We start from the raw sequence: 72089 nt of genomic DNA, 5'->3' as shown, positions 1-72089 counted from the left end.
TGAACCAGCGCAGTCAAGTTCAGAGAAAAGGTATCCCCATAGGCAACCAGGTGATGAATTTTTCTATCACAGCAACTCATGAGGATGATTTACTAAGGTAGGTCATGCTTGCATCAGTGGATGGAATACCCACTCACAGGAAATCATGGATCCTTGAAGGACTGATTATGATGGTATTATAGGAATTCTCAAATATCAGGCAGACTCTGGCAAGGGTTATTTTTATCATTAATTTCACATTTTGACAAAGGACTGGAAAAGGGGAAGGAAATCAGTATTAAAACTACAATAGGACAGTATCTTTTGATTTCAAAATACTGGTGCCATTCAGGCAGCTTATATAATAGAAAACCTGTGAGGCAGAGATGAGTGTATGGGCTGTACATAATATAATAATTATTATTGTGATTTTAGGAGCTCAAACTCATAACTCAATGAAAACTCACACCATCTTCTTCCTGGAGTAAAAATAGCTTCAAAGTTTTCCGTTTCTGAATTGCTCCAATTCCATTACAATTATTTTAGATGTAAAAAAAAAATCAAAAAGAATTGTAGACTAAGAAGATATCTCAGAGATCATCTACTTGACCCCTCCTCCCTTATTTTATAGGTGTGCCCCAGACTTGCCCAAAATATAAGTTAGTGGCAAATGCAGAACTAAAACCTTAGGTCTCTTTATTGCCAGCCAAGTGCTCTTGACTGACTCACGGTTAAACTGCTTTCCATTGAACCTTGGTTTTCTATGTGAGATAAATAATGACTCCACCACTAGTTGATGCTAGTGAGTTACCAAGAAAGGGCAGCAGCACCTCCCTCCAGTTCTACAAAGGGATCCTCTGACCCCATATATCCAAATGGTTAACAAATCTTGCCATTCTTACCCTTTGCAACATCTCATTTGTGGATATTCAAGTCCATAAGCTTCTCTTGGTCCCTCTCCCACTGGCCCCCAACTTCCAGTCCAAATTAGTGTGTGGAATATTCTTTAGATCTATAGTCTTGCATATAATAGGTGCTCAGTAATATTTACTCAATTGCCTTCATTTTGTAAATTATGTATTCAAGTAATATGCAAAAGCATCATCATCATCATCATATGTGGCTTTTACACAGCACTTTAAAGTTTACAGAGGACTTTTAAATATATTTTTTTCACTTGATAATCATAACAACCCTGAGATGTAGGTGCTTTTATTATTCCCATTTTACAAATGAGGAAACTGAGGCTGAAAGAGGTTCAGTGACTCACCCAAGGTAACATAGATACTAACTGGATTTGAGGCAAAATTTGAATTCATGCCTCCAAATCAAATACATCATTCACTAGGTCACCAGTGTATAGTGAAATCAAATATCATGTAGCACATATGAATTGCATATGAACATATTCTTTGAGGTAAATTTGTGTTGATCACATTAGCACTGGAATCACATTCAGTGGTACAAACAAAGCCCATACTTTAGGGAATTGCTTGAATGTTGAGTGCTGATAATGAAAAATACAATTAGATGATTCACCAATAGGTAGTACAGATGTTTCCAAAACACAGGGTGCACCCAAAGAAGTCTAGATATTTTGTATAATTACATTTCTCAGGACAGAAATTTAAATGATGTTCTCCCCAAATGAAGATCAAGCATGAAAATTTTCTTGAACAGGTATAACAACCCCAAAGAATTATTTTTTGTTTGTTTTTTGCTTGACAAAGTCATTTAAAAACTAAATGTTTACCATTACAACTCAAAAAACATACCTTGGAGATTTCAGTTCTTTCAGGTGCATCATCTGTCCTGAATGGTTATAAGAAATGGAGGAGGCAATAAATTCTGACTTTGAAATATATTGTTTATGCTAAAAGCAAATATTGTCAATTAATCGTTGCAAGATCAAACATAAATGACATAGAGTTTTGGTTTGGGGTGGGGTTTTTTGTTTTTTTTTTGTTTTCTGTCCCTGGACAATATAAACTTCCTAAGCCATGTGTGTTTAAATTGTTAAATGCAGACATCCCTCCAAGCAATCAATGGTCAGCAATCTATTTCTAATTGCAGAAGTTCAGGTACTAGTGCCTCAAGGAAAATAGAGAGAAAAAGACAGAGACAAAGACAGAGAGATATGGATTTGCTAGAGACAGAGACTGAGACAGAGACTTATTTCTAAGGTGTCTCTCCATTAACCTCTCTTTATCCCCTGTTCATTTCAAAGCAAACAGATCTTTAGCATACAGAGGCCCCTTCCTTTTGGGGACCCTGATTCTAATTCAACTACAAGTGACAGGAATTGCTCCTAAATTTTTAAGTGAATTTGACTTCAGGCAATGAGTGTACTTGCTTGAAGATATAGAATATTCATGTACAAGTATACACATATTCAAAGGTTCAGATACTTCATACATTTGTTTCTGTTTCTAAAAGCTTGGAGCTGAGACATCTTATGGTGAACAGTATAGACTACTCAGGAGGAACCAGAGGGAGACTATCACTTACTAAGGAGTTACCAATCTGCATATTTGAAGGGAATTTTGCATATTGATAGTTCCCTGCACCAATGAAATCATAGGTATGAACAACAACAGCAAAAAAAAAAAAACCAGTTGGGATTATTTAATGTGTTGAACATTGAGGGAAGGAGGGAACAAATATTGATTTAGTGCCTATTATGTACCAGGCACTTTACAAATATTATCTCATTGAATCTCCACAACTTCATAAGGCAGGTTTTATTATTATAATATCCATTTTACAATTGAGTAAACTGAAACAGACAGAGTTTAAGTCACCTACTCTGGGTCACATAACTAGGAGGTGCCTGAGGCAAGATTTGAACTTAGGTCTTCCTGACTCTTGGTCCAGGGCTCTATCCACTGAACCACCAATTTGCCCTATAATTAACAACTGCTATCTACAAAACAAGAGTGAAAACAACCAAGGAACAAAGCTATGGCCCTAATTTTTTCACAGTAAATAATGTTCAGAAAAATATAGTAAAACAATGATATATTTCTGACTTTTCATAAAAACTCCAAATGGGAGTCAGATGAGGTATCATACATCTATAATCCCAACTACTGGGAAGACAGAGGACTGAGGCTGGAGGGTCTCTTGAACTCAGGAGTTTTGACCTACAAGGGGATAAGCCTATGTGGCATCCACATTAAATTTGCCATTAATATACTGATCCCTCAGGATCAGGGGGTCACTAGGTCTCCTGGGGTAAACTAGCACAGGTCAGAAACAGAACTGGTCAAAGCTGACTGCAGATCAGAGTGGTACCTGACCTACAGTCAAAATAAGAAAACAAAACAGCAACAACATCAATAATGACTCCAAAAGGGAAAAAGTAAATTACTTTAATTTCGTAATTTTATTTTTTAAGCTACTGGTAAAATGTCAGCACTATGTACAAAAACTGCCCACTAAAACTACAAATTGTCAATAGATGTCCCTCCACTTATCCTGGCCACAAGCATTCTGTCAATATCCATGCATTTATCATCCAAGATACAGTCATTGTGCCCTCCAAGTAAAATGTGAAACTTATTATTGGTTAGAGAATTAACTAGCTTAATGTTTAATAAAACATATTTTGCTTGTATTTCTAATTTGTTGAAATATTTGTCATTTAACAAGGACCTTTTATTGAAAAAGAGGTTTTTAAACAGAATTTATTTTTTATTTCCTTAGACATTATATGTCTATTTCTTTCTTAGCATAACCAAGAAATAAACCATATGCCCAGTAACTAAAATAAATCAGAGTGGGCTTCAGGAAATCAGGCAGTGGGCCTAAAAGAAATTCAATATTCTTTGCCTCAACTTTGGAGGCCTGTTTGGCTTGGGTTTTATGGGAATGAATTTGTGTCTGAGGGGAAATTGCTAAGTCTAAAAGATGACAGCCAACCAGATGTGACAGTATAAATAACAAACCATATGGTTCACTGCTCTTCTTTTTGCTGCAAGAATGACAAACCAGCAAATCCACTTCCCACAAATGAAATTTAATTGTGGAGACTGTTCTTTCTGCCCCCACACTCTATTTAAACTACCATCTCAAATATTACCAACTATCTCCTAACCATTAGATTCAGTGAGTTCTCTATCCTCATCCTTAATGATATCACTAAAATATTCAACACTATTGAATGTTCTTTCTCAATAGGCTCTTCCCTTAGTTTCAGAAGCACCACTTCTTCCTCATTCTCATTCTACCTCTCTGACTGCTGCTTCATTATCTGCTTCTGAGGGTCTTCCACCTGTCCCTATAGTTAAGCTAATTTTAAGGTGCTTTCTTTGAAATTCTATTTGCTCACCATACTTTCTCCTTTGTACAACCTGGTCATAAGATCAAGGAATCATACATCTAGAGCTGGAAGGAACTCCAAAAGCCATTTCATCCAATCCCCTCATATAACAAATGAAGAAAATGAAAATGAGACCCAAGAAGAGTAGATGACTTGAACAAGGTCACAAGCAAACATCAGTGGTGAGATTGGAACCAGGTCCTCTAATTTTAGACCCAATATTCTTCCCACTCTAGTATGCTTCTTTCCATTAAGTCAGCTATTATTTCTATTCAGATAATGAGACAGATAGATAGATAGATAGATAGATAGATAGATAGATAGATAGATAGACAGATAGATGGAATGTGGTGGGCATAGGTAGTTTAATAATTCTTTGGGCACAATTCCAGATTGCTCTCCAAAATGGTTGGATCATTTTACAATTCTACCAACAATGAATTAATGTCTCAATTTTTTGACTTCCTCCCCAACATTGGCACTTTTTCCTTCTATCAATTTAGCTAGTCTGGTAGGTGTAAAATGATGATTGGTTCTGCTCATTTCACTCTTCATTATTTCATGCAGGTCTTTCCATGTTTTTTCTAAAATCATTGAGCTCATCATTTCTTATAGCACAATAATATTCCATCAAATCATATACTACAACATGTTCAGTCATTATCCAATGGATGGGCATCCCTGCAATTTCCAGTTCTTTGCTACCACAAAGAGAGCTGCTATAAACATTTTAGAACATATAAGTTAAAAGCAAATTGAACTAGAAAAAAACTGTGTTATCTATATTCACATCCCCCTTAATGCTCAGTGCAGTGATTTACACAAAGTAGAAACTCAGTAAATATTTGTTGAATTAATAAAGTAATAAATGTATTTTATATAACTAATTTAGTTCATCCTCCATCAAAGAATAGACTGACAATTTCAGTGCTTCATTGTGGTGTGCAAATGACCTTGGGCTTTCAAACATTCTATCAATATACTCTAGTCAATTCTACCAAGAAGGAAAGACTTGGAGTATGGAGTCATTGCAGTGGTACATTTGTGATTCAAGGACCTGTTTAGCTACATCCAAAAAGACTCTTCACTAGGAGGTTTACCTTTAGTTGACTTTTTTCTCCTACTGCAGTTACCATCTAATAAGGTACAAAGGGATTATAGTCTTCATGAGTGAGGGAAGTAACCTCTGTGTTTCCCTCCAGTTCTGAAATTCAATGATTCTCCTAGCTATAAAATGACATTTTGAGAGTCCACACAAAAGAGTACCATTGAAAGAGAGTTGGATCTGGAATCAGGGCAGTCATGATTTCCAAGTGAGCCCTGGGTTTGAATCCTGCTGCCCATACTCTCTATGTGACTACAATAAAGTCAATTAATCACTCCAAGTTTCAGTTTTTTCATTTGTACTAAAAAATTCTCCATAGGGTTGTTGTATGTATATAATGTACTTTCAAATCTTAAAGGACTATATAAATGTCAATTATTTTTAGTATTCTGTTCTCTAAACTAAATGAAAGAAGTGTTGGCAGAAGGAGGTGAGGATGACTACAGAGAGAAAAGAAAGTTGACATTTGTGGTCAAACAGAATTTTTTTAAATCTAGTACTTGCCTTGTTGATATCAGAAGTTTTCTAATTGAATCAAAGTTCTTCTACTTGCATTCAAATATCGATGGTACTTTACTGCTTTTATGAATATTTTGCAAAGGTATACATTCCCTGCTAGTATATATTTGATGAGTTCTGAAATGCTGCTAGAAAACACTGGGAGTGAGAGGCAAATAGAATCAAATTTAAAATATTGATGGAAATGGATTCTTAAAAGGAATTCCACTTTTATACAACAAGCAAAAAAAACCCTTTGGTAAAAGAACAATTACTTCTTAATTTATCTTTTCAGTGATGTCCTTATAGTGAGATTCCATTCAATTCAATGCAATCCAATCTGCCTTTATTAAGTGCTTACCATGAGAGATAGCAGACTATGATAACTATCCTGATTTTGAGATAGAACTATATACCTTGCTTCAAGTCCTGTCTCTCACACATAATCACTGGATGACCCTCAACAAGTCACTGAACTCTGCCCCAAGCAAATCTCCAAGATTATAAGTTGCACAGCTGTTGTAATTTGCTTTAGTAAAGGGAAGCTTATTAGCTGAAATTCCCTATGGTGATGAAATCACAGATGCCCTTCCCTCTGAAATGTGCAAGATACCTTGATAATATAAGGGAACTGCAGCTCTTCTGCCATCTACTGTGGCTAAGATGTGTCCCAAGAAGCATGTATATAACTAAGCCTTCTTAACCATTTCTAGGGATATATGCTGAATGCTGAAGGAATTTGAGATGGTACAGCAATCCCTTGGTCCATAGATTGCAGGAAAGAGACAGCTACATAAAAGATTTTGACTCATTGAATCAGCAACCACACTCACTCAGTCGACTTTGAAGGGAAGAAAGAACAACTTCTTTTCCTTTCTCCCTCCTTTCTGATCACGTACCTTAGAAATAAAAGGACTCTCCCTTCCACTTCCCTAACAGCATGTCAGAAACAGTATATATACATCTAGATCAGGCTAAGACTGGATATAGCTACTTCTTCTGTTTTGTATTTCTTTTTCTGAGCACAGGTGACTGAAAAATCTTCATGTGAAGTGAACTTTTTAAGCCTGATGATTACCTCTGGAGTTCAGGAGTTAGTGGGTCCCTGAGTTGGTGATGCCTTCAGCAGAAGTTTCCCGCATTTATATACTTCTTGGGGAAAAAAAACCACCAAAAGGAAGATGAGCCAACTTCTTTGCCTGGCTGGACAAGAGATACGAAACTTCAGGGAGCTATTTAGACCATGCAGAGCTAAAGTGAAAGTGAAGTGCTTATTCAACAGTCCCACTAAATAGCTTATATTTCAATGTTTTAATAATGAACCTCATGAGAGAAAATAATAGGAATTAGGACTTACTGTACCATGCTTTAACTCTCTGTCAATGCACGTGTGTATATATGTATATATATATAGATATATAGATATAGATATAGATGTAGATATAGATATATAGTACTTTTACATTTCTTTTGTGTGGAGAGAATGTTTGATTTACCGTTTTATATGGAATACCTTTCTAGAATGGACCCTGTTGATCTCTTTGGGGAAGATGCTAGACCTGAACCAAGCCTAAGCTTTAAATGATTTTCCTCTGAGCTCCAGGATAGGCACAAAAAGAAACAGAGACAAAAAGGGTCTGACCTCTCTCTTTAGAGGTCAGACTTCCCCAGTCTGCATGACTCCAGAGTTGGGGAACCTTAGTGGGAGGAGATACAGCCCCCCTGTCTCAGTCCATGATTCCTATACTGTCCACTAGCTATACAAAGACAAAGCAAAACACAACAAAGCATATATCTCCACCCTCAAGGAGAAAGCATTTTACCACATAAAATGTACTCATTTTTATTTTATATTGCTTTAGACTCTTCACTATTTTTCCTAGGTGGAATAATTATATGAAATCATCATAGCTGACATTTATTTATATTATGCTTCAAGGTCTACAAAGTGCTTTAGATACATTGTTTCACTTCATATGTATGCTCCATGACAATTGGCTGCTGCATACATCAGTTTCATCTCTGTGACTTCCCAGAGTCCCTTCCCTTCCTTGAGCAATAGTACCCTATAAGCATCATATTCCCCTAATAGGAAATAAACTCTTTAAGGATAACTTATTTCTCTCTTTTTGTATTTGTATCAGCAGTACTTAGCTCAGTGCCTAGCACGCAGTAAGTGATAAAGGCTTTAGAATTTCGTTTATTTATTCATCCCATTTAATAAACACAACAACCCTATAAGAGAGATACTATATGTATTATCTCTAACATATAAATAAAGAAGCTGAGGCTCTGAAAATAGTAAAAGGATTTCTGTGACCTAAAGGTTCACACAATCAGTGAAGTGTGAGAAACAGGATTCAACCCAATTTCTCCCCTCCTCCTTGCCTCATAGCACTCAGATGCCTTCACTTACTATTGCCTCCTTCACCTCTATCATGAACAGGTGACTCTTCTTACCAAGCACAACTCTACATGCACAAACTATCCTGTTCCATCCCATTTTTTCCTAGATTATCCCTTCTATTATCCAACTGTCTCATTAATTTTCAATCTCATCATGTATACTGTTGCTTACAAACACACATACCCATGTTTCAGCCATTCTCAAAAAAAAAAAAAACCCTCACTTGATCCATCCATGCCCATCATTCAACCAAAATTGCTCTCTCTAAAGTTATCAATAATTGCCAAATCTAATGGCCTTTTTTTTTCAATTCTTATCCTACTTGACCTCCCTTTAATTTTTGGTACTGTTGATTAACTTCTCCTTGATACTTTCTTTTCTCTGGGTTTTCATAACACTTCTCTTTCCTACCTGTCTGACTTCTCAATAATCTTTGTGGGTTGTTCAACCAGGTTACTCCCATTAACTGTGGGTGACTCCCAAGGATTTAACCTGGATCATCTTCCTCACTTGATAATTTCATCTATTCCATGGGTTCAATTATTTTATCTATGTATCTGATTCCCAAATCTATATATCTAGATCTAACTTCTCTCCTGACCTCCAGTCTCACATCTCCAACTGCCTATTGTACAACTTGAACTGGATGGCTCATAGACATATTAAACTCAACATATCCAAAACTAAAATTATCTTCCCCCAAAATGTCCTTTATTCTTAACATCTGTATTAGTGTCAAGGGCACCATTATCCTCCCAGTCACCCTGCCTCACATCCTAGGTATCATCCTCAACTTTTCATTCTTTCCTTCCCTAAATCCAATGTTTGCAAGACCCATTGTTTCCTTTTTCATTTTTAAAATTCTATTTATTTTATTCTGAACTTACGAAATAAAACAAGGATTTCCATAACATAATGGAAGGGGAAAAATAACTGTATACGAAACTGCAAATCTGTTATTTATAATTTGCTATTCCTTTTAAATATATGATGAAGTTATCATGTAACTTTTTTTATCTTCCCTCTCCTCACCCTAGAGATGGTTAGCATTAGACACAAATATGTGTATATGCATAATCATTCTAGATATAATTCTATCAGTTCTTCTTTGCATACAGATAGAATATTCCTTCATATGTCTTTTGTAATTAATTTGGGTATTTATAATAGTCAAAATTAGTCACTCAAAGTTGTTTCTGAAACAATGTTATTGTTACTATATACAACACTGTCTTGGTTCTGCTCATCTTGCACATCATTATTTCATGCAAGTCTACCCATGTTTTTCTAAGATCATCAAGCTCCTCATTTCTTATGGCACAGTAGTATTCCATAATAATCATATACCACAACTTGTTCAACTATTCCCCAATTGACAGGCATCCCCACAATTTGCAGTTCTTTGCCACCACAAAGAGAGCTGCAATAATGATTTTAGAACATATAGGTTCTTTTCCTGTTTCTCTAATCATCTTGGGAAATAGACCTAGTAGTGGAACTGCTGGGTCAAAGGGTATAAGAAGTTTAATAATTCTTTGGGCATAATTCCAGATTGCTCTCAAAAATGGTTGGATCTGTTCACTGTTCCACCAACAAAGAATTAGTATCCCAATTTTTCCACATCCCCTCCAAAATTTGTCTCTTTCCCCTTCAATCATTTTAGCTAATCTGATAGGTACAAAATAATATCCCAAAGTTATTTTTTTAATTTGCATTACCCTAAGCAATAATGATTTAGAGCATTTTTATATGACTATAAATTGTTCTGATTTCTTCATCGGAAAACTGCCTGTTAATATCCTCTGATCATTTTGCAAAAACAAGATCAAAATGGATAAATGAACTAGATATAAAGAGACATATTACAAGAAAATCTGAAGAACATGGAATATTTTACCTATCAGAATTTTGAATAGGTGAAAAATTTATAAATGAACAAGAGATAGAGAATAGTGCGAAGTATAAAATGATAATTTTGATTACATTAAATTAAAAAAGGTTTTGTATAAATAAAACAAATGTAGCCAAGATCTGAAAACCTGTTGTTTCTAACTTCACAGCATGTCTCATTTATGGCCCCCTTTTTACCCCTGACACTACCATGACCCTGATGCATGCCTTCATTGCCTTATGCCCAGACTGTTAAAATAGCCTTTTGGGTTCATTTCCCTGTCTCAAGAGTCTCTCTCCAGTTATCTACCTTTCATTCAGCTATCAAAATGAGGTTCTTAAAAATGCCTGTCTGACCACATCACCCACCTATTCGTTAAACTTCATTGTCTCCCTATCACCTCAAGGATCAAATCAATCAATCAATTAATACACAGTTATTAAGTGATTACTATATGTCAGGCACTGTGCAAAGTGCTGGGGATATAAAGAGATACAGAAGACAACCCTTGCCCTCAAGGAAGTTACAATCTAGTGGGAAAAAACAATATACAAATATGTGCAAAGCAAGTTATATACAGGATAAATAGAAAATAATCAACAGAAGGAAGTCCCTGGAATCAAGAAGAATTGAGTCCTTCAAAACATAGCCTCTTCCTGCCTTTCTTACCTGCTTATAGTTTTTCAGTCATTTTTCAGTCATTTCTGACTCTTCGTGACCCCATTTGGGGTTTTCTTGGCAAAGATACTGGAATGGTTTACCATTTCTTTCTCCATCTCATTTTACAGATGAGGAACTTAGGCAAACAAGGTTAAGTGGCTTGCCCAGGGTCACATGGCTAGTAAATATCTAAGGCAGGATTTGAACTCACAAAGATGAATCTTCCTGACTTCAGGCCCAGCACCCTATCCGCTCCAACTACCTAGAAGCCCTCTTATTCCATTCCTCCCCTCCATTTACTCTGTAATGCTTTTACCCTGGCTCTTGCTGCTCCAGGAACAAGCCACTCCATCTCTCTATTCTGTGTATTTTTACTGGCTATCCCCCATGCCTGGGATTTTGTCCCATCTTATCTCCATCTCTGGGCTCCCTTGGATTCCTTTAATTCTCATCTAAAATCCCACCATCTACCAGAAAATTTTCTTGATCCTCCTTAATGTCAGTTCCATCCCTCTCAGATTTCAAATTTATCCTGTATGTATTGTTTATACTTACTTGTTTGTAATTGTCTATCCTCATTAGATTGTGAGGTCTTTGAGCACAAGAACTCTTTCTGCCTTTCTTTGTGTCTCCAGCTCTTAGCATGACAACCGGCACTTAATAAGTGCTTAATAAAGGCCTGTTGACTAGATTTGTTTATGGTTCTTTAGTGAGTCCTAGCCCAGAGCTCTAAGCCAGTATTACCTCCAATCTCTTTTATAAGCCTTCTGAGACTGATCACCATGACTGGAAGTGACCTCTTCCTTATCTGAACTCCTCTAGCTCTTATTGTCTATATTAATCATTGAACAATGTTCCTGTACTGTGGTATGTCACTTGTTATCTTTTTAAGTTTGTATATGTTTTTTTTTCCCCTAATTCGACCATAACTGTGCCTTTTACTAAGAACTGGAATATCTTTTATTTAATCAATAAACATTTACTAAGCTAAATTTGTGTGAAAGACATTGACCATTCTATACCTCCAAAATACAAAGAAGAAGGAAAAAAAGAGAAAACAGTACTACTGCTCCAGGAGCTTACATTCCTGTGGGAGTGAGGGAAGAAAGGTGGAAGGAGGTAGGAGGCTTGTTGGAATGCAACACATACAAAAGTAAATAAATATAAAGTATACTCAAATCAATTTAAAGTAATATTAGAATTGAGTAGTCACGGATCAGTTTTAAAAAATGTGTAGAATATTGCACCTGAGCTGTATTTTGAAGGAAGTCAGGAACTCTATAAGATGAATGTGAGGAAAGAGTATATTCCATACATGAGAAACTATTTGTACAATGGAGAAAACTGTCTTATACAAGGAACAAATTTGTTCAATTGCCTCTATATGCAAAAAAAAATTACATAATAATTGCTCAATAAATAGCCACTAGTTGGGGATTTTATTTTCAATTCTAAACTGATCTCTGAGTGACTGATATATGTCAGGACCAGAAAAAACTAAGAAATAAGGACACAAGTGTATCTGTTGCTACTTCTTTTCTCTTAACCTTGTGAAAGGCAAGAGGTCATCTGTTTTCCCAAGATATAATATGAGATTAATGTTTTAAAAGGACTCTGATTGTAAAATTGCTATATACCTGACCTCAAAATAGAATGGTGGCTTGGGGAGAGAGGGCACTCTAGAGAAAAATTTTTTGGCTTCTAATATTAATAAATTATGAATACGTGGACCACAATTTTAATGTCTCTAAGGCTCTAAGATCATAGAATTTCAGTAAAATCCGGGTGAGAGAGATATAATTGTAATATGCATATTCAATATTAAGCCTTGTTAACAGCTTCCTGAAAAAGTGATGAAGAAAGCATTTGCTAGTGTTCTTGATTCCACTACTTCTAAGATCCCACGTATAAAAGTTCAAGTTCACCAGAGTTAATGGATCTAATCAAACAAATACATATAAGTACCCCCATGCTATATAATTACACAAGGATGCAATAATAAGTTGACTTTTATCCTTTGAATCCTTTCAGTAGCCATTCCAACCAAACCACCTACTCAGATGACTAGGAAAAAAATAAAACAAATCAATAGATAAGTTTAATTTTGAGTTGGCTTCCTCATATATAGTAGCTGTTATGGTCAGTTTGTCTTCCATTTACTCATTTCATTTTTAAAAAATATACATTAGGAGCAGCTAGGTAGCACAGTGGATAGAGAACTGGCCCTGAAGTCATGAGGACCTGGGTTCAAATCTGACCTCAAACACATAACACTTACTAGCTGTGTGACCCTGGGCAAGTCACTTAACCTCATTGCCTAGCCAATACACACACACACACACACACACACACACACACACACACACACACACACACACACATACACACATATACATTAGAAGGTGTCCATTCTCACTAATATGCAGCCTCATCAAAATATGATATTAAGGTTTCACATTGCAAAACTATGTTATTGGTGAAACAATTGCAATAAGTCTTACACAACTCCATACCAGGAAAAGCTTGCTTCACCCCTCTCCCTTTCTTTTTGGAAATGTTTTTTAAAGCTATCTGAGGTGATTTGAATAATACCAAAATGATTTTATGCCCAGAAAGATGGAAAATGGTAAGGAAAAATGAGGAGACAGGGAGGGTGCTCCTTAGAATGTCTCAATTAACTAGAAATCATTGAAAATAGGACCCATATGGTCCTAGCATGAAGTTTTTAAAAAGGGTTCATTTGAGTAGTACAAGAAAGGAACTTTCTGCTTCTACTCAGAGTGGCTTGAGAGTAAAGGGGTTGTGGGATCCAGGTGTACAGAAATATATTTTCAAAATAAATGAGCATTACCAGCTCAGATACATGTTGAGCTACAAATATATTTGGCAGAAATAAGAGAGGTCCCTTCATATAGAACAATTGCTGGTAAGCTGGTCCACTGGGGAAAGTGAAGATCACCATCTTCTGGAGAATGACAAAATTGCCAGACAGCAAAGTACCAAAGTTACAACAGAAAGGGCTATAAAGGCCAGTTGTACCAGAAGCCTGAGCTTCATGACGAAGATGTCTGGGGCATGATAGAGCAGGTATGAAAGTATCCCAGGAGGAGTGCAGATAATACAATAAATAAGGAAATAGTGTATAGATGGGGAAAGAAAAAGTTGCTCAGTGGTAGGGAAAGAAGTGGTTTTTGTTTTGTTTTTGTACTTTCTCTGGGTTTGGATGTGAGTCCTTTCTGTTTCCAATAATTGAAAAATTAAAATGTTTTGTGTTTTGAACTTTGTTAGCCTGATAGCTAGCAAAGTGTACCAGGTACTGAAATTATGAGGTTATTTGTGCAGAAAAATGAGAAATGAGAAGACCCTAAAGTATACTTGGGTCCTTTATGTCAAGAGAGGGTCACCAGCATAAGGATTACATGATGTGATACTAAGTTCTTCCTGTGTTTTCAGTACTAGAACTTTTTGGAACATTTAATACTGGAAATAGCAGAAGAAATTCAAACCATACCCATCTCACATCAAATTTTATACTATAGTGAATTGCTTCTTAGCAAAACTTTGGAGATCATTTACGATGGATGAACAGTTATCATTTATGGTAGATGAATATTGGAATCTGGAGGACACACACAGTATGACTGGTGAGAATAATCTTTGGGGACATCACAGCATTGACTTTTAAGACATTCCCTTAAAAAAAGAAGTAGAAGATAGATGTTTCCCTTCTTACTCTTTTTGCTCACATAAACATGCAGGATAGAAAATGTCAAAGGCATCATTGGAGAAGCTACTCACAAACTGATTTTTCAGGGCCCAGAGAATGAGGGACCAGGGGAAAATGCAAGTAAATATAGCATATGCATTACGAAAACTTGAATGTTTTTACAATATTATAAAACCTCAGATGCTTGGTTTAAAAAGGTGACATTTTGTGTAAATTAATGTAATCTCCTTGATTACATTAGAAGAGAGACAGTGACTTTCATTTTTGTCTTTGTATACCTAGCACCTTACAAAAAATGGGTGTTTAACATTTGATGAGTTAAATTAATAAAAAGTTTCAATAGGAAAATAATTTTAAAAGAAGTTCAGAAGTTTCAAATACTATTTAAATTCAAAACTAGAGTGTAAATGTCATACTTAAATGTGAAGTTAAAAAATTGACAATATCCTTATATTATAAAAGTCTCATACTGCCTTAGCATTAAATCAAATTCTATTACTCAGTAAGTGTTGCATAAATAAATGTGAATTATTGTAAATTCTAAATTTGTTGGATCCAAAAAATTCATTTTATATTTATTTGTCATTTAAAAGGGGTCTGTGAGAATATCTAATGTATTTAATTCTGGCATAAACAAAGGAAAGAAGTACAAAAATCATTCAGGTTTTTAGTGGTAATGACAATGACTGGTGGAGAGGCAACATTACACAGGGGATAGAGCCCTAGACTCAGAATCATAAAGACTTAGATTCAAATCATGATTCAAAAACTTATAAACTGTATGACTTTAGGAAAGTCACTTAAGTGACTCTCGATCTCAGTTTCCTTATCTGTAAAAATGGGAAAAATCACAGCCTCTACCTCAGAGGGTTATTGTAAGAATACTTATCGAGCCCTTTCAAAACCTTAGAGTATTACATAAATGTCAACTAGCATTTTATGAATAATATAACTATTAAAAACAAAAGTTGGAATAGCTTTAAGAAGGTATAACTACTCAGCTTTGAACATCTTGAATTTGAGATGCCAGTGGTAGTTATATCCAATAAAACATATGGAAATATGGGTTTCAAATCAAGAGAGAGGTCAGGGCTGGTGGTTTGGGAATCAACTGAATGGAGGTGAGAGTTGGAACCACAGTAATGGAGATAGGGTTATATCTGGTAAAGCTTCCAGAAGGTAAGACTGCAGGTCTTGGCAGAAAGACTAAAAAGCTATCATCTTTTAAATATTATTTCATAACTTTTACATATTATCTGATTAGTACTCTTAAACTAAAGTATATCTTGCTTTTCTTCAACTTTTATACATTGTTTCTACTCCTATCTTTGACATAAAGTAAAACAAGTCTCTTCCAAAATCATGGAATTTCGGATTTAGAAGGGATATAAGTGTGTCTTTAGTCTGACTCACCTCCAAAAGAATAAATTCCCATTACAATACACCTTGTATATTGTAATGTACAATATACATCCACCCTTTGCTCAAAGTTCTCATAATGGAGGAGCCCACCTTCCCTCAAAGCAATCTATTCCACTTTTGGACCACTTTAACCTTTAAGAGTTTTACCTGGCATCAAGCTTAAATTTGCCTCTTTGTAACTTCTATCTAGTGTTCCTAGTTCTTCTCTCTAAGGGCAAACAGAACAAATCAAATCTCTTCTCCACATGATGGCCCTTCAAATACTTGAAGGCAACTATCATGAGCCCCCTAAATCTTCTTTTCTCCAGACTAAGTATTTCTAGTTCCTTCAGCCTATTCTCATGTGTTATAGTCCTTATTCTCCTCCCTGTCTTATCTCTTCTCTTCTGTATCTTAAGTGCGTCCTAAAAGGTGGAATGTACCCGGGACAGAACTCAGTGTTCCAAAGGTGGTTTAATCAGTGCAGAGTATAATAAAACTATTACTACCTACCCTCTGGAGACTAGGACTTTCAGTGCTACCCAACTTTATTGTTTCCATGACACACCGCTGACTCATTATGAGCTTGCAGGCCATACCCCAACCCCAGATATTTTTCATAGAAACTGTTATGATAGCCATGACTCCTCCATCCTAGGCTCTCAATTTTTATTATGAAAAACACTAATGTAGTATAGACATACATGAATGGAAAGGAAAACTTAATTGCCAGAAAGTAGCCATGGTAAAAATCAATTTCAAAATATGTTTCCTCCTCCTGTATGCTTTGTACACAATGTACAGTTCTATTCTGGGAAACAAAATTGCTTTGCCTTCTTACAAAAGATGAAGAAATGTATTCATGATGAGTTAGTTTATGATCTACAAAAGAAAATTAGCTTCATTAACTTACTGTCCATCTTTTTTTTCATTCATTGGACAAATACATGGGAGCATACTATGCATAAAACAGTGTGTTTACGTCTATGGGAAGGCAAGATAAATAAAACACTATATACCCTCTAAGAATTTATGATCCTTCCAGGCACCCAGGTTCAAAACTCTTGAGTCTTTCTTAATTCTTCAATCTCCTTTGCCCTACTTTCAATTACTTGACAAATCTTGCTGATTCTATCTCCCAAATATCTCTCTGTCTCCCAGACATTCCACTCACAACACAACTACCCTAGTTCAAGTTCAACTCCTCATTAACTCTTTCTTTCACTGTTATAATAGTCTCCTATTTGAATTTCCCACTTTCAGTCTCCATCCTCCAATCCATATTCCACACAACTCTCATAATAATCCTCATAAAACAAGATAGAATAGGACATAATAACTAATATTTATATAGTGTTTTAAAGTTTGAAAATGTTTTTCAGATATTTCATTTGATCCTCACATTAACCCTGTGAGGTACATGCTATTGTTATTCCCATTTTACACATGATAAAACTGAGGCTGACAGAGATTAAGCAACTTATAGTCAAAGGAGCCAAAGTCAGATCTTCCTCCCTCAAGTCCAGTGTTCTATGTCACCTGACTGCCTGGATTCAAGCCTGAGCTTTTCTACTTATTACCTGTGTTTCGTCAGGCAAGTCACTTCAGTTTTCTGGACCTCAGTTTTCTAATCTGTAAAATGAGAGCCTTGATGACCTATAGGGTCTATTCCAATTCTAAATCTATGATGCTATGTTACCCCATTGCCCAAGAAACTTTGGTGGTTCTCTATTGCTCCTCTGATAAAGCACTTCATTTGGCATTTACACTTCTTCATTTAGCATTCAAAAGCCTTCACAATTTGGGTCCAGCCTACTTTTGCTGACTTATGCCATTTTCCTCTTCATGTACTCTATATGAGAAGCCAAGCTGGCTAACTTTCTGTTGCCTACACATGACATTCTATCTCCCCTCTTCATGCCTCTGTAGGGCTGTCCACCATACTTGGAATGCTCTCCCTTACTGTCTCACTCTCTTAGACACTTTAGGTTCCCTCAAGAATGAACTCAGAAGGCATCTCCTACAAGTAGCCTTTCCTAATCCCCAAAGTTATTAGTGTTCTTCCTATCTCCCCCTAAATTATCATTTATATGCATATGTATATATATTATATATATTTATACACATACGTATGTATGTATACACATACATATATACACATAGACTCCTTACGTTCTCCTACCACCTCCCCAGTAAAATGTAGGCAACTTGCAGGAAGAGACCATTAAATTTGTTTTTCTTTATATCCATCACTTAATAAGTGCTTTGTTTGTTTTTACTTTATTGAGATGAAGAATACAGAAATAACAGCAGGATAAAAGGGTATGAAAAGTGTAAGAGCATGGAAATTCAGGGAAGGATTTTAGCTTGATCATCCTCATTATTTAGAAGATTTGGTACCAAATAGTTTTTGTCATTTTCCAAAAATGAACTCTTCAAAAGATGAAGGTTGAATACCATTGGACTTATTAAAGATAACCCTACCACAATCTTGAAAGATAATCCCTTCGGAGGAGTTCCAAAAAGGAACTCCAATGTCTGCACTGTTAGATGTATTATTTAATGTTCTAGGGTGACCACTATGAAGGGAACAATACTCATTCAGGCCATAATTTGTTGTTTGGGGCATGTTTGCCATTAACTACTTTTACATCATAATTAATACCTTGTTTATAAGCTTAGATTTCATATTACAATCTAAGATATAATCAGGAGGAGTCATCACACTGTGAGAGTACTTTTGGCATGGCCTATCTCCTCCTGCTCTCACAGAAGAACCCCCATGGACTTATTTCTTAATTCTTGATGAGTAAAATTAAGAAAAAATTGGGAGTTGGTAATATTTTTAATAAATGGATAGCTTTCAGACTAACCTGAACCCAGAATATTTCAAAAACTTTTTTTTTCTGGAATTGGTTATTTATTCTTACAGGAAGAAAATAAAACGAACAACTTCATCCTACGTTGTCCTCCTCCACCCTAGAGCCCTGCCAAAGAAATGGTACTTTGTTGCCTCTGATTTATTTTTGTTCATCTTCTAAAACGACTTAGGAGGAAAAGGAGACAAGAAAAGATATTCTCTCTTTCTCAGAAACCTTAGTGACACTGCAGAATGAAGAAGGATAAATTTTTGCAAGATATTGAAAACATGATCCAGGGCCACAACATATGAGATATAATTAGCTAACTCCTGATTGACATGATTATTTGAAGACTGGAGAACTTTTACCTTGAGCATTTGTAGGGGCAAAGAAGAAGGGGGATGAAAATTAATACTTTAAGTGTTAACTGCCTTCAAGATAAATATAATTGTCAGTGTCTCCAGGCTTTCAGTTCCCTCCTCTTTCCACACCTCCTCCTTCCCCTCCTGTTCACTTTTCACTGCCTGCTCCCAGTGCTAGAAGGCTGGGTGACTACAGAGCAGGGCTCCGCAGAACATCACTGTCAAAAGCCAGGCTGGAGGCGGTAAAGCTGACCGAACAACTGGAAGGTGGAGGTAGGCAAGAGAAGCCTGAAAGGCAAAGGCTCGATTTATAACCAGGGGCCCTGTGCCACGCCTCCTTGGTCATCGAAGTCATTGCCCACATATCCTCTCCTCATGACAGGCGCTGAGAGGGACGAATGAAGTCTCAGTAACAGCTTCCTCCAAAGCTGCAGCTGCTGTGCCCAGCCCAGATGTGCAGCAGAGCAGCGGCTAACGGGAGCGCTGGTAAGTAACAACGAGACATCCCTCTTTATAGGTCAGGCCCCCAAAGCGGTACCAACAAAACAAAATATCCCAGGCACCGAATTAGTCTTTCATTTTGCGGAGCGGAGTTCCTCTCTGCCTTTTACTAAGGTCATTCTTTAAACTGCCTTGGGCACCCAACTCTGTTTAATGATGCTTCTGCCTTCATTTATCCGGAGAGCGAGTTCTTTCAGTCTCTGTCCAACTCCTAGGGAAGCTCATTCAGTAACTTTTAGGGGAATGCCAAAGTGACCACAAGTAAAGCCCCCCCGCCCAGGTCTAAGGGGACTGCATAGGTTATTCACTGGAAACCCCAAGTTACTAGTGGTTTCCCAAGTGGGAAAGAGAGTGTACTCTCACGAAACTGTCGGTATTTCGCAAGCAGGGGTCAAAAACCAGGAGAGGAAAAGTAGATTCGAATTGGATTGAACTGGTAATTGAACTAAGCTGCCTAATGCTATCTACCCCATCCACTGCCCTGTCTCCTCCACTTTCCAGAAAGCATTGGGTTTTTTTGTTTTGTTATAACCCAAAACAGAAGAAACCAGAAATCTACTAGTTGGAAAGGGCTTCAAGGAAAGGCCCGTTCTTACCCTTTTTTTTTTTTAGGGCACTGGAAGGAAAGCGAAGAGCAGCCCCACACTCCCACCTCCGTCCCACCCCACCCCTTACTTTTCCTGCATCTCTCCACCTCCAGCTTCCCTCCACCTCCTCAACCCCACCCGAGTTGTCGAGTCGATTCACACGCGTTTGTCACTCCTCTTAAAGGCAGATCCTCCCTAGTAGGTTGGGAAGGATCAGTCGCAGAAGATGGGCGTGGGGACGGGACAGACCTGGCATTAAACGAACTCTTGATTTAAAAAAAAAAAAATCTAGCCCTGGCATGCGGCCCGTATTCTGACTTGCCCGATTCTCCTTCAGGTGATTCCTCCTTTCTGTCCATCTGACTCTTGGCCCCCTCAAGGCTGGCACTCTTAGGTCCCCCTGGTTGAGTGCATTTATCTCCTCAGAGGGAAAGCAAGTGGAGGGGGTGGAGAGGAAAGCCTAGCAAGCAGGAAGCTGCTTGTCTCCCCTCCTGGCGGTTCCTCAAGCACCCGCTGCCAGTCCTTTGGGCGCCACCGCCACGCATCCCCTGCCTCCCACCCGGGGCCCGCTCTTCTCCTTAAACTCTGTCATGTCCACAGGACCAGGTGGCAAGGATGGAGGTTCCTTTCAGCTGCCGGTCCCTAGCTTCCGGGGCAGCCAATGAGACGCCGCTGAGCAGCGGCTCGCTGATCTCCTTAGAATCCAGCGTCTTCTGCAGCGAGGGAGAAGGAGAGCCCTTGGCTCTGGGGGACAGCTTCACCGTTAACGTGGGCGGCAGCCGCTTCGTCCTGTCCCAGCAAGCGCTGTCCTGCTTCCCGCACACGCGGCTGGGCAAGCTGGCCGTGGTGGTGGCGTCCTGCCGCCACCCCGGCACCCTGGCCGCCGCCTCCAGCACCCTAGAGCTCTGCGACGACGCCAACCTGGTGGACAATGAGTACTTCTTCGACAGGAGCTCTCAAGCTTTCCGATACATCCTACACTACTACCGCACTGGCCGGCTGCACGTCATGGAGCAGCTATGCGCGCTCTCCTTCCTACAGGAGATCCAGTACTGGGGCATCGACGAGCTGAGCATTGACTCCTGCTGTAGAGACAGGTATCCTACGGAGAAGGGGCAAGCGCCCCGCGTGGGCCTAAGAGTGCCAAGAAAGGAGAGGCTAGTAGGTGGCTCGCAATGTATTTACCAGAATAGCTGAGGGCACTTTGGGGAAGGGGACTAAGAGTCAGGGGTAAAACGAGAACCATAGCGTTTGTGGAGTCCTGCGGGCTTTGTTTGTCTTTAAGTTTGGTAGGCATTTTAGAGAACTGGAAGGAGGAGTCGGATGAAATGAATTCCACCTGTGAGACTATTTGATTTTGCTAAAGTTATGTAACTTCTCTGGGCCTCAGTTTCCTCACCAACAAAATGAAAGGGCTGGATTTGACGGCCTCTGTGGTTCCTTCCAACTCAAGATCTGGGATCACTCTAAATTAGAAGTAGAGGACATGTAAGGGTGAGAGAAATCTTTCAACAGGTGCTCCTGATTTTTGATATCTGATTTTGTACTGTACTATTTTCATTAAAATAGGAAGGAAAGGATTGAATTGGGAATTAAAAATAAAAATAAAACTGAGCAACAAAAAATAAAATAAAATGGGGAGGACTGAATATGAAAACTTGGGGTACTAGGGGGACTGAGCACCAAGAGGTCATTTCAGATTGCTCTGGAAGATGGAAAGTCAGTTCCTAGACAATGAAAAAGTAGAGGATTTTGATGACCACTGTGCAAATAATAGCACTTAGTTTACATATTCGGGGACTTAAAAACTCTCCTCATATCGATCTTGTGAAAGAGGCAGTAAAATTAATTATCTCCATTTTACAGATAAGGATTCTGGGTAAGAGTGAAGTGACCTGGCCATATGGCATATGGCAAGTAAAGTGAAATAATTAATTTGATCCCATCTATACACACACACACACACACACACATTTACTTTGACTCATTTAATCCTTATAACGAGTCTGGGAGTTACATAATATTATTACCCACATATTACAGAGGAGGAAACTCAGACTCAGGCTCACACTACAGTTTCTAAGATGAGATATCAGCCTACAGTTTCTAAATGTGTAGTCTGGGGACCTGGGGTCAGCACTAGCTTTATAATGTCTCCAGGCCTCAGTTTCCTTCTCTTTAACATGGTGATAATACCTTATACCACCTATTTGCAATGTTGTTGTGAGGAAAGCACTTTGTAATTGAAGTGATATAAATATGTGTGTTTATGATTAAATTCCATTTGACAAATGTTGCTTAAGCATCTGCTATTTAAAAGACACCATTAGCCTCTGGTTATACGTAAATGGATCCTACACAGAGATTACTCCAAAAAAACTAACAATCTAATGGTAGAAAGGAAAAATACACAAATAGCCATGATACAAAGGCAATTACTAAAAACAAGATACAGTGAGGAGAGAAAAGCTTCAAACAGTTTTTTTTGGGGGGGAGAATTAAGGAGTAAAGTATCACTTTTATCACTAAAGAATGGGGAAGTGGGCAGGGAAAGCTGTAGATTGTGGTGTTCTTTGAATGCCTAGATCAGAAGATTTTACTTTATTTGGTGAGTAATAGGAAATTACTGAAGATTTCTTAGAAGAGTGACATAATCAGAACAGTACATTAGCAAAATTACTAAGGTCAGAGTGTGAAGGATAGATTGTAGAGGCAATTGACTAGAAATAGGAAGGCCAATTATCACAATCCATACTTCAATATGGATTCCATTTTGGGGACATCATTTGTATCCATCCCCTATTCACTAATGCCAGTGCATACACTTTGTTGCAGGCCCTCCTCTCTTCTTATCAAAATGGTCAAAGTGTGATAGACTAATATATGATACTATATGCTAATAGATTATAATGTTCTAAATGAAAGAAAAGTCAGGACTGAGGTTATTAAGGCTGGAATAGAAAGGAGGGGATAAACACAAGAGATGTACCAAAGTAGAATCAACAATGTTGGGTAATAACTATGTGGGGTGATTGAGAGAGGAAAAAGTCAAAGTCATGAACCTGGGTGAATGGGAAGATGGTATTATTCATGTTGCATTTTAGTAATTCAAATAATCAAATAATCCTTTTCTTCTAGCAAGAACATTAGTTTCTTTCTGAATGTCTTCTTATAACAAAAAAAAGATTTTATATATATATATATATATACATACATATATATACATATATATGTATGTATATATATATTTGAGAGAGAATGGTGTAAAGGCAACTATTAAAGCATTCAATAGGATTTATTAAGTGTCTACCATGGGCCACGCACTGGGCTAAGTGCTTGGGTTTTAAAGATAGATAGATAGATAGATAGATAGATAGATAGATAGATAGATAGATAGATAGATAGAGTTATAAGATATAGATATGTATAGATATATAAACCTTGCCTTCAAAGAGCTATTGTGTATCAAAGAGAAAATATGTGTACATATAATAACTATGCTAAAAATGGGAGCAGGACAGGTGGAAGGTACTAGCAGCTGGAAAGATCAGGAGAGGCTTCAAGAAGGAACAGCACTTGAGCTAAGCTCTGAAGGAAAGTAGAGTTTCTAAGCAGCAGAGGAAGTGCATTCCAGGCATTGAAGATGACACCTTACTGATTCTTTTTGTAAGTCCAGTATCTCTCTTCCACTTCATGATTAAATTATTATTGTTATTATTATTATTATTATTACTTTGGCTAGGCAATGGGGCTAAGTGACTTGCCCAGAGTCACACAGCTAGTAAGTGTCAGGTGTCTGAGGCAGATTTGAACTTAAGTCCTCCTGACTCCAGGGCTGGTGCTCTATCAACTGCACCACCTAGCTTGCCCACATGATTAAATTCTTTCTGAAGGCCCTCTAGTCTACAAATGGGGCCATCACTTCCTTTCCTCTCATTCTTTTCTTGATTATTTAAGGTTCTGACCTCATCATTCAACTGAAACTGCTCTCTCTAATGAACTTTTAATTGCCAAATCTAATGGCTTTTTTTCACTCCTCATCCTTCTTGATCTCTCTTCAGTCTTTGACACTATCAATCATCCTCTTCTTAATACACTCTTCTTACTATGTTTTTCTGGAACTTTTTTAGGAGGGCGAGGTCATTGGGATTAAGTGACTTTCCCAGAGTCACACAGCTAGTGAGTGTCATGTGTCTGAGGTTAGATCTGAACTCAGACTGACTCCAGGACCAGTGCTCTATTCACTGTGCCACTTAGCTGCCCCTAAATGAACTAATTTTCTGAAGAACCTATAACTGGTTCTATGTTGTTGGGTTTCTTTTGGGGTTTTTTTGGTTTGTTTGTTTGTTTGTTTTTTGCTTTTTGGTGAGGCAATCAGGATTAAGTGACTTGTCCAGGGTCACACAGCTAGTAAGTGTCAAATATCTGAGGTCAAATTTGTATTCGGGTCCTCCTGACTCCAGGGCCAGAGAGCTGTCCACTGCACCACCTAGCAGCTCCTTCCAGAACTATTCTTTCCAAGCTCTCCTGCCAGACAGAAAGTTCCTTCTCAGCTCAACCTTTGCAAGATCATGATCTAGGTTAGAACCACTAGTGGTAGTCATCCCGCAAGGCCTCTCTCTTGGGCCCTATTCTCTCCTCCTTCTATATTATTTTACTTGTTAATCTCATCAACTCTCAGGGATTGAATGATTATCTCTATGTGGATAATTATCAGATCTATTTACTCAGACCTAAATCTTTCTGATAACCTTCAATCTTATATCTCCAACTGCCTATTGAGTATCTCCAGCTGAGTGTCACATAAATGTCTTAAACCCAATGTGTACAAAAGTGAATTCATTTGTTTTCCCCAAAATCTTCCCTTCTTCCTAATTTAATTACTGCTATTGAGGGCACCACCATCCTCCTAGTCACCCAGTTTTACAACCTAGGTCTCATACTCTATTTCTGACACCACATATAGAATTGGTTTCCAAGTCCTCTTTACAAAATTTCTCATTACCCCTCCTCTTCTCTGACACTACCACCACCCTGTCACAGTCCCTCATCACCTCACACTTGAACTGTTGCAGTAGACTTTGGGATTGACCTCCTCACCTCAAGTTTCTCTCTGATCACAACAGACCATCCCCCATTCAACTATCAAAGTAATTTTTCTTAAAATAAAGCTTTGACCATATGACCCAAACCACTATTCATTAAACTAAGGATCATTACCTCCAGGATCAAGTGTAAAATCATATGTTTGACTTTTAAAGCTCTTTATATCCTGACTTCTTTGCACTTTTCTAGTCTTCCCTTCATTCACTCCACTATCCACTGATTCTTGATTTTTGACAATCCTTATACAAGACACTAGATCTCATGACTCCATCCATTTCACTGGCTGTCACACACACCTGGAATTCTCTCCCTCCTCACCTCCACCTCCTGGTTTTCTTGGCTTCCTTTGAGTCTCAGCTAAAATCTCACATTCCAAAAGAAGTCTTTGGGGGGCAGTTAGGTGGTGTAGTGGATAGAGCACAGGCTCTGAAGTCAAGAGGACTTGAGTTCAAATCCGGCCTCAGACCAAACACTTGACACTTACTGGCTGTGTGATCCTGGGCAAGTTACTTAACCCCAATTGCCTACAAAAAAAGAAGAAAAAGAAGTCTTTCCAGGTCCTCCTTAATATTAGTACTTTCTCTCAGAGATTATTTCCAAATTATCCTATATACACATATGTATAAATACATATATCCCACTGATACTCATATATGTTTTTCTATACATATATGTGCACATGTATAGATGTGTGTATACACTAATGTCTATCATATGGTAGATTGCTTAGTAACTATTTGCTGCATTGAATAGATCAAAGGTCCAAATACACGACTCTCAGACCATATGTGGCCCACATCACTCCTAAATAGACCCAAACCAGAATAAAATGTCATTGAGAAATATTTAACAAAATGAAAAAAATAAAATGTAGATTACATTACATTTTAAAACTAAATCAGTATTCAACTCTCAGGGATCTTTATGTATAGATCCATGCCCCCTTTTTCTATTTAAGTTTGACAGCATTAAATTAGTAAGGTCCCTTCCAACTTTCAAATGCACAGTACCAGAAGTAAAATTAAATCTCATATTCTTTGTTCTGGTCTTATCCTACTTGACATCTCTGCAGCATTTGATTCTGTTCACCTCTTTCTTGGTATTCTTTCCCTTTGGCTTCCATTATACTGCATTCTCATGTTTCTCCTTTCTGACTGTTTCTTTTCTTTCTCTTTTGCTTCAGTCTTACCCTTCTCCCACTTTTTATATTGAAGTCCCCTAATGTCCTATCCTTATATTTTATTTTTTTCTATATATTCTCTCCTCTATTTGTATCTTCACTTCCATGATATCAGTGATCATTTCTAGGAAAATAACCCCCATTTTTATATTTCCACCTTTACCCTTTTTCTCTAGAGTCCCGTATTTCTAATTGCTGATTGAATATATTCACCCAAAGCTACTAAAAGATAGAAGTGAGATTCAAGATTTCCAAGTGCAGGTCCAAATGGTCTTTTTACTACTATGGTAGTAGTACTTAAAGTACTTAAGAACTTGAAGTACTTAAGTGTTACTTTAAAAAGTATCATTAGTATTAAAGCCATTATTTTTAATAAAAGTTCTAATAATCATATTATTCTTTTGGAAAGGTACTTGAAAAGGAAGGAGTTGAGTGAGACCTTAGACTTCAAGGATGATACTGAAGACCAGGAAAGCCAGCAAGAGAGTGACCAGGACTTTTCTCAAGGGCTCTGCCCTACTACCCGACAGAAGCTCTGGGACATTCTGGAAAAACCAGGGTCTTCCACTGCTGCCAGAATCTTTGGAATCATCTCCATCATCTTTGTGGTCGTGTCCATTGCCAACATGGCCCTGATGTCATCTGAGCCAAGCTGGCTGGACATGCAGCTATTGGAGGCCCTGGAGTACCTGTGTATTACATGGTTCACAGGGGAGTTTGCTCTGCGCTTACTCTGTGTAAGGAATAGGTGTGGCTTCTTAAGGAAGGTAGCAAACATCATCGACCTCCTGGCCATCCTCCCCTTCTATATCACTCTGTTGGTGGAGAGCCTGAGCGAAAGTGAAACCACACAAGAGCTGGAAAATGTGGGGCGCATCGTACAGGTTTTGAGGCTGCTCAGGGCTCTGCGCATGCTAAAACTGGGCAGACATTCAACAGGTATTCACACTTCATTGATGCTTTTTAAAACTACCATGGGTTTTAAGTGCTTGAGATAATTGTAAAAATGAAAAATTGTATTCTGTACCTGAACAAAATACGTAGCAACCCAGTGGACATGTGTTCCCCCTCTTTCCTGAGGCCCTAATGTAGTGATAGGCGTCATATTTAATCAATCAACAAGCATTTATTAAGCACCTATTTTGTGCAAGGCCCTCTGTTAAGCTCCAGAGTACAAACACAAAAATGAAACAATCTTGTCCCTCACTCACCCTCACAGGGCTTACATTCCACAAGGGAAAGCAACATATACAATATCTGCCAATCCTAAATCATTTACTAATCACATGCTATGAGCTAGGTACTATGCTAGGCACTTAAATGAAGACAAAAGAATAAAAATGAAATACTTAATCCAAGGAGTTCTCACTCTATGTGAGGAAACAACATGATAATGTAAAAATATATGCAAAATAGATAATAAAGTAATTCTTGGGTAGGAGGCATTATTAGATGGGAGGGTAAGGAAAGGTCTAACGTAGAAGATAACACAAATCGAAATTTTTAATCGAAGAATTAAATTTAAAGGACTTGTAGGAGACAGAGATAAATAATGTAAACATAAAATTAGTATAATTTTCAAGGGTGCACATAGCAAAGTTGAAAATGTAACCATTGACCCCTCTCATTTGCTCTTCATAATTTTCAGAAATCCCTTTACCATTTGTCATCACATTATAAAAATAGTATGGTTATGGACATATAAGAATGTATAAGCAAGTTTTTACTTTGGGTCCAGCAGGGAGCTAGCAAAATATTCTTCTGGGCACAGAGGACAAAGAAACTTCTGATGACTCTCCGCCTTGATAATCCACCCACAGTTTGGTATAAAGTGGTGTGGTCACTTCCCAATATACTTTTTTTTTTTTGGTGAGGCAATCGGGGTTAAGTGACTTTCTCAGGGTCACACAGTTAGTAAATGTCATGTGTCTGAGGTTGGATTTGAACTCAGGCCCTCCTGACTCCAAGGCTGGATCTTTATCAAACACTGTGCCACCTAGCTGCCCCCCAATATGCTTTTGCAAAGGAAAAAGGAGTGTCCTGCATAGAAGTTGTTCATTTAGCCCATCTACAAGAATGACCAGTTACATACAAACTACCCTCTAACCAAAATATATACCAGGTAATCACCATTTCAGGGCTTCACAGACACGAAATTTTCTCCATTGGGGAGAGGGAGAAATTAGATAGTAGAATGGAGGAATAAGAGGGGAGAATCAGGGATTGAGTGAAGGAGATTATTTCCTATAGCTATAGCTCTATTGGCTGCACTGCATAGTTTTGTCCATATCTCAAGGGACCTAGGGAGTTGGGGAAGGTAAATTGGCCTATTTTTTTTAACCAAAGTAGATTGATTTTGGACTTTTCCTGACAATTTCATTATTGTTTTCTGTTTAGAGTATTTTCTCAGTTTCACATAACGTAGCCTTGATAATGGGGTTCCCAATAACTTTTAAAAGCTCTAGTCTTTGTTTTTTGACGCACATAATGGGATGCTTTCCTAGTGTATTTATAAACTCTCCCTGGGTTTTGATTTTAAAACACAGTTAAGACTACATTTTTCTCAAAAAAAAAGGGAGAAAAAGGGAAACAACAGCAATTTCCACTGTCAGCTTTCTACAAAAAATTTCTAAATTCTTAGACAAGCATCATCTCCATAGATAGGTTAAGTATAAGAGCATAACTTCGTGCTTAGATATAAGATGGACTCATCAGCTACATGAAGTTTGACATCCTTGTAAAATAAAGTTATTTAGGAAACAAAAAGGACAAATACTTTCCCCCTCTGTCTCTCTCCCCACACAGATATTAATTATCAGAATAAGGTAACGTAGTTCAGTCCAACTATCTAGTTTTCTTTTATTTATTTGGAAAATGTTTAAGACACTTTCACCAAAATGAAATATAATCATGCAAAGTAGAAAAATCAGTGGGCTAGGAGTTAGGAAACCTGGACTTAAGTCCCTACTCTGTCATTAACAAGCTGTGTGATCTTTGCAAAATTCACTTGACCTCTTCTGGCTGAAGTTTCCTCCTCTGTAAAAGGAGAAAAGTTGGACTGGATGATTTCTAAAGCCCCATTGAGGTCTGACATCCATGAAAAAATGCATTACTATATTGATAACTGTGCAAAGAACAGGTCTATAAAAACAACAATATTTTCAATCTGACCATCTCTGCAAGCTGCTTAAGAGGTCTTCTAAAACTGTTAAACCTCAAATACATTATTCATTGGTCTCTAACAATAAATAGCTTCTTAATAACTCATGTCCAATTGGGGAAGCTGAATATCATAATCTAGAGTAATGAAAGTATAAATAATACTTGAATTAATTTCAAATAGCCTTTGGTGAGTCAGATCAGAGCCACTTTGACTTAACTCTGGCCTTATGTTGTAATGTGCATTTTGATGTAAAAAAATTGATCATGCTTTCAGAAGATCCCTATTCCCTGTCCCCCATACATCAGGGGAGCTCCCTGATAAGACATTGACATTCTTCTCATTATAAGTGATTTATTTGGAGGCTTAAGCCTTCAACAGATTGGATCATCCCTTCTTTGATTCTTCCAAGGATATGAAATTATCAAAACCAGGTTCTTTCTTCCTCAAACAAATGGATTGAATGGGAAAGGTCAGCACAGCAATGAAGTGGAGATTTGGCTCTTTGAATAATTGCTAGCATTTATATAGTGCTTTTGAATGTTTGCAGAGCACTTTATGCATATTATTTCATTTGATCCTTACAACAATCCTGTAAGGTAGGTGCTATTTTTATCCCCATTTTATAGATGAGGAAATTAAGAACAAGAGAGGTCAAGTGACTTGCCCAGGGTCACACAGCTAGTAAGTGTCTGAGGTAGAATTTGAACTTCAATCTTACTGATTTCAGGCCCAGTACTCTAAATACTGTGCCACCTAGCTGCCTATGCTTGCTTTACTGTCTCCTTAAAATAGAAGAAAGATTGCTCATTGTCGGGGGTGGGAGGTAGGGGATGGAATTGAGTCAGATCTAGAAAAGCAAGTACTCTACCTAAAACCTTAGAGAGATGTTTTTTAGTAGAACTGAAATTATAGATATGTGATAAGCAAGTGTCATACAAGGTGCCTAACACACAGTATTGTAAAAGTGAAGAAAAGGCAACCTGTCAGTAAACAACATTTCCTGAGGACATACCCCACATACCATTGTGAGATGAAACCCAACTAGGGGACAGATATTCCAGGCTCCAGAAGACTATGATATCATTGGGAATACATACATGTGAACAAATGAACACAACTGTAAAGGAGATAATGTACAGATAGGTACAATAACCATAGTAATAATAAGCATTATTATTACTATGAAAACTGGGAATGTTTAGACTGTAGAAGAAAAGACATATCTATCCTCAAGTATTTGAAAGGTTGTCATAAAGAAGAGGGAAGAGACTTGATCTTTTCAGTCCTACAGGGCAGTAATTTTGCCTTGAGTATAAGTTTGCCAAAAGGCCTGTTTAGGCTAGATGTCAGGAACAACTTCCTAACAATTAGAGCTAATTAAAAATAGAATAAGCTGACTCAGCAAGTGGTTGCTTCCACCTCATTGGAATCTTTAAGCTAAGGCTGGATGGCCATGGGGGGGGGGGAGGTACATGTTTTATGAGTTGTCTGGTTCCTCCACTAATAAAGCAGTTCTGAGGAGCAGGAGTCCCTGTTTAGTGGGACTGGGGTTCAATGAGGACATTCTGAGTGTGGGGCTCCCCAACTTAGTCCCAATCTTGGTCAGCAACTCATGGACTAAAGGAGGAGAAGGAGTTCCCTGATGCTAAGGCACAGGGTTGAGACCCATAGCCCTGGTGTTCATGTCCTGAATGATTGACACCTACCATAGCAGGTACTAAGACTATGGTCCAGAGGCAAGCAGCACAAGGCAAGGGAAGAAGGAAGTGACCCAGGGGAGCAACTAAATGGAGCTCTAGGTAATGTCTGTGATGAAGGGCAGAGCTTCCACTGTCACATGCCAAAAGAGTACATGGCCCTGAACTCAAAGGTATAAGTTTTATATTTGAGGGAGACCACACTGGAGTTTTAGGGATTTGGGTCAAGTTTTATCAGGGATAATAGGCTAGGGTGTAGGTTTCTATAACTGGTTCCTGGGTTGATTGGACTAGGCATTTCTTAAGGTGGACTAATGATTAGGGCATTCTTCCCTACCCATTTTCTTGACCATCTCTCAGATAAATGGAGCACCTTCACCTTGCTGGTCACCGGGGAGACTTATTATAGCCTCCCAGAAGAGTATTGTAGAGAGTGGAGTGTGCCCCACTGGCCGTAAAAACAGGCAGGCCATGAACTAGGTAAAAGAAGAAGTACAAGTAGGTCTGAGAGTCATGCATGTCTTTGGATGAACACATCATTCATAGTCTGCTAGTGTCAAAGGATCACATAAGTATTGCATACACTACAGAATGTTTTTAGTGTGAATTCCTTTATATATGAGTTGAACTAGCTAACCACTGAGATTCCTTCCAGTTCTAAAAATTCCCTGTTTCTAAAATAACATCTAATAAAATGGAACATCTAAATTCTGAAGGGGAATCAATAGGAAGTTCCTTTCCATTTCAGGTAATCTCTGGGAATAATGGAGAAGCCTGTACAGTATTGTAGCTCAAGTGAGAAAATGTATCCAAAGCGCTCTGCAAACCCTGAGGTGCATTATAAATGTGATTGTTATTGTTGTTGCTATTTTTACATGAGCTACTCAGCTGGGGTAGACTTTTTCAGCCAGAAATAAGGAAACCTTCTTGGGAGTTCTCCCTTCAACAGTTACTGATCTGCACACACTTCTAGGTTTTGATGGTATTGATTTTTTTTTTTGAACCTGTGAGTTCATCAGGGCAGGAAACTCTGAGAGTGGAAATTCTCATCCACAAATGTAACTCTAAAACTCATCTTCAACTTCTAGTCTTAGGTAGTCTCCTGTGGCTCTCAGATATTAAGTAATTTACCCACGATTACACAGTTTTTCAACTCAAGTCTTCCTTTTTCCAAATCCAGTCCTCTGGCTACAGTCTTCTATGTTAGTGTCCTTTAACTCTTGAGGTAAACTGGGTCACATATGTCAATTATTTCATGTCCTGTCTTCTTCACTTACACCTAAATGTGTACATCTTTATGCCTTCTGGATCACAAAAGAAGTCAAAGGTAGGCTTTGAGTTCAGAAGTTTTTTTAGTCATGTATGACTCTTTATGACCCCATTTTGGGTTTTCTTGGCAAAGATACTGGAATGGTTCGCCATTTTCTTCTCCAGCTCATTTTACAGATGAAGAAATTGAGACAAATAGGGTTTAGTGACTTGCCCAGGGTCACACAGCTAGTAAGTGTCTGAGGCCAGATTTGAACTCAGGAAGATGAATCTTTTGGCTCCAGGCTCAGCACTCTATCCACTGTGCTACCTAACTGTCCTAAAATGGGCTTAAATAAAAGCAAAATGGTGGGCGAATCAAAATATATTGAGGAGGGAGAAGCTACCTAGCTAGCATCTAAACTGTATTCATAGTGATTAGAAGAATTAAGTGGATCAAATGACTGACAACTTTTCTCATATTTCAGGCTTGCGGTCACTAGGAATGACACTCACTCAGTGTTATGAAGAGGTTGGCCTGCTGCTCCTGTTTCTCTCTGTGGGCATTTCAATATTTTCAACTGTGGAATATTTTGCTGAGCAAAGCATGCCAGGTACAACCTTCACAAGTGTGCCTTGTGCATGGTGGTGGGCAACAACATCCATGACTACTGTGGGGTATGGTGACATTAGGCCAGACACCACCACAGGCAAAATTGTGGCCTTTGTGTGTATACTGTCAGGGATACTTGTTTTGGCCTTGCCTATTGCTATTATTAATGACCGCTTTTCGGCCTGCTATTTCACTCTGAAGCTTAAAGAAGCAGCTGTTCGACAGCGTGAAGCCTTGAAGAAATTGACAAAGAATATAGCCACTGACTCCTATATCAGTGTTAACCTGAGAGATGTTTATGCCCGAAGTATCATGGAAATGCTCCGATTGAAAGGCAGAGAAAGAGCAAGTACTAGAAGCAGTGGGGGAGATGACTTCTGGTTTTAAATACACTTCCAGTGTTTTTTTTAAAAGCCTGTATGTTATTGGCAAGTTTAATGAAGTATTGATGTATGTGTTTGCTAATATTAAGACGATTATCTTGTAGCATTTACTGTTTTAATTTTTTCAACTTGTTTCCTTGGTGTATCAGAATATTTTATATCCCCAAAGACAAACAGAAATATTCAGGGTGACACTAGAGCTATTTCTCATTTTTGGATCTCAAAACAGCCAAAGCAAATAATACATCAAAATGAAACCATTCTGATGACAAATGTTTCTAATGTGCAGTGATAAAACTATGACATGGAGAGCATTACGGAAGTGATTATGCCTTCAGGATCAATTTTTAAAGGAAAGGTAATCGAGAAAAAAAATTTCAGAACACAAAAAGATGGGTAAAAGTTTATATCCACATAGATTACCTTTTTTGTACTCAATCGCCTTACCCTAGGAAAAAAAAAGTCTTTGTTAATTAGTAAGAGACTGTTGCTACTATGGGCACACTCATGAACTCAATCCCTGAAAGGGCCAATTAGCTTTGAACTAAGAAAAAGTTGATTTTCTGTTTGGAGATTGACCTTCCATTCTCATAAAATGCCCTGATTAAATAAGTAGGATAGGTAACAAATTAAATGGACAAGTGATTCTGGATGTTTACTGTAATACATCATCCTTATTTGGGGGTTGGAGGTGGGGGAGAAAGACAATGATATAGGGGCAGGTATGTGGAATGTGGACTACCTACAATGCAGTATTAGGGTTCAGATTATAGCTTTCCCACCTCAAGGAATTAAATATTTTCATCCTTAACAACTGATACAGTAACTCTATGGGTTCACTATGGGTAATACAATTAATTACTAAGGCAATTTGCTTGATAGTATCCCAGGTAGATTTTATCCTCTAGGGGTGCCTGGTTGACTATGGATGTCTTTGATTTCTTCTTTGATTCAGTGATTATTTGAAGATTACATCATGAACAAATTATAAATTCAGCATTTTAATTATTAAATGATTTTATCTCAGCCAATGAAGAGGGTATATTTGATTAACTCAGTAGACTCAGTAGTCACTCATTTATTCAATTATATTGTGTACATTTCTCTCATTGTTGAGTAAATTTTCAATTAAAGTTTTGAGGCTGACTAGAAGGCAAGAAAAAATCAATCACCCATCTTGAGAATTAATAGTATTTGGTCTGTCATATTATAGCATTAACATCCAATACTATCAAGTTATTAGGAAGAAAAATCAATAAAATAAAATTCTTTGTCAAAGGGATAGGCTTAGACCTATCATTTCATCAATATAGAGATCTCCCAGGCGAGAAAGCTCCCTCTACCACGGCAGTCATCACCTTCTCTGCAATTTATTATAGTCTTAGTTGCCTAGAGCACTGAGAGATTAAGTTATTTGCTCTGAGTCACAAAAGTAGTATGGTTAGAGACAGGACATAAACCTCGGCCAGCTCTCTAACCACAATGCCACCTGGAGGTAAATGAGATCTATAGAGATTTCATGGTAAGTGCCGTACCTATTTATTAATCCTGAATCCATGGAATAAATTCTAACCCAGGAAGAACATATACTAGCTTTTTAAAAACAATATTAATTTCTAGAGACCTGGTACCATAATGAATTATTATTTTTCCCTAAGAAAATAAGTCAAGCTTTAAAATAAATATTAACTAATAATTGTTTTAAACTAGCAAGGAGAATTTATAATGGGAATGACACATTTTTCATATTTATGCTGGTTTTCTGGACTATTTTTCTATATCTTAAACCTTTATATTCAGGATTTGTGCTTGTATAATATGAACAAAAACTAAATTAATTACAACAGAAAGGGAGCCAGTGTCATATTCAGAGCATTGACAATAACAATGAAAAAGTCTAGATGTTGTATTTTGAAGCTTTAACAAGATATTCTACATCTCTGAGCAGATGATTCTCAGATTTATTTATCCAGCCTTAACCAATTAAAGAAAAGAAGAAAAAATAAAGTGATTTCTCCTGACCTCCAGTCTTGCAACTTCAATTGACTCTTGTACATCTCAAACATAAAGTCCAAAGATACCTCAAACTCAACTGTCAAATTGATCTTTCTAAGGGGCAGGTCTGACCACATCACCACTTCTATTCATATTCTTCCAGTAGCTCCCTATTGCTTGCAGGATCAAATATAAAATCTTCTCTTTGGCTTTTACAGTCCTTCATAAGCTGGCACCTTTTTACTTTTCAAGTTTTCTTACACCTTACTTACCTCCATGCAATTAGGGATATAGTGAATTTGGCTTCCTTGCTCTTCCTCACACAAGACATTCCATCTCCTGACTCCATGCCTTGCTACTGGCTGATAAACATGTCTGAAATTCTCTCTCCTCATCTTTTCCTCTTGGTTTCTCCGGCTTCCTTTAAGTTTTAGTTGAAATCTCACCTTCTGCAGGAAACCTGTTCTGCTCCCCTTTAATGCTAATGTGTTCCACCTGATTATCTCCAATTTACCTTGTATATATCTTGTTGGCACGTATTAGTTTGCATGTCATCTCCCCCATTAGACTTTGTTCTCCTTGAGAGCAGAGACTCTTTGAATCCCTTGCCCTTAGTACAGTGCCTGGCACATAGTAGGTGTTTAATAAATTTTTCTTGACTATTCTGGAGATAAATAAACCATTCAGTTTCAATTCATTTAGATAAGCATTTACTAAATATTGTGTGCAAGGTACTGGTGATATGAAGGCAAAAACAAAAGTGTCTTCCCTCAAGGGCAATATATGTATATGTATGTGTATGTGTGTGTGTGTGTGTGTGTGTGTGTGTGTGTGTGTGTATATATGTATGTATATATATGTATGTATGTATGTATGTATACTAATTATTTGCACATATATACTAATCTGTGTTCACGATGCTTCCCAACAGTAAACTATAAGTTCCTTGAGAGCACAAACTGTTCTGATTCTGTTATCACCTCCTACACTATACAGCTACATTCATACACACACATACATACACACACACAAACACATACACATGTATGCACACACACACACACACTTTATATACCCTTGCTTTCTTTAAAATGTATATAACTAGGGGCATCAGGAAGGCCTTTATGTGAGAGTGATACTTTTGCTTCTTTTTAAAGTAAGCTGTGGATTCCGGGAGGTAGAATAAGGAGGAAGTGTGTATAAACCAGTCCAGCAAAATAGGCTGGGGCCAGGTTGTATGTGGCTTTTATTGCCATGGGGAGGGGTGGGGTTATATTTTATCCTAGAGAAAATAGGGAACCACTGAAATATCTTTTGTATTCTAATACAACAGAAAACTTGCAAGCCTTTTTCAAATTACTTAATCTTCTGGATTACTCTTCAATACAGTTATTACCCTATAAAATGTATCCATTAATATAATTCTGAAATGTTACTTAAGATATTCTGAATCAGATCCATGAAAATAATGGCTATGTACACTCCTGGGCAGGGCAGTACATGCAGTGTATCATCTTAGATATTTCTCTGCCTACTCCTCCCCTCAAAATGTTCATTTGTCCTTTTTGACCAAATTTATGCCTGGAAAAAGAATACCAGACAGAGACAATTTTAAACATGGGTGTGTATTTGGTGTCTGGGGCAGCTAGGTGGTATAGTAGGTAGAGTGCAGGACCTGAGGTCAGGAAGACTAATCTTCCTGAGTTCAAATCTGGCCTCAGACACTTACTAGCTGTGTGAACCTGGACAAGTTACTTAACCTTGTTTACCTCAGTTCCTCATCTGTAAAATGAGCTGGAGAAGGAAATGTCAAACCATTCTAGTATCTGCCAAGAAAACCCCAAGTGAGGTCATTAAGAGTAGGACAAACTGAAGAAAAGGAGAAATAACAACAACAACATGTGTGTTTGAAAATTTCTAAGAGACAGAATTTCTGGGTAATTATAATCAATTTTTTTGACTATACCTAGAAAGTAGTCAACAGAGCAAGCTCACTGTTCCCTTGGTAAGCAAAGAGAGTGTCTGTTGAACCTTCAGTATTTATAAAGTCTTTTGAAAAAGGGGTACACTTGAGTGTGGAAATCAACTCTGATTGCTTAATAAGTAATGCAAGAATGGGTATTATAATGAGAGGTGTGCTTATTCCTATGAGAGTCTTGAGGTACATGACACTGAGCACCCAAATCTTGGTCAAAGAGATTTATCAACATCCATGTCACTGTCTGTCAAAAGGGAGAATCCACATTTTCCAACCTGTCCAAGTAAACACAGGGAGCAGGAGTCCACCCATTCACTTAAACTTAGAATTTCTTTACTATCTTTGATTAGATTTCCTCATGCATTGATTTCTGGATGAGAAAGTAGAAAAATGGAAAAGCCTGGGTCCTAATTCAATAATTAGATATTAAAAACAAGAGAGAAATAATTATTTCTCTCAAACAACAATCCATTGTATCCATTGCCAGACCTCCTTTGAGAGATGTGTCCTTAAATTGAATGTATATAGAACATATTATACTATGTGGCACCTGTGGGCTTATACTTATGAGTGAGGAGAAATCCTATCTTGCTACTTTCCAATTAGTTTGTGATTCCTCTGCCCCTACAGTCTTTATGTGATGGAAGATCTCTTTGCCCCTGTGACTCAATTGTTCATTACCCTCTAGAACTTCCATTTTTAAGAACAGGTCAGCCACATTCACTCTTTTTCCTCTCTGCCTCTGCTTCTGCTCCTGACTTTCTCCTGACTTTTTCTCTGTTATGTCCCAGCAACTTTCTCACACTAGGAGCTGCCTTGCAACTGTGCTCTTCAAGGCCTCCAGTTTTCCCTGCTTTTCTATTCCTTTTTATACCTGTGTTTCCTTCTACAGTTATAAGCACTCCAAGGGCAGGCACTGTCTTTCTTTTGCTTCTATTTGTATCTCTAGGGTTTATAGTACCTGACACAGAGTTAATGCTTAATAAATAATTGTTGACTTGTTGACTTTAAAAAGAAGTCAACGACATCATTGCCTAGACATGTGAAAGCTGACTAGCCCGACTCAATAAATGAAGATGAACACTTAGAAATATGATTTTATTTCACTGCCAAAGCAAAAGGAATTTTTTTTTTGCAAGAATATTCTACATTTGTACAAATAATCTATTGAGTGGAGGGGTCATATTACTGACTATTTTGAAAAAAATATATTGTTTTCTGACAAGGTTCAAGTTAGCAGTATTTATGCTAATTAGTAAAATTGCTAGCTTTTTACGTTCAGCATAAAAAATGTTAAATATTCCGTCCCTTCACATGAGTACTGATTGTTCCCCAGGAGAGGAAGGAATCTATAAGTTGTCGAAGGCACGGCTTTAGGCTAGTTACTACAGCCCATTTTAGGTTCCAGTTTCAGAACTATGTCCTATCAGCCTCAGAGTTAAAAGTCCTTTCCAGCTTGTCTGTGTGTTACCTCAAGGAATAATTCTGATGGATGGAAAAAAGCTGCTTCATCATTATTGTGTATTCATGCAAATTTGAATAAGCTGTCTAGGAGAGATTTGAAAGGACTTTCTTATGTTGCTTCCCAAGATCTGCTTAAGCATCTTTATCTCACAGGATGTGGGTCCTAGCATTGATTATTTTGAACTTCTGATAAGCAGCAGTATAATATTCAGGTCATGTTTCAAATTCAGCCAAGACTGTGACCTATTGTAGATGTTTGGCAATGGAAAGTGAAATCAGGAGGCACTTGATCGCTTGATCACGGCTTCTAATCAATAGAGCTACAAGTACTTATGAAGGGCTTAGTGTATGACCCATACTACGCTGAACATTTAGGGAATATTAAATTGTGTGTGTGTGTGTGCGCGTGTATATGGCATTATCCCTGATCTTGAGGAGTTTTAAATCATCTAGAATCAAGGAGAAAAAATTATCACACAAATAATAAGAAAACAGATATAGTGAGTAAAGACCTGGCCTCAAAGTCTAGATTCAAGTTCGATACAGTTAGGCCATGTGACCTTGAGAAAGTTACTTAATTTCTCAGGTACCCCTAAGAAGCGCTCTCTAGAACTACAAATTACAGAATAGTTGCAGAGAGAGACAGGCAGAGACAGAAGGAGGGAGAGAGACGGAGACAGAGACAGAAAGAACACAACAAATTGAATGCTAAAAAAAATTAAATAAATGTATGATTGTATGTTATGAGTCATAGCCTAGACAGCTAGATGGCACAGTGGATAGAACGTGGGACCTGAAGTCAAGAAGACTGTTCATGACTTCAAATCTGGACTCAAACACTTAGTAGCTGTGTGACCCTGGGAAAATGGTTTAACCCTGTTTGCCTCAGTTTTCTCAGCTATAAAAATGAGCTGGAAAAAGAAATAGCAAACTACTCTAGTATATTTCCAAGAAAACCCCAAATGGGGGGTCACAAAGGGGTAGACATGACTAAAATGACTGAACAAAAATAATATGAGTCTAGGAGTTCAGAAAAAGAACAAGTCAGCATGGACAGTAATATTATAGAATTCAAGAATCTCAGGGTTGAAAGGCACCTACTAAATATACCTGTACCTGAAAAAGAAGTGTCTGGAGCCCACTATCTCCTAAGGTATCCTATTCCATTTGGAGATAGTTCTATCAGTAGACAAAGGCTAAGTGAAAAAGGTAAGACTTGGCCTGGGCTTTTTAGTATAGTTAGAAATTAAATACCAGATCAAGGAGATTCTAGTAGGACAGTGTGGCTTAGCAAAAGTAATGCCGTTTCTAGATGATAATATTGCTAAGCCAAAAGGTTTTACAGAACAAATCCTTTATTAAGGGGATTTATTCTGTGAAGTTTGGATTCAGTCAAAGGGCCACACTTGAGGACCCAGACCACATATGGCCTTGAGGCCGCAGGCTCCCCACCCCAGATTTACAGCATTCATATGAAAGGGAAAGCTGCACCACATTGGTGTGAGAGATGGACAGCAAAATAGAGGCCAAGTAACCTCGGACCAGCTAATTTAGAATCTTCAAATCCAATTAATCAAGAAAAATTTATTAAGCCTCACTTTGTGACAGGTGCTAAGGATAAAAACAAAACCAAAACATTTCACAACCTCAAAGATCTTATATTCTATATGAAGAGATAACATGTATAACCTATATAGCATTCCTTGAAAGAAAACTATGTAGAGGAGGTAGCGTAATACAGTAAAAAGTGTGTGGAATTTGAAGTCAGAGGACTTGGGTTGGATTCTCAGCTATGCCCTTACCCTTGTGACTTGGGGAAGTCACTTAACATCTTTGGGCTTCTGCTCTTTGATTGTCAAATGAGAGGAAGATATTAGACTAAATCATTTCTAGGGTCCCTTCCAGCTCTAAATCTATAATCTTTAACCAGGAAATGGGAGACACTGTAGGTTCTCCTGGAGGAGAATAACTTGATAAAAATGGTATCTAAGGAAGATTAGGCAAAACAAGCTAATTTCCATCCCTTCTATTTCTGAACTGGGAGCACAGCTAAGGCTGTACTTAGTGTGATGCTGTTTCTAGATAATAATATTGCTAAGCTTAAAGCAATGAAACATGCTTTCATGTTTATACAGGAAACATCTGTTCAGTCCAGATGTAGAATCACTGGTGTATATTAGTATATACAGATTTCATTACTAAAATGTGCTACAAATCTGTAGTAATAGACTAAATGATATTTAAAATTTATGATACTTTCTTATTCTATAACTGACTATGAAAACTTCTTCAGAAACTTATATTGTAGGTATAACAGCCATTCTTCAAAAACGGTATTAGGTCTTGGAGGGGAGGGCTGCCGGAGGTGACAGGGCTATATTTTACATACAGAAATATAATTTCAATTAACGTGTACTTTCTAAACTATTCTGTCTCATAATGCCAAGTGGCTTATACTTTTTTTTTCAGCCAAAGACAAGGTTTATTACAATATCCATCAGACTCTTAAGGAGTCTGAACATTAGTAAACTATTGGCTAGATTATAAGAATCTAAGCATCTTAATGGAGACATTATATATATAAAAAGACTGTTGGGAGGGACCTAGTGATGAGGCTGGGATCGGGACCTCTGAAAGGAAAAACCTTGGACTTTTCCACATGGCCAAATCTCCGGCATTCGCCTGAGGCTATAATCCCATCAACTGGCCTTTCATTGTGGCTCCTCCCTATGGCCCCAGGCCACTTCCTGCCCTTGCTCCTATCTAGGCTCCATTTCTCTGGAATTCTATACCTCCATTTCCCTGGAATTCTATTACTTCGTAGACTATTTGGCCACTCCTAGATTCCTCCCAGCAGTCTTTCTGTATATAAGGTCCATCTTGTCTCCATTAAGATCCTGGGATTCTTATAATCCAGCCACTGCTCAGATTCTTAAAATCTAGCCAATAGCTTACTAATGTTCAGACTCCTTAAGAGTCTGCCCAATATGGTCGAATTCCTTTGGTCAGGATCTGCTTGTTGTGATTTTGGGGTCCCAGGACCCCTGAATCCCTAAACCCCATCAGTAGGAGTGGCCAGTAAGCTGGGGTGAAGTGGCCAGAAGTGCTGGGACCTGGACCTCGTTGCCAAGGGAGAATGGAGCCTAGCTAGGATTAAGGGTGAGAAATGGTAGGGGGCCATAGGGTGGTAAGACAAAGGAAGGCCAGGCTAGGTTAAGGGTAACAGAATTGGGAGATTGGGTATAGCCATAATGAAAGGACAGTTGATGGGATTATAGTCTCAGGCAAAAGCCAGAGATTTGGCCATGTGAAAAAGTCCAGAGTTTTTCCTTTCTGGGGTCCAGATCCCAACCCCATTATTCCCCCCCTGAAACAAATGGGACCCAAATTTTTTTGGTTTAAAGGGCAAAGTTCTCAGCTTCTGAAACTGCTTCCTGCTGGCAAGAGGCAAGAGCTGTCCCTGCCTCAAGGGAGTCCCAAAAAGGAGGTTGACTGGAACTGAGCACAGGCTGTATCTAGGGAACAATGGGGAGACATTGGCTGTTACCCCCTGTTTGTTACCAACTGTAGGTGAATGGCCTGTAGTCTGGAAGACACAAATCTGACAGAAAAGACTGCAGGGTACAAATATAAAACAGGGACTATATTTAGGGCCCACCTTTGAGAGGATAAAACATCCTTAGCTCTGTTTGGATTCAGATAATTCAGTTTTCCAACCATGCAGTATCAAATTCACCTCATAGCCAGACTCAGGAATAGCCAGGTGGGTAATATCCCCTTTCAAAGGAACATAATGGGGAAACTGAGCCAGGAGGATCCCATCTTAGACTGAGGTTAAAATTGTCCTCTCAGCTTTTTCCAATGCTGACATCCTATCAGTATCACATTCTCTGAGTAGCTTGTGGCATTTCTCACAGATGGTGGATTATTGATTATGAATGGTTTGTGATCGATCAGACAGCTCAAAATAAAATCCTATGAGCTTTACCTCAAACAGCAAGTTTTACTAATCACAGCTTAGTAAAAACTTTTCCAGGATTTACATCTCAAACTTAAATTTGTGCTGGTATAAAAAGCAAATCATTAGAGATTCTGTATAATTGCAAATTCTTAACAAGATAAAACTCAAGCTTTGTGTCAAGTTTACACATTAAAACAATAACCAACAACAGCCAAATTATTTTATCGGTAACCAAATTATGGAAAGTCGCTTGACATAATGGATATAAAAAGTTCACCAATTTGAAACTTGAAAAAACCCATTACCAATCAGGTAACTTTGATTTTGTTAAATTCATTCCCAAATTACTTTACACAGAGAATCAACATCTCTTCATTAACAGTTAAAACTACAAATTTAAAAAGAGTGTGCTTACCCAAGTTCAGAGGCTAGCTTTATTACCTTGAGCAAGATGTGCTTCCAGGGAAAGGTTGCCCCAGGACCCAAGACCATTGCCAGTGGGACCCACACTGTAGCTGCTGCCCCTATCCCCTCCTTCCTTTCCCAGGTGGGGGAGGGTGAAATCAAAAGTGAGGGGTAAAGGGTGAAATTCTCTTCTCCTATGAGAGGGTTAACATACCCTCTTGACTCAAGGGAAGGGAGTGAGAGAAATGAGTGACCAAGGCTGTAAGGAGGAGCTTCAAAACTCCTCAATGATCAATCACAAAACCTCCAAAATCTGCCAAGATATTTTTAGCTGTTCTAACTTTTCCCTGTAACCTCCATGAAGGAGATTTCAGAGATGTAGGAAGGAGGGAGTAAGTAAGCCTCAGGGAACCAAAAAGAAACTGCAGTTTTCCCCAATTCTCTAGCGCCATGAGAGAATTAACAGATTTGGGCATACACTTCTGGATAGGGCATCTGTCCTTATCCTCTGTACTGCAGAAGGTGTGTACCCAGGTCCATGGCCTCAAACTGACCCAGGGGACCAAGAGCCTGAGAGCTTCAGACCGAGTACAAGACAGCCTCATAACTGTCTGCCTGCAAAGCACCTCCAAGCGTTGGTGCTTGGAGAGCGACTCCAACTGCAGAACAAGAAAGGGGGAGAAGGGAGACTTACATGCCTTCTATTCTTGGCTGGAGAAGAACTTGAGGTTAGGCAGTTTCCCCATATGGGCCACCAAAATGTTGAGGTTTAGAGGTTCAGGGGTGCTGGGACTCCAATATCACAACACATGGATTCTGCCCAAAAGAATTCAACCCAAGTCTTCTTTCAGCCAAAGACAAGGTTTATTATAATGTCTGGGACAGACTTTTAAGGAGTCTGAACATCAGTAAGCTATTGTCTAGATTATAAGAATCTAAGCGCAAGTGGCATATACTTTTAAATAGGCAACAATCCAATTAAGTGTAAGAATCATAGGCAACCTTCAAAGGCATAGTGAAATAAAAAATGGAAAAAAGATACCTGAAAATTCAGGCTAAAAAAATAAAATAAAAGTCTGGAGGAAAAGTGTGGGGGAGGAGATGTTCTTGATTGATTCCAACAATAGCCTACATCCACAGATTCATCTTGCATGTGTACCAACATTCTTTATCAGTTTTCTAATAAGACAATCAAATCTGGCTTGATGAGCCACTTCAGTTTTTCTGCACTAGGCTAGTTTTCTAGAAGCCTTGTCTTTATACATGTCTCCACCCTGCAACAAATGTTTTATCTTACAGTGGTCTATAATTATTATTGTCAACTAATACCAAATGCAGCATGTGCAAAGAGAGTCAGTTACAGTTGCTATGGAAACCATACTCAGTGCTAAACTCATTTAAACAGACCGTGCTTTAAAGCAAAAAATAGCAGCACCTTGACCACAAGTCATGACAAGAGAAAGGAAAAAAAGGAGAAAAAGGAGGAGGAGGAGGAGGAGGAGAAGAAGAAGAAGAAGAAGAGAAGAAGAAGAAGAAGAAGAAGAAGAAGAAGAAGAAGAAGAAGAAGAAGAAGAAGAAGAAGAAGAAGAAGAAGACAACAAAACAGCACCCCTAAGAGCAGAAAAGTAAAATTAAAAATGTGTTTTTGTCTTTGGCTGGTGCTATAGTTTCTTTGTTTCCACAGCCTAATTCTTTAAGCTGTGATTTCTAGCCAAGAATTATTTCAACATGAAAAGGCCCTTATATGTACACCAATAGGTTCTTCCACGTTCAAGACAGCATATTTAATTTTGAAAGAATGAGTGGGCAAAATATTTAACTTTTTCTGAGTGAATAAGTAGAAGTAGATCTAAGATGAATATATGAATCTATAATTATTCTGTTCCTGATTTTGAGAGAAATATTACATACTGTTTCCCACACAAGTTACTGGAAAAAAGAAATTCAGACCTCCAGAAACAAATTTAGTCAAGTCCAGAATCTTCAGAGTAAATGCAAATAGATAACTTGATTTCAAAAGGTTTGCTAAAGCATCATTGCCTTATACTCAAATTTTTGTTCAGGTAAGAATATGAAGAGGATGTAATTAATAAGGGAATTAGAAAAAAAACACCTTAGTCTCTCATTGCTGACATATTCCTATCTATGTTCAAGAATTGTTTCTTAAACAGTAAAAGGCTTCCTCACTTTGTACTATTTCAAGATATAATAACAAAGACATATTTTTCTGAAAGAATTAACTAGATGAAGTGGACATGAGTGAGAGTTCTGATACAAACTCCAAAAACGCAGCAATAATAATTGGTATTTACCCAGCATTTTACAGTTTACATAGTACTCCCCTCACACCAATCCTGTGAGGGAGGTATTATAATACCACTAACCTTATTAAACCAATTTGGAATTTGAAGTTCAAAGAGCTTAAATGACTCATTCAGAGTCCGTAAACTAGTAAGTATTGCAGTTGGGATCCTAATCCAGGTATTCTTACTGCAGACTTAGCATTCTTTCCAGTATGCCAGGTTATCTCTCCTCATAAATGTAGTTTACAGTATTAGAGATGTAGAGCTGGAAGGGAATTCAGAGGCCATCAGGTTTCTATTTTTCATAGGCCTCTCATTTTACAAATGAGGAAACAGATCTCAGAGGTTAAATGACTTGTCCAACTATTAAATGTCAGAGGCAGGAGTTGAGCCCAGATCTTTATGATTTCAAGTCAAGCACTCTGCTCACTATGCAATGCCATCTAACTGGGGGTTCTGAGCTATTGTAATTATATTAGTAATGGTTTATCTGTTATAAAGTTCATTAAATAGGAAAGATACCTAAAGGTTATTACATTGTTCCTGGTCTAAAAATGGGCTATTGTAAAAGAATGTGGTTTATTGAAGTCTCCCAGACCCCATATAAGAAAGGAAGGATAGCAGGGTATAGACAGGTGAAGCCTAGGCAGCAAAGCCCAGGTAAGATTTAATTCTACCCCTTCCACAAAGAAAGGAAGAACAGAAAGTATTGAGTCTTCCACAGTGCCACCTGCCAGGATTACAAAGTAGATAATTTTAGACAGTTGGTACTACCTAAACGAAAGCACAGATAATGCATGAATCCTCAAAGTACACAGTTTGGGATATTTTTGTTGTTGTTCAATCATTTTCATTCATGTCTGACTCTTTGTGACCACATTTGGGGTTTTCCTGGTAAAGACAATGGAGTGATTTCCATTTCCTTTCCATCTTATTTGGCAGATGAGGAAACTGAGGGAAACAGTTAAGTGACTTACCCAGAGTCACACAGCTAAGTGTCTGAGGCTGGATTTGAACTAAGGAAGATGTGTCTTCCTGACTACAGGCCCTGTACTTGATCCACTGTGCCACCTAGCTGCCAATAAAGAAAAAAATATCCCAAATTCCATGCACTTTTCACTGTATCACACTGTTACTTCTACTTTTCCTTCCAAGGACTATTGTACAGGTTATATATACTATCTCTCCATATAGAATGTAAGCTCTTTGAGATTATGAAATGTTTTGGTTTTGGTTTTATCCTTAGCACCTGTCACAAAGTGAGGCTCTTAAATAATTTTTTGTTGGTTAATTGGATTTGGTTATCCTAACCTTACCTGGCCTCTCTTTTGCTGTCCATCTCTCAAACCAAGGTTGCACATCTTCCCCTTTCACTTGGCTAGTAAATGTCTGAAGCCAGATTTGAACTCAGGAAGATGAGTCTTCCTGACTCTAGGCAGACACATTGTCCACCGAAGCACTGCTCGGGATATACTAGAAGTCAAAATGTACCTGTAAATGTAACGTTCAATATCAGAATAATGAAGGTTTTCCTCTTTATTACAACCTCAATCCCCTAAGGAAATCAGTAACAAAGGTGCTCTCACAATTAGATGTGAAGACATCTATATAGATGTATAGAGACAACTTAAGCTGAGTGCTTTTTCAAGGAGCTGAATGAAGATAGATGCATTACAGTATTACAGATTTTGTGAGAGTCATCAAATTGCTTTATACTTGGTAGACCCTCAATAAATGCTACTGAGTGGATGGATAGATAGGTGCATGGATGGACAGATGGATGTCCAAAAATCCAAAGGTAATTATTTCCCTTGGTGGTAGAAACAAGTTCAACTTACATAGTTAAAACCAAACTATTGAAGGGGCTCCCTCCACTGTGACAATGTGTACCTCTCACCACAACTACATAGGGACTCTTGTGACTCAAGTGGTGATAGACTCCATCTTTCCCTCCTCATGTCCTCCTCTTCTACTCTCAGTTCTCTGGAATTGCTCTACACTACTGGACCTTATCTTCACTATGGCAGGTGAGGGACAGAGACTGAATTGAAAAGAAACCGAGCTGAGTGTGGGAGTGAAGTACTTCAAGCTAAAAAACAGCTTATCTGACATAAAACTTAACTAGCAAAAATGTATGATAAAGCTGAAGCTATTAACACAGAAAGAATGCTTCATATTATCATTAGTCACTAGTTTCACTGTCACTCAAAGTTAGATGGTTTTTACATATAAATTATTGAAATTTTTTAAAGTTCAAAACTAGGGCAACTCATTTTTTATTCATGGGTCTTCTGTTGCCACAAGAGATTCTCACTTGGGGGATCTTTATTCAGTTACTTCATAAAATGAACTTAATGTGAAAATAGACATTGGCAAACTGGAACTTGTCCAGATGAGTGCCACCAGGATGAAGAGGGCACTGAATGCCATGTCATATAAGAATTGATCAAATGAATCAAAGACATTTAGCCTGGAGAAGGAGATGACTTGAGGGAATTCCTGGCATAGAGAGACAGCCCCTGAGAATGCCTTGAGTCAGTAGATGCAGTGTCTTGTATGAAAAAAAAAAAACAAGGAACCCAGTGTCACTGGATGACAGAATTTATTAGGAGAATAAGATGTAGGAAGACTGAAAAGGTGGGAAAGGCGCAGATTGTGAAGGACTTTGAATACCAAATACATAATTTTATACTTGATCTTGAAGGTTTGAGAGAGGCAGTGGAGTTTATTGAATTGAGCTATCTAAAAATGAAAAAGGCTATCTCCAAAGGCAGTAAATTTCCCCTTGTTGGACGTATTCAAGCACAGACTGGATGACCACTTCTCAAGTATTTTATAGTGGGAATTTCTTTCAGTTATGGGTTGAAGTAGATAATTGCTTAAGTCCTTTCTGACTCTCAAATCCTGTGATTCAGTGATAACATCATTGACTTACAATTGTCAAATTCTGTGAAGGCAGACCATTAGGAAAGTTAGGTGGAAAGAGATTTTAGAGATCACTGGCTCATCCACTCATTTTAAAAATAAGATCAGGAAAATGTTACGAAAGGAAGTTAAATAACATGTCCCAGCTCACATAGGTATCTTAATAGAAGAAATGGAATTTGAATTCAGGTGCTCTGACTGTATGTACACACACACATATAAAAAACAGTGGTACATTGTCCTGTACATCATATTGCTTATTGGAAGCTTCTATTCTACTTGGAGCTCAAAGCCAGCTGAGATCCTAGTGGCCAGTTTAAAATGTGTACAATAAGATTTAGATGAAGGAAAGAAAACTATCAGCAACAAATGAAAATTAATCAGAGGTAACTTATACTAGCCATAAGCAGAAGATCTGATAGTTGTCCTCCAATGAAGTTTCTAATTTATTTTCACTTTTTGACCTAATTTGATTAATCTTAAAAGAAGTGAGGCAAATTAAATAATTTTGAGTGCTTTAGATATCTATGGCTTAATAATATGTGAAATTACTTCAAAAACAGTCAAGTGCTGTACAAATAATCATTCTTATAAACCTACTCTGATATTCCAATGGATCTTTAATTTAACCCCTTCAAGAATTCCCTCCAATGACAAAGATAATCCATCCTTGACTGCTTGTCCTATGAAATTTAGGAGTTTGGATTTTACTCTGGAGGCAATAGTGAGCTAATGAAGATTCTTGAGGAAAAAAGTAAAATAAATGCTTAAACAAGCTTTAGAAATATTGGTTTATAGATACTTCCAATACAGATTAGAGAGGGGAAAATAGAATGAGTTTTGTTTTGAAAATGATGAGTTTCAAGAGGGGAGCAGAGCCAAGATGGTGGAGTAAAAGCAGGGACTCCCTTGAGCTCTCCCTCAAGCCCCTCCAAATACTTATAAAAAATTACTCTGAACAAATTCTACAACAACAGAACCTACAAAAAACAGAGTGAAACAAATTTTCAGCCCAAGGCAACCTGGATGGTCGATGGGAAAGGTCTGTTGTGTCAGGCTGGGAGTTCAGCATGGACCATGCAGGCAAAGACCTGGACCCAGCAAACCTGAAGTAGGCCTCAGAGGATTGAATCAAGGGAAGCTGTAGTAGTTTCCAGACTTCTCAACCCACAAACACCAAAGACAACTTAGAAGGTCAGTGGGAAATGTTTGTCGGACCTAGGCGAGAGAGGAATGTAGTCCGGCCCTGGGGCAATGGTGGTGGCAGCAGTGGAAGCAATGGTGTCAGCAGCTGCTTCCAGAACTCTCAGCACACAAATAGTAAGGAGATGGAACAACTGATCAGAAGGAAATTACAGGGATCTCTTTGCTAGCATTGAGGCAGGATTGTTGCTTTGCCCATACTTGGGTCTGGGTTGCATCTTGAGTAGCAGGCCTGGAACAAGGAGGAGCACTGGCTGGCAGCAGTGGAGAGAGAATCCTCTTCACAGATCCAGGGCAGAAAAGAGTGCTTGTGCTCACTCACAATGCACAGCACAGGCCAGAGAGAAGTAAACATCTCTCCTTAGATCATACCACCTTGGAAGAACTGAAAACTTACAGGTCCCTAAAAATGTCTCTGAAAACAGCTGCACAAAGCCCCTGAAGCTTGGGACAGTGCAACCTCCACAATGGAAGCAGAGCTCTACTTTAACGAAGAGTTAAGAAATCAGGTAACTAGCTGGGAACATGAACAAACAGAGGAAAAAAACTCAAAGTATAGAATCTTACTTTGGTGACAAGGAAGATCAAAACATACAACCAGAAGACAACTAAGTCAAAGCTCCTAAATTCAAAGCCCCCAAGAAAAATATAAATTGGTCTTAGGCCATGGAAGAGCTCAAAAAGGATTTTGAAAAGCAAGTAAGAGAAGTCGAGGAAAAATTGGTAAGAGAAATGAGAGTGATAAAAAAAAAAGAAATGAGAGTGATGCAAGAAAATCATGAAAAACGAGTCAACAGTTTGCTAAAGGAGACCCAAAAAATGCTGAAGAAAATAACACCTTAAAAAATAGACTAACAAGGAGCAGCTAGGTGGCACAATGGATAGAGTACCAGTCCTGAAGTCAGCAGGACCTGAGTTCAAATCCAGCCTCAGACCAAACACTTGACACTTATTAGCTATGTGACCCTGGGCAAGTCATTTAACCCCAGTTGCCTAAAAAAAGAAAAGACTAACCCAAATGACAAAAGAGGTCCAAAAAGCCAATGAGGAGAAGAATGCCTTAAAAAGCAGAATTGACCAAATAGAAAAGGAAGTCCAAAAGCTCCCTGAGGAAAATGATTCCTTAAAAATTAAAATGACGCAAACAGAATCTAATGAATCTATGAGAAATCAAGAAATTATAAAACAAAACACAAAAGAGTGAAAAAAGAGAGGACAATGTGAAATATCTCATTGGAAAAAAACAAAAACAAAAAAAAAACTGACATGGAAAATAGATCCAGGAGAGATACCTTAAAAATTATTGGGTGCTTGAAAGCCATGATCAAAAAAAGACCCTAGGCATCATCTTTCAAAAAATTATCAAGGAAAACTGCCCTGATATTCTAGAATCAGAGGGTAAAACAGAAACTGAAAGAATCCACCAATCACCTCCTAAAAGAGATCCCAAAGTGAAAACTATCAGGAATATTATAGCCAAATTTCAGAGTTCCCAGATCTAGTAGAAAACATTGCAAGCAGCCAGAAAGTATTGTGGAAACATGATGAGGATAACTCAAGATTTAGCAGCTTCTACATTAAGGGATCATTGGGCTTGGGATATGATATTCCAGAGGTCAAAGGAACTAGGATTACAACTAAGAATCACCTACCCAGCAAACCTAAGTGTAATCAGTGAGGGGAAAAAATGACACTCAGTGACGTAGAGGAATTTAATGTTGTTTTTGTTTTTTGTTTTTTTGGTTAGGCAATGGGGTTAAGTGACTTGCCCAGGATCACACAGCTAGTAAGTGTTATGTGTCCGAGGCCTGATTTGAACTCAGGTCCTCCTGAATCCAGGGCCGGTGCTTTATCCACTGTATTCCCTAGTTGCCCCTATTAATGCATTCTTGAGAAGCCAGAACTAAATTTTTAAAAATTGACTTTCAAATACAAGACTCAAGAGAAGCATGAAAAGGTAAACAGGAAAGAGAAATCATAAGGGACTTATTCAAGTTGAACTGTTTGCTTTCCTACATGGAAAGATGGTATTTGTAACTCATGAGACCTTTCTCATTATTGGGGTAGTAGGAGGGAATATATATAGACACAGCACACAAGGTGAGTTGAATATGAAGGGATGATATCTAAAAAATTTAAATTAAGGGGTAAGAAAGGAATGTACTGGAAGAAGGAGAAAGGTAGAGATAGAATTGGGTATATTATCTCACATAAAAGAGGCAAGAAAAAGCTTTTTACCGTGGAGTGGAAGAGAAGGGAGGTGAGAAGGAATGAGCAAACTTTACTCTTATTAGATTTGGCTTAAGGAGGGAATAACGTACACACCCAATTGGGTGTGAAATCTATCTTACCATACAGGAAAGTAGGAGGAAGGGGTTAAGAGAGGGAGGGGTGATAGATGGGAGTGCATATTGGAGGACAGATAATCAGAAGCAAACACTTTTGAGGAGGGACAGGTCAAAGGAGAGAATAGAATAAATGAGGGCAGGGATAGGATGGAGGTAAATATAGTTAGTCTTTCACAACATGACTATTGTGGAACTAACTGTATTGCATGACTGCACATGTATATAGCCTATGTCAAATTGCTTGCCTTTTCAATGAGGGTGGGTGGAGACGGAGGAGAGAAGAGAATTTGAAACCCAAAGTTTTAGAAATGAATGTTAGAGATTGTTTCTGCATGCAACTGGGAAATAAGATACACAGGCGAAGTGGTATAGAAATCTATTCTGCCCTACAGGAAAATACAAGGGGAAGGGAATGGGGGTGGTGGTAATAGAATGGAGAACAGATTGGGTGAAGGGGCAATCAGAATGCAGGCTTTCATGGGGGTGGGGGAGGGGAGGGAATGAGGAAAAAATCAGAATCTTGTGGAAGTGAATTTTGAAAACTAGAAATAAATAAATTGAAAAAATCATTTAAAAAAAAGAAAATGATGAGTTCCATATGCCTATGGAATATTCAGTTGGAGATATTCAATAGGCAGTTACTAATGTATTAGAACTAAGTAGAAAGATTAAGGTTGGATTATAGGGATTAGAGATTTACCTGTATAGAGATGATAATTGAGACTATGACAGGTGATCACTGATCACTGATAAGGGCATATAAAAGAAAAAAAGAATTGGAGATGTGTAATAACACAGCCTTGAGGAAAATCCATTGTTATGAACTAGGACATGGATAATAATTCAGCAAAAGAAGACTAAGAAAGAGTCATCAGATAAGTAGGAGGAGAAAAGGAGAAAGCAGTGTCATGATAACTCAGAATGGAGAAGGAATTCAGGAGGAGGGACAAGGGTGTACATCAGTGTTAGCACAGAAAGGTCAAAACAAATAAAATACCAAGACTAAGAAAAGATCATCAGATTTAGCACTTAAAATATCATTGCTGTTGCTAACCTTGAAGAGAGCAGTATTAGTTAAAATGAGTAATGTCAGAAGCCAAATTGCAAGGGAGTTGATAAATGATTGGTTCCAGTAAAGATAAAATTAAAGAAATATTTTCTTTCACATTATATTTGACAATTCTAGAACTACCAGTCAATACAATGAGGCAAAATTTTTAAAAAGGAATAAATATTAACAAAAATAATTTAAAAATTTCGTTCTTTTCAAATGGTGTGATAGTTTCCTTAGAACACCACTGAGAATCTACAACGAAACTAAAGTAGCAGGATACAAAAAAAATCTACAAAATCACCAGTAACAATAAAAATTCCAGGAGGAAATAACAGAAAAGGAAATGCAATTAAAATAACTACCAAATATATAAAATATCTTGGAGTTAATCTATCAAGCTACTTAAAACACATAAACTCACAAATTGCAACACCTTTTAAAGAAATAACATATGACGTAAATAATTTGAGATATATTCATTGCTCATGATTTTTTGTTTTTAAAAAAATTACCTACATAAATTTATTAATAGATTTAGTACCCAATAGGATTGGGATTCAACCTCATACCCATTAGACTGGCAAAGCTGACAACAAAACAGAAAATGGCAAACATTGGAGAGGCTACAAGAAAAGAGGAAAATCAATGCAGTACTGGTAGAGGGGTGAACTTATACAGCCTTTCTGGAAAGCAGTTTGTCACTTGTATCAAAAAGTTACTAAACTTTGCATAGCCCATCCAGGGGTAGGAAACCTATGGCCTCAAGGCCACGTGTGGCCTTCTAGGCCCTTGGGTGCAGCCGGGTTCAAGTTTTACAGAACAAATCCTTTTATCAAAGGGATTTGTTCTGTGAAGTTTGGATACAGTCAAAGGAACAAAACTGAGGATATGTGACCTTGAGGCCATAGGTTCCCCACCTCTGCAGGGTTAGAACCATACTTCTTTTGGGCCTACATCCCAAAATGATGAAAAAAGAAAACAGGAAAAGATCCTATATGTACAAATATAGTTATAGCAGTTCTTTCTGTAGTGGGAAGACCAAAAAAAAAAAATAAGTGATTGCTTATCAATTGAGGAATGACTGAAAAATTTACATACCAAATTATGGTATATAAATATAATGGTATGTTATTGGGCTTTAAGGAATTATGGAAAGGACAATTTCCAAATAACCTGGGAACAATTATATGAACTGATGCAGAGTGAAGTGAGCAGAACTAGAAAAAGTGTTTATTATTGTAGAAATGAACAACTTTGAAAACCTAAGAACTCTGATTAATGTAGTGGTCAATAATGATTCCCAAGAACCAGTAATGAAGAATATTACCCATTTCCTGACCAACAGATGATGAACTGGATATGCAGAAGGAGGCACTTTTTTTTGAACATAGTTATTATGGCAATTTGTTTTGCTTAACTATACGTATTTGTTATGAGGGTTTTGGCTTTGTTTTACTTTTTTATTGAAAATGAAGCAGATGAGAGAGAAAGAATAAATACTTCTTAAATGAAAAATTAAACAATTAAATATCTAAATTTTAAAATAAAAACCAAGAAATAGAAAATGTTGCTATATTTTTGTACACGTGAGTCTTAACCTATGTTTGATCTCATCAGGCTAAATGGTAGGTAGTTATATCACTGGGTCAAGGGGTATGGAAAGGTTATTGCTTTTAACTGTATATAATTCAAAATTAATTTCCAGAATTGTTGTACCATTCTATAGCTTCACAAAGAGTGCACTGGTATTACTGGCCTTTGATAGTTCCTTCAACAATTTTCAATTTCCTCTTTTATCAGCCTTGCCAATTTAACTGGTATGAGTGGGCCCTCAAAGTTCCATTAATATGCATTTCTCTTTTTATTAAGGATTTGGAACATTTTAAAAATATGGTTGGTCATAGCTTGAATTTCTTGTTTTGAAAACTTCCTGTTTTTATATGTTGGAAAATGATTCATGTTCTCATATATTTCTATCAATTCCCATAGATCTTAGATATCAGACCTTTGTCAGAGAAATTGCTCCAAAGGTTTTTCTGATAGCTTTTCCCCTTCTAATTCTAATCGACTTTATTTGTTTTGTATAAGTTTTTTTATTTTATATAATCAAAATTGTCCATTATATTTTAAGTTTATCTATATCCCTCATTTTGTCAAGAACTCTTTCCCCATCCATGATTATTTTTTAAATCTAATTCCACTCTTCTCTTATTTATTTAATGATTTTTTATATTATGTCATGTATCTATTCAGAGCTTTTTGTGGTATGTAGCATCAGATGGTGTTCTAAACCTAATTTCTGTCAGACTCCCTTACATGTTTTTTGGCAGTTTTCATAAAATAATATATCCTGAACTGAGTAATTGTATGTTCTCATATATATTTAATTCTATGTCACTATGTTTGTTTGCTTCATAATCTTGTGTACTTAATCTTTTCCATTGATCAACTTTTCTATTCTTCAACCAGTATCAAATGATTTTGATCAGTATTGTTTTATAGTATAGTTTGAGATCTAGTACTGCTAAGCCTGCCTTCTTATTTTTTTTCTGTCTCTTGAGATTCTTATCTTTTGTTTTTCTCAGTGAATTTTAATATTTTTTCTAGTGATCAGTTATTGTTATTATTGCTGTTGTTCCTCCATGAAAGTACTACTCAATGACAAAAATAGAATGAAATAAACACAGTATTTCAACGAATATATATATATATATATATGTATGTGTGTATACATATATGTATATACATATATATATACACATACATACACACATATGTAACCTGAGTCCCAAAGTCCATTGGTCCCAGTATCTGCATGAGGGCACAGCATTGATATTCACCAATGAGGAGACAGTCCTATACCACTCAATATTTATATACATACATACACACACATATTTTATAGATACACACACACGCACATACACATACACACAGAGAAAATATACAAACAAGTTAACTAGGAGATAATTAGAGGGGGAGGGCATTAGTAATTGGGGATATCAGGAAAGGCTATCTGTTGAAAGTGGTACTTAAGCAAAGCTCTGAAAAAAGAGTGGAATTCTATGAAGTGACAGTGAAAAGGGAGTGCACTTTAGGCATGGGACAACCAGTGTGGAGATGAGAGATAGACTGCTATGTGTAACAAGCAGAGAGAAGGCCTATTTAGTTGGATGGCAGAGTGGGGGAGAAGTAACAAAATGAAGCTGGAAAGATATGATGGGGCCAGGTTGTAAAAGTTTTTAAAAGCTAGATGTTTATATGCGTTCACCAGGAATGAAAAAACTTCTGGTAAAAATGCTTACTATCAATACAAAGGGAAAATATCAAGTGAGTACAATACTTGAATATTAACCCTGTGTTAAGGGAAAAGAGAAGTCAGTCTGAGGGAACAACATTGAGAGAAGCAGCTTAAATGTGATGGGTGCTGAATGGGAATCACTCATTCAGATAAGCATGTCTTTCCCACAGTAATGGTATCAAAGGTTATGTATGCATTATGCACAGCCGATGAAATTACAAAACACAACCCTACCCTTGAAAGGAAATAGATGATGCTGTTTATAGAACAAGATCAGACATTACAATTGCACACACAGAACAAAACTCCACTAAACTGATGCATTTTACGTGTGGAATCTAAAATAATTGAATCTCTCTAAGGGACTCTATAAAATTCCCTGTTTAGAACAATTTAACTAACTTATTTTTCTATACGTAAAGAAGCAACTTATATAGCACTGAAATAAAGAAAAAGACAAAATATCTGATTAGATAAAATAATTAACATGGACTGAAAGGATTAAATGCATTATGAATTCTGAACTTGATGAGACATAATAAATGGATATGTGGATAAATGGACATTTTCTTTCCAAGTTTCAATTCAGTTTAGGAAATGCTTAGTAAGCATTTACTATAAGCAAACCAACTCAAGTCAAAAAAGCATTTATTAAGTGCCCGTTATATGACGGTCACTGTGTTAGGGAAGCACTGAGTATTATTTTAGGCACTGTGGAAACAAAGATTTAACCATTTTTGACCTCATGGAGCTTACACCCAACAGCTGAAAATATGATTCTGCAAGCAAATGACTCAGCAATCCCCATATTTCTAGTAATGGGTTCTTTTCCACTTAGACATTCTTAAAGGGCCTTTATGCAGATTTCTGATCTAATGTGTTGGGGCTTGGGGGTTTACTTGTTTGTTTTGATGTCTAACGACCTTGTGGAGTTGATGAGTTTTGTCATGCTTATTCGACATGGTGGCTTCACTTTGTTAACAGCACATACTCATTTGCAGGTTCCCTACCCAGTTAGACTAGAGTGTTTGCATTATCTCTTTGCTCTTCCATTCATATTAGTTGTTACTTTTTGAAACATGATATGAAAGTCCTGAGTCATTTTTACTTAAATAGTAACTTTTATTTCTCTACCACAGGTTACTTGTGGCTTGTTGCTTCCTCTATGAAATAGGAAAGAATCTAGGTGCATCTGCAAAGCTTGCAGAATTCAAATGCTGGCACTCTGTTTTGCACCTCATGGCTCAGTCCCTGGCTCAGCTCAGTTAAACGAACATTTCTTTTGATTCAAAAAGGGTTATTTCTGACTCATTCTTCTCAATATGTCTACTCTTTTAAACTATATGGCAAATAGCTTAGGGTGTTGTTAGCTCACAAATTTTATTATTTTTAAGGTTTAGAAGTAAAAATGAACGTTCAAAGAAAGAGCAATGCTCCAAAAGCTACGCACTGCCATTTATAAAGACCTAACATAAAGAAATTAAAGTAGGATGTTAAAGAAAAGAATTCATTTTATTGGAAGTAGGTAACTTAAAAGGGAAGAATTTCATTGCCTTTCCTCCTGACTCACCTAGGATCAACAATGCAGATTCACTCTATGACCTGTTAGTCCTAATTTTCATCAAGAAGGTCACCTAGATGGTAAGTCTCATGTCCTTTTCCTTGAGATGGCTTCTCCTTTTCCCCAATAACTGCCCCTTTCTGTTTCATATAAATCTCTTCAGTATCAAAATCAAGGAAGCCCCTTGAACTTGGGAATCTCAGTAAAACCACCCATCCACCATGTTGGTGTCCTCCTCCAAATCTATTTAATAATAATACATATGTGTATGTGTGTGTGTGTGTGTGTGTATATATATATACATATATATATATATATATATACATATATATATACATATATATATACATATATATATACATGATACTTTTTTAATGTCATAATCACTTTCTCATTAGTAGGGTAGTTGGAAGGAAAAAAATTAGATAGATAGATAGATAGATAGATAGATAGATAGATAGATAGATAGATAGATAGATAGAGGGCACAGGGTGAGTTGAAAATGAAGGAGTGTTATCCGGAGAACAAAATTAAGAGGTGAAATAAGATTATACTGGGAGAAAGAGAAAGGGAGAGGTAGAATGAGGTAAAATACCTCACATAAAACAGAAGAAAAGGCTTTTACAGTGGACAGGAAGTGGGAGAAGATGAGAGGGAATGAGTGAATCTTATTCTCATTGAATTGGCTTAAGGAGGGAATAACATATACACTTTATTGGGTATGGAAATCTATCTTACACTACAGGAAAATAGGGAGAGAATGGACAAGACAGCAGGGGGATAATAGAGAGGAGGGCAGATTGGGGAAGAGAATAATCAGAAGTAAACACTTATGAGGAGGGACAGGGTCAAAAGGGAAAATAGAATAAATGGGGGCAGGATAGTATGAAAGGAAATATAGTTACTTCCATGACTACTATGGAAGTATTTTCCATGACTACACACGTATAACCTGTACGGAATTATTTGTCTTCTCAATGACGGTGGGTAGGGAAGGAGGGAGGGAGAAAATTTGGAATCCAAAGTTTTAAAAACAAATGTTAAAAATTGTTTTCACATGCAACTGGTAAATAAGATATACAGGCAATGAGGTATAGAAATCTATCCTGCCCTACAGTAACATAGAAGGGGAAGGGGATAAGAGAAGGGGGAGGAGATAAAAGGGAGGGCAGATTAGGGAAAGGGTATTAAGAATGCATGCTGTTTAGGGGTGGAGGGAGAAATGAGATGGGGTAAAAATTTAGAACTCAAAATCTTGTGGAAGTGAATGTTAAAAACTAAAAATAAATTACTAAAAAAAAGAGAAAAGAGAAAAAAAGATATTTCTGAATAAGTGAAAGGTTAGGCAGTGATAGGGGATGAGCCTAGAATATAGGCCACATGTCCAACATGAACCTTATGAATCTCAAAAGATCCTCAGATGGGTACTATCAAACAGTATGAACCCCGTCTGATATACATGCAAACATATCCAGAAGAAAACTGTAAAAAGTCTATAGATCATCCTGGTGTTTTCAAATACAACATATGGATGTTTGTCATCATGTAAACAAACGAATCCAAATAGATGAAGGTCTCTTCATACCACTGTTGTGCCATTGGGAAAACCCAGCCCAAGAGTGTGTCCTCTAAATAGCAAAAGGAAAGTGCCAATATTTTAGCAAAGAAATAACTAATTTTTAGTGTATGTTTTTACTGGATAACTTTTTTTTTCCTTCTGGGCTAGCTCTTTTCTACGGGATCTTGCCCTCTCAATTATATACTTTTATATTTGGACTCTAAGGTTAAAAATTAAACTGAAAAAGGCTCTGGTTATAGTCTAATCAGTTTTCTTTTTGTTGTTGTTGTTGTTGTTGGGGTTTTTTAGGCAATTGGGGTTAAGTGACTTGCCCAGGGTCACACAGCCAGTAAGTGTCAAGTGTTTGGTCTGAAGTTGGATTTGAACTCAGGTCCTCCTGACTTCAGGGCCGGTGCTCTGTCCACTGCACCACCTAGCTGCCCCCTCAGTTTTCTTTTAAATTATTTATATTATTGTTCTTGATCTGTGAAGGATTATGAGACTCACTATCCTGACAGAATGAAACCATATCATTTTAGGAATAGCTAATTTCAAGCATATGTCAGGAAAAGCTCTCTCTCAAACCTAATCTTCTAATCCCAGAGACTGTACTTTCACTTTAAATTATACATTTCAAAAAAATATGGCATGATAGATTGATAAATGAGGTTTTTAATTTTTTTTTTGCTTTTTCTCTATGTTCATGAAAATTTAGTGCTGTTTCTGAATAAGGAGTTAAAAGTTAAACGACAACTTGGAATTTAATTATACTGTTTCTGGTTATAGATGAACATATGAGACTGTCACTACAGCAACCAAACCTGTAAACAAGATTGTGTTAGTCACAGGGAACACAATGTATGCTGTATCTAATATTTTTTATTTAACTCTTCTTCATAATGCATCACTTACCAGTAATTAAATTTCTGGGGCCGCCGAACCCTGACTGTGATTTTTAGAAACTACTCTTACTTGGGGAAAAAAAGTATAGCTCATGTGTTTTATACCTCTTCAGACTTGTAACACTATGACATCAGTATCAGTCTGAAGCCCTTCATCGTTTATGAGCTAGCCACATTGTTTCCTGTCTACTCTTCTATTGACAGCATGACAAATTATGCATCTTTTATGGACAAGGTACTATCAACTCTATCGTGGATTATAATTTTCTTTTGGTCTCTTGAATCACCCTTATATATAAGCAGTCACCCATTTAGGGAGCATGTTCCCAAAAGTTCACTCCTACATCAGTTGCTTAGAACTCAGAAATTATTTTCCTCACAATAATAATGCTGTGAATAAATAGTTGTTTCTAGAACAATGCACAAAAGTACAATTATCCCATAACAAGATTGAACTACAACTATACCACTAAGCAAGCTTCTGTATGTGTGTGTGTGTGTGTGTGTGTGTGTGTGTGTATGTGTATGTGTACAAAGAAAAAGATACAGAGATATAATAGATAAAGAGTTGGGCATAGAGTCAGGAATAACTGTGTTCAGATCCTGCATCTGACGCTACCTAAGTAACACTGGTCAAGTCATAATATCGGTTTGATTTAAGGAATTCTCTAGGAATTATCTATTAAGTCATCACTGGGGTTAGGATCTGTGTTGGTAGGGGGAGCTGAAGAAATCCCAGAAGATATATGTGTGTGAGTGTGTGTTCCGTGTATGCATATGTGTATTCCAATAGAGAATTCTGTTCCCTTCACACTTACAGGCTGTATGGGAAAAAATCAAAACATTCTGAGTCCACTACAAATTTATGTACACAACCTCAACTGAGTCTTCACTGCTGCTAGGCAATCCTTCTACAACTGTCTTATCAACTCACTATCCCACCCTCCACAGCAGCTCTTATAAAGGTTTTTGTCCCTTCTCAAAGCTCTCATGCCTCCCTCTCTTCCCACTTAACTCAGCTAGGAACCTTGCCTTATATTTTACAGAAAAAATGAAGCTATTCTCCTTTGAGTTCCTTCTTTTCTCCTCTTCCCCATTTCATATCTCTCATATGCCTTCTGAAACCATCTCCTCCTTTGCTATTGTCTTAGATGATAAAGTAACCTTACTCCTTACCAGGGCTAACCCATTTACCTGTTCAATCGATCCCATTCTATCCCATCTCCTCAACAAATTGATCCCTCTGTCATCCACACTCTATCCCTGTCTACAGGCTGCTTCCCTCCTACCTACCAACCTGGCCATGTTTCACCAATTCTGAAGGAACCCTCACTTGGTCCATCCCTGCTATCACCCTATATCTCTTCTGCCCTTTGTAGCTAAACTCCTTGAAAATGGGTGTCTCCACCTTTTCTCCTTTTACTCTCTTCTAATCCCTTACACTCTGACTTGTAAATTTATCATTCCATTGAAACAGCTCTCTCCAAAGTTACCAATTATGTCTTAGTTGCCAAATCCAATGACCTTTGCTCAATCATCATTCTCCTTGCTCTCTTTGCAGCCTTTGACCCTCTTCTCCTTGCTATTCTCTACTCTGTAGGTTTAAGGGACACTACTCTCTCCTGCTTGTCCTCCTACCTATCTCTCTGTTTCTAAGCCTCCTTTGCTGGATCCTCATCCAGATCACTCCTTCTAATCACAGGTCTTCCTCAAGATTCTGTTCTGGACTCTCTTCTCTTCTTCCTCTATACTATTTCACTTGGTGATCTCATCAGCTCCTAGGGATTTAATTACCATTTCTTTGCTGAGGATTCTCAAATCAGCCTATCCTGCTCCAAACTCTCTGCTGACCAGTCTCACATCTCCAACTGCCATTCAAACATTTAGAACAAGATGTCCAGTAGACATCTTAAACCAAATGTCTCCAAAATGGAACTAATTTATTTCCTTCTACTCTCTCCTCTCTTCCTACCTTCCCTATCATTGGAGAGGGCAGCAACATACTTCCAGTCTTTCAGGCTCTCAACCTAGTAATCATTCTAAACTCCTCACTATTGTTCACCTCCTATATCCAATCTACTGTCAAAGCCTTACAACATCTCTCATAAAACCCCCCTTCTCTTCTCTGACATTGCCAGCACTCTGATGCTGGCTATCATCACCTTATGTCTGGACTACTGCAATAGCCTGGTGGTGTATCTGTCTGCCACAAGTCTCTCCACCTCCAAACCAACCTCCAGTCAACCACTAAAGTGATTTTCCTAAAGCCCATGTTGGGTAATATCAGCCCCTACTCAATAAACTCCAATGGTTCCCTGTATTGGCTTCAGGATCAAATAAAAATCCTCTGCTTGGCATTCAGAGCCCCTAATAATGTAGCCCTCTCCCACCTTTCCGGTCTTATTACACTTTATTCTTTACTACTTACTCTTTAATCCAATGACACTTGTCTCCCTGCTGTTCTGTGAATAAATAACTCCATTTCTCAGTTGTGGGCATTTTATGTAGCTGGCTCCAAAGCCTGAAACGTTCTCCCTCTTTTCCTCTACTTATTGGTTTCCCTAGTTTCCTTTAGTTCCAACTAAAATTGCTTTTTTTAAAAGAAAACTTTCCAAATCCCTCTTAGCTCTAGTACTTCCTTCTACTACTTATTGCCTATTATCCTGTATAAAGCTTGTTTGTAAATATTTACTTTCTTTTTTTGTTTCTCTTATTAGACTATGAGATATAGGTTATATATGTGTAGTCACGCAAAACATTTCCATAATAGTCATGTTGTGAAAGACTAACTATATTTCCCTCCATCCTATCTTGCCCCCATTTTTTCTATTCTCTCCTTTGACCCTGTCCATCCTCAAAAGTGTTTGCTTCTGATTACCCCTCCCCCAGTCTGCCCTCCCTTCTATCTTCCCCCCTTTTCATTCCCTTACCCCTATTTTCTTGTAGGGTAAGATAGATTTCCACACCCAATTGAGTGTGTATGTTATTCTCTCCTTAAACCAAATCTGATGAGAGTAAGGTTCACTCATTCCTTCTCACCTCCACTGTAAAAGCTTTTTCTTGCCTCTTCTATGTGAGATAATTTACCCCATTCTACCTCTCCTTTTCTCCTCCTAGTCCAATCCTCTCACCCCTTAATTTTCTTTTTTTTTTTAGATACCATCTCTTCATATTTAACTCACCCTGTGTAATCTGTGTACTTCAACTACCCTAATACTGGCAAAGGTCTCATGAGTTACAAATATCATCTTTCCATTCAGGAATGTAAACAGTTCAACTTTAATAAGTCCCTTATGGTTTCTCTTTACTGTTTACCTTTTCATGCTTCTCTTGAGTCTTGTATTGGAAAATCAAATTTTTGTTTAGTTCTGGTCTTTTCAACAAGAATGCTTGAAAGTATTCTATTTCATTGAATTTCCATTTTTCCCCCTGAAGGATTATACTAAGTTTTACTGGGTAGGTGATTCTTGGTTTTAATCCTAGCTCCTTTGGCCTCCAGAATATCATATTCCAAGCCCTCTGATCCCTTAATATCAAACCTGCTAAATCTTGTATTATCATCATCGTGTTTCCACAAATACTTGCATTGTTTCTTTCTGGCTGCTGGCAATATTTTCTCTTTCACCTGGGAACTCTGGAGTTATAATATTCCTAGGAATTTTCCTTTGGGGATTTCTTTCAGGAAGTGATTAGTGGATTCTTTCAGTTTCTATCTTACCCTCTGGTTCTAGAATATCAGGGCAATTTTCCTTGAAAATTTCTTGAAAATAATATCTAGTCTTTTTTTTTTTATCATGGCTTTCAGGTGTTCCAATAATTTTTAAATTATATCTCCTGGATCTATTTTCCAGGTCAGTTGTTTTTCCAAAGATATATTCACATTGTCTTCCATTCTTTCATTCTTTTTATTTTGTTTTATAATTTCTTGATTTCTCATAGAGTCATTAGCTTCCATTTGCTCCATTCTAATTTTTAAGGTATTATTTTCTTCAGTGAGCTTTTGGATCTGCTTTTCCATTTGGTCAATTCTGTTTTTCTCCTCATTGGCTTTTTGGATCTCTTTTGCCATTTAGTCTAGTCTATTTTTAAGGTGTTATTTTCTTCAGCATTTTTGGGTCTCCTTTAGCAAGATATTGACTTACTTTTCATGATTTTTCTTGCATCACTCTCATTTCTCTTTCCAATTTTTCCTCTACTTCTCTTCTTTACTTTTCAAAATCCTTTTTGAGCTCTTCTATGGCCTGAGACCATTCATATTTTTCTTGGAGGCTTTGAATATAGGACCTTTAACTTTTTTGTCTTTTTCTGGTCATATGTTTTGATCTTCCTTATCACCAAAGTAAGATTTATAGCCTGAATTTTTTCCTCTGTTTGCTCATGTTCCCAAGCAATTACTTGACTTTTTAATTCTTTGTTAAGGTAGGACTCTGCTTCCTGTGTGGAGGGTGTACTGTACCAAGCTTCAGGGGTTTTGTGCACCTGTTTTCAGAGATACGTCTAGAGACCTGTAAATGTTCAGTTCTCCCAAGTTGGTTTGATCAAAGGAGTGATGTTTACTCCTTTCCTGGCCTGTGTTCTTTCCTGTGAGTGACCGCAAGCACTCTTTTCTGCTTGGAACTATGAGGAGGATTCTCTCTTCACTGTCACCACAAGCTTCACCACACCTCACCCCAGGAATGCAACCCAAGACTGAGACCCAGATCCAAGCATGGGCAAAGCAAGAGAATCCTGCCTCAGCACCAGCAAAGAGATCCCTGCAATCCCCCTGTCATCAACCACTTGATCCCCCTACCATCTGTGGACAGAGAACTCTGGAAGCAGCAGCTGTCACCACCCTGGGGCTATGCCAGAACTGGGGCCAGACAACACTCCTTTACCACCCAGGCCCAACAGAGCTTTCCTACTGACCGTCAAAGTTGTCTTTGGCATTTGTGGGTTGAGAAGACTGGAAACCACTACAGCTGCCTGTGATTCAATCCCCCAGGTTTGCTGGGACTCCATCTTTGCCAGCACAGCCCACACTGAACTGTGCTCCTCTCCTAACCTGGCACAACAGACCTTTCCCACCAACCATACAGGTTTTCTTAGGCTGGAAATTTGTTTCACTCTGTCTTTTTGTGGGTTCTGATGCTCTAGAATCGGTTTAGAGTCATTTTTACAGGTATTTGTAGTGGTTTAGCGGAGAACTCAAGCAAATCACTGCTTTTATTCTACCATCTTGGCTCCATCTCCAGTTAACTTTAAAATCAACAAATAGTTTTTAGTTTTTGAAATTATTAAGTAGATAGTAGTTATTTTTTTCAGAAAATAATGTACATTTTAAAGTATTTCTAATTGAAGTTTCTTAAATACTGCCTTATTTGATGACAGCTAAATATTAATGTTGTCTTCCAACATGAAAAGTTTCCCCACCCCTGCACTAGATCATACATTTATGGCTTGACAGGACCTTAAGTATCATCAAGTCCAACCTCCTATTTTTACAGATGAAATCTGGAGAGATTAAGTGACATAACCTCAGGGTCATAAGCTAATAAATGAATGAGAAAAGATTCAAATCTAGGTTTTCCTGACTCCAAGTCCAAAACTGCACTCTATCCATTGTATATCACTGCCTCTCAAGAAGCCTCAAGATTATGGTTCTTATGGTAAATCGACCAATCAAAAACATTTATTAGGTACCCACTATGTGTCAGAGACTGTTTTATGAGTCATATAAAAAGGACTAGTAGATGAAGAATTACTCTTATCCAGAGAGTGATATTTAGTTGATTAGATACATTATAGAGATGATCCATAAGCACTTTTTTGTCTTAGGTAATTTATATGGACAATCAATTAGGACCAGAAATAAAGAAGATGAAGGAGGCAGACTGGATTACCTTTGATAAATTGTACAGTGTTTACAAAGGCTCTCCCTCAAAGAAAAACCTATTCTTTTTAATACCAATATTCTTCTAGTGACCAAATTAAGGATAGATTATCTGAGAATGGTTAAGTACTCCAGGTGCTGTTTTTTGCAGATGACTGTGCTGGTTGCTTCAAGCCCTAGAACGCTGTATAGCCTCCTGCCAGTAATTAGTGACAATTTAAAAGAGTTTGACTAACCATCCACACAGGAAATACCAAGTAGATTAGGAATGTCTATTGCTGAGATTATGGCATGGAAAAAAATCAACAATCAACAGAGTTTTTGTGCAACAGCATATATGTTTCAGACAGAGAGTAAAAAGGAACAATGAGTTAGGCCCAGAATTAAACAGGAAGAAGAAAATTGGTTTGATTATCTTTAGGAAATTACAGAGCTTCTCTAATGAACACAAGCTTCTCCCTCAAACAAAAAATAAATCAATAAACATTTAGTAAGTGCGTACTATGTACCAGTCACTATGCTATTTGCTGCAGATACAAAAAGAAACAATATGGAGAGGATTCTGGGAAGGTGGCAGAGTAGGTCAGAAAATTCTGTGGTCTTTAGATTTCGCACCCAAACAAGACAAAAATAGCACCTCAGGGCAAATGTGGAGAGATAAAAATAAATTAGAGTTGGGGCACAACAATAGTCCTCCTGGGACAACCAGAGAAGATCCAAAGAAAATTCCCAGGACCAAAGTTTGGTCCCTGTGAAGTGTAAATACCTCCAGGCTGGTTCTGCTATAACAACAAGTAGGTGAGCACTGGGGCTAGCTGGGTTGGGAAGTAATCTTGGCCCCAGTCACAGAAATGATAACCTCCTGGACAGTGTGAGGAGTCAGGGATCTAAAGAAGGGGAAGATTGAGGGAACTTCTGCTGATAAGGGAGCCCCAGGCCTAGTTGTGTTGCTAAGATGTGGTCCTGGGAGAAAAGCAACCAGCACACGCCTGTTCAGTGCAGAAGCAGTGGGGTGGTGATGCCACTGTCTGTGGTCACTTACAGGAGGGTGGAGTTCTTGGTTTTAGTTCCAGGACAGAGGGGAGAACTGAAAGAGGATCTGAGGCCAGAGGCACCATGTTCACATACTCCAGCACTAGAGGTGATTACAATAATAACTTGCTACAAAATTTTTTTTAAAAAGCAAGCAAAGGAGAAAGAACTCAACTATAGAGAAGACTGGACTTCATCTTCTGAAGATGATACAGAAGTAAAAAAGCTTCTCCTACCCCAAATAGTAATGTCAGATGGTCACTTGCCCAAAAAGAATTCATAGAACTTAAAAAAGACTTTAAAAATCAAATGAGATGACTCAGCAAAAGCACTTCTAGGGCTATATCCCAAAGAGATCATAGCAATGGGAAAAGGACCCACATGTACAAAAATATTTATAGCAGCTCTTTTTGTGGTGGCAAAGAATTGGAAATTGATTGGATGCCCATCATTTGGGGAATGGCTGAACAAGTTGTGGTATATGAATGTAATGGAATAATATTGTGCTATAAGAAATGATGAGGAAGTGTGCTTTAGAAAAACCTGGAAAGACTTGTATGGACTGATGCTGAGTGAAGTGAGCAGAACCAGGAGAATGTTGTACACAGTAACAGCCACATTCTGTGATGACTAACTTTGATATCCTTTCTCAGCAATGCAAGGATCTAAGACATCTCCAAAGGCTAATGGAAAATGCTATCCACATCCAAAGAAAGAACTATGGAGTTTGAATGCAGATCGAAGCATACTATTTGCTATTTTTTTCTTCTGCTTTGTTTTGTTTCTTCTTTCTTGTGGCTCCTCCTATTGGTTCTAGTTCTTCCTTACAAATGACTAATGTGAAAATATGTTAATGGAATATATATGTATAGCCTATATCAGATTGCATGCCATCTTGGGGAGAGAGAAGGGAAGGGGAAGAAAAATTTAAAACTCAAAAACTTATGGAAGTGATTACTGATAAATCAAAATAAATTAATAAAAAAAATTTAAATAAAAATAAATTTAAAAAATCAAATGAGAGAGATTGAGGGACTTTTTTTTAATTAATGCAAGAAAAGCAAAATTGTGAAAAGAAAGTCAACCTACTAGAAAAGGAGAAAGGAAGGAAACAACTCTTTGAAAATTAGAATTGGGCAAGTGGAAGCCAGTGAAATTAAAAGAGAGTAAGAAATAATAAAATGAAATGTAAAGAATGAAAAAATAGAAGAGCATGTGAAATATCTCATAAGAAAAATAACTGATCTGGAGAACAGATCAAGAAGAGAAAGCATAAGAATAATTGGATTACCTAAAAGCTATGATAAAAAAAAAAGAATCTTGATACAATAATACAAGACATAGTTGAAGAAAATTGTGCTGAAGTGTTAGAACAAGAGGGGAAAGTAGAAGTAGAAAAAAATCAACCAATCACCACTTGAAAGAGATCTACAAGAAAAACCTACAAGAATATCAAAGTCAAATTCTAAAACCCCCATCTCAAGGAGAAAATATTATAAGCAACAAGAAAAAAAAACAATTCAAATATGGCAGAGCCACAATGAGAATCACACAATACCTAGCAGGGGCAACACTAAAAGACTGCAGGGCTTGGAACACTATACATCAAAGAGGAAAAGAACTAGGGTTGTGGCTGGAAGTATCATACCCAGCAAAGTTAAGTACAATCTTGAATGGAAAAAAATGGACATTCAATGAATTGCCAGACTTTCAGGATTTTGTTAAAAAAAAAAACCTGAACTTAATATAAAAATTGACATATAACATTGAAGAGAAATATAAGGTACACATCAAAAACTAATTACAAGGGACTAAATAGGGACAGACTATTTACTTTTTATATGAGGGAACATAAAAAGTGTGTCTAAGATTGTTATTAGTAATTTAGTAGTTCAAAAGAAAGATTGGGGTGACCTGACTATGAAGTGATTCTAAAAAGTAAAGCTGTTTAAGAAAATGTGAAAAATAGTAATTATCTTTTACAAATGTGGTTCCAGAGGAAGAATTGACACAGAGGAATTAGATGAGGGAGGAGGGTTGGTAGTTCTAGAACACTACTCTCATCAGGAAGTGGTTAAAGAAGGAATAGTACACACACAGAGAGAAACAAAAGTCTTTTAATTCAGAAAGAAATAAAAGGCTAAAGAGATAAGGAAAAGGGAGAGGATAAGGGAGGGATTTTTAGAGGTAACCCTACTCGCATCAGATCTAGGTTAAAGAGGGAACAATGTATACATTTAGAAGGGAATAAAAGTTTTCTAATTTTATAAAGAAATTTTACAAAGAGGATGAAGGAATAGGATAAGGGGGAGTTACAGAAGGGTGTCTAGATTAATGAGAATGAGATAGAGATGGAATAACATGTATATTTGGAAGGCTATATAACTTCTAATTCAAATAGAAACAAGTGAGTAAGGGGGAAAGGGTGAGTGAGTAGATAAGAGAGGGATCTTTGGAGGGAGGTAGTTTAAGTAATAGGAGGGCAAGGTAGCAGGTAGAAGTAAAGCAGAGTAGACAGGAGGGACAGATACCCATATATTAGGATAAATAAGAGATATGCAAACATAAAATAAAGATCAGGAGTAGAATTTATTGGGGGAAAAAACAGTAATCATGATCTCAGATAAAATTAAAGCTAAAATAGATTTAATTAAAAGAGAAAAATAGGAAAACCACTATAAGTCAGCCACATTAATGAATATTGTTTTAGACTTTTTAAAATAACTAGAGAGTATAAGGTTTGAATGTTGCTGTGGTGAAGGAAATGATAAGTTGGTGGACTTAGAAAACTATGGAAAGACTTGGACTTATGAAGCAAGACCTTATCCACCCTCAGAGAAACAGAGGATAAACAAGTATAGTACAGTCTTTCATAGATGCATATGAATGTGTATGTCTATGTGAGTATAATTATAGATATCTCAGTATATGTATAAGTGTATGTATGTATATGTGTGTACATGTCTGTATATATGCATATATGTGTAAATGTGTATATATGTGTAAATATGTGTGTATGTGTATGTGTATCCCAATAACTGCACTTAATTGTAGCCTTCTTGGGGGAGGGGTGGAGGAAGGGGGAAAAAAAGAACAAAGTAAAAAGTGCATGGCAGAGAACAAAAGAAAATTTACAAGAAAGCAAAGAAAAGATGGACAGATCTGAACATAATGCTACATTTATTATATAGGTTTCCTGGAATTGGAATTTATTGCTGTATATTTTGAATCCTCTCTTACTTTCTGCTGTGCACATGGCAATGCTTTTTAATTTTTTTTATTTTGTATTTAAGTCTTAGTATTTGTTCATGTTTCTTTCTCTTTTCTTATTGCATATTTAAGTTTTACTATTTAAGTTTAAAATAAATTAATAAAAAAGAAGCAATAAAGACAGTTCTTGCCCTCAAAGAATTTAAAATCTAATGGGGGAGACACTGGAAAACAAATTTATTCAAAACAAGCTATCTGCAGGATAAATAGGGGATAATTAACAAAGAGAAGGCACTAGAACTAAAAGAAATTGGGAAGACTTCCTGTGGAAGGTGGAATTTTAGTTGGGACTTAAAAACGAGCCAAGGAGTTTTTGCCACAGAGAAGGAAGATCATTCCAAGCATAAATGAGACAACCAGAGAAAACAAACAAACAAACAAACAAACAAATAAATAAATAAATAAATAAATAACAAACAATAAATAAGTAAATAAATAATAGATAGATAAATGAATGAATAAATAAACAAACAGACGAATGAATGAATGAATGAAAATATGGACAGAGAATAGAATGAAACACAAACAGGACAACTTTGAAAATAACATTGAAAAATTATATAATTAGAAAAACTTTGGAATAGAGATTCATAGTTTCATATGTGATTATTTTAATATCTACTTTGTATATGGAAATGTCTCTTTCATATTAATAATAAAAAAAGGAAAATAGTATTTTTTAAAAAGGAAGTAAAATACCTGGAGCTGAGAGATGGAGGGTCATGTTTAAATTTGAGTCTACTCTTCCCAGGGACTAAGGTAGTAAAGTGTGCTCCTAGCTTAGGATGTTATTGTACTTTAATTTGTGATGTATAAAAAGTTCGAGACATAATTTGTGGGTAATTAATGATTTTATTAATTATGCTAGCAGATAATTAACAAAAGGAGTAGTTGGCATTGTCAAATGCCAAAGACATTTCATACAACCCACTCGATCCTTATATACCCTTAGAATTTATTTTTATAGAGGTAACAATTGAAGCCATGAGAGTGGTCATGAAAGTGAAGAAAGAGTCCATAAAGAAAGAAGATACCTAAGGACAGCCTTGGTCATGTTTATATTTAGGGTTCAGAGGACAAACACAAGACTGTCAACTCAAATATAGTATTTTTAAGCTCTTACCAACAGTCTGTTAGTCAACAGATAATTAAGCTCCTACTATCAATCAGTTAAAAAAACATTTATTAAGCACCTACTTTGAGTCAGGCACTGTACCAAGCACTGAATATACAAAGAAAGGCAAAAATAATACCTAACCCTCAAGGA

At 37.4% G+C, this 72089-nt stretch overlaps 1 protein-coding gene across 2 annotated transcripts; it reads left to right on the top strand.

The window, feature by feature from the left end:
* Positions 1-18881: 18881 nt before the first annotated feature.
* KCNV1 (potassium voltage-gated channel modifier subfamily V member 1) lies at positions 18882-36690 on the top strand. 2 transcript variants are annotated; one of them, XM_020970434.2, is made up of 5 exons: positions 18882-19485; positions 19595-19698; positions 20901-21397; positions 26996-27525; positions 33183-36690. In XM_020970434.2, the coding sequence occupies exons 3-5, from the start codon at positions 20916-20918 to the stop codon at positions 33692-33694; spliced, it is 1524 nt and encodes a 507-aa protein (XP_020826093.1). In that variant the 5' UTR covers positions 18882-19485; positions 19595-19698; positions 20901-20915; the 3' UTR covers positions 33695-36690. The 2 variants fall into 2 exon arrangements, with proteins under 2 accessions (XP_020826093.1, XP_020826079.1); XM_020970420.2 differs by having other exon boundaries at positions 18882-19698.
* Positions 36691-72089: the final 35399 nt, after the last annotated feature.

The sequence above is a fragment of the Phascolarctos cinereus genome, unplaced genomic scaffold, assembly GCF_003287225.1.
Source record: "Phascolarctos cinereus isolate Bilbo 61053 unplaced genomic scaffold, phaCin_HiC Scaffold_4;HRSCAF=312, whole genome shotgun sequence".
In the NCBI taxonomy this organism is placed as follows: Eukaryota; Metazoa; Chordata; class Mammalia; order Diprotodontia; family Phascolarctidae; genus Phascolarctos; species Phascolarctos cinereus.
This window is presented reverse-complemented; position numbering and strand designations above follow the sequence as displayed.

Excerpts from the sequence above, each read along its gene's own strand:
- KCNV1 (XM_020970434.2), top strand. The coding sequence starts at position 20,916 with ATGGAGGTTCCTTTCAGCTGCCGGTCCCTAGCTTCCGGGGCAGCCAAT. Across the intron at positions 21,398-26,995 it reads GACTCCTGCTGTAGAGACAG|GTACTTGAAAAGGAAGGAGT; the intron begins GTATCCTACGGA and ends TCTTTTGGAAAG. Across the intron at positions 27,526-33,182 it reads ACTGGGCAGACATTCAACAG|GCTTGCGGTCACTAGGAATG; the intron begins GTATTCACACTT and ends CTCATATTTCAG.